Below are 72,089 nucleotides of genomic sequence, written 5' to 3' on the forward strand. Positions count from 1 at the left end.
ATAAATTAAAATAATCCTTTTATTCCATGTTTTCTTTCTATATTCAGATAAGCTCTGGTGGCCAATTACAAACATTTGCACATTCTGCGTCCTTAAATGGGCAATGTTTTTTGCGCAAGTAAATTACATAATAATGTAACGACTAGAATATTAAAAATGTTATAAAACATACTTTTTAATGTGAAACTTTTATCCTATCGCCAAAAATTTTCGTTCATCTATCGCATGTCGCAAGTGTTCCGAGTGTGTGTTTTGATGTGTATTAATGTAAATGTTTATATTCACTAAAGTTTCACTTGTGTCGTGGTTTCATAAAACCACACAATTTTTTTATTTTTATCTTTCCGCGGATGCCAACGAAACTATTTACGAAATCAGACGTTATCAATCAAATTATTAACACGCCAACCCAAAAAAAAAATCGAATTTACGCTATACACCTTTGATAAAAGTAATCATACGTTGATTAGTTTTTAAATAATTCATTAGTAGTCATTAAATAACACAAACATACTATATTTTCGTCCATCGCGAATATATTAACTAACGTTTAGTTATTAATTTTTAAGTCAAATAACTTGCCTCACTATTAAAAGTATGTACCTAAATACTAATGTTTAAGCAATAGAGCAGCCTTTCCCAAAGTGGGCGATAACGCCCCCTCTGTGGGCGCTGCAGGCATAAAGGGGTAAAAGACCCAGAAAAAAAAATGGCGGCGTTGTGTAGAGGCTTGGGGGCGATTTAAATCATCCTTCACATTATTTTTTTATATTAGAATCGATTATGTTTGTTTTATTTTGAATAAAAGATACTCTGTTTAAATACTATAAAGTTGCGTTTCAATAATCATTTTCATTGGCAGATGTAGGCCGTAAGGTAGATGTAACCCCCTTGAGGGTTATAGTTAGTCTCGTTTAGAATTAATGTTTAATCTGAAATAATTAATTTAATTTGAAGTTATAGTGGTTTTTAACTTGGTGAAAAAATGGGGGGCACTATAAAATAATTAATTCTCAAAGTGGGCAGTTGAAAAAATAAGTTTAGGAACCGATGCAATACAGTAACGCGATTGTAGGTATGTCTGTGGTTGAAACTTTACATAACTGCGAATATAAAGCTTCATCATCGCCATCATCATTATTATTATAAACTCAACTTATAAAATTCATATTTTAAATATACTCATTAAAGATAATTTTCTAAATTAACTATCAAATAAATCATTATAATTTGTGCATATTTAGAATTATAAATGGCAAAATTGTAAACGAATAAAAACCGACTTTGAGATCCAAAAGTAGTACAACGTAAGTAGCCGAAAAGTAGAATAGTCAAGTAAATACGCGTTATCAAATATTACTCAAAAAGTAACCATAAGATCTCATCAAGCAAGCAAGCATCAGCTTTCGATCAAAACGAGAATCATCAAAATCGGTCTATCCAGTGGAAGGTTATGTGGTATAACACAACGAATGCAGACGACGCAAAAATGGTTAAGAAAATGCACGTTATCAAAGATTACTCAAAAAGTATCCAGCAGCTGTGTGGCTACGGCATTGAAGAATATAGCCACCCCCATCTTCTCCCGTGGGTGTCTTAAGAGGCGACTAAGGGATAACACAGTTCCACTACCACCTTGGAACTTATAAAGCTGACCGATGGCGGGATAACCATTCAACTGCTGGCTTTGAAATATACAGGCCGAAGACGGGCAGTAGCGTCTTCGGTGCGACAAAGTCAGACCTGCGGTCACCATCCCGTCTGCCCAGCGTGGTGACTATGGGCAACACATGAGTACACGCCATTTTTGGCGCGAATTTGTGGAAGCCTATGTCCAGCAGTGGACTGCAATAGGCTGAAATGATGATGATGATATCCATCAGATCTCGATCAAACTTAGATGGGACTACATGACACGCATCACCTTTCGATTAAAACAAAAATCAAAATCGTTCGATCCACTCAAAAGTTCTGAGGTAACATACATAAAAAAAATTCAATCGAATTGTGAACCTACTCCTTATTTGAAGTAGATTAAGTAAACTAAGCTGATGTAGGTACAGCTGGTTAAATTATTGTTAGTTATGTTCCTTTCCTTTTTGGAAGTCGATTAAAAAAAAAAAACCATAAAGGTTTGTACGGTCGATCAAGAAAGTGGTGTAACAGTTTTGATTTAGTTTACTGGTCATCGAAAATTACAAGGTTCGTTATTAAATGATATTACTGAAAGCGACATATATCTAATAATTACGTAAACCTGATTGATAAGTATCCATACGTCATTATTATAGATGACATTTTAAACTCTATTAGGTATAAATAATATCGTTATCAATAATCAGATAAAGATGGCAATGAAAGTTTTCAGATCGATCTGCAAGCGAAACTAATCTTTATCACCTATGAATCTGCAAGCGACATTCAACCTTAGGGTGGTACACCGCTTTCTTGACCGACGTACATACAATGCTACAAAATACAGTTTACTGTAACAGTTAGACATAATCTATTCGAAACAACTTAATTTTCTAGTTTAATGGCTATTAATGGCATCAAACGAGAAATTTGTATATTGTATTAATTATTTTTAAGCACTAATTATTTTTTAAAATATACCAGTTTACTAACCTCATCCTTTTTCTCGACCATTATCCCTCGTAAAGTTTGAACTACAAGATCAACTGCAATTAAATCATTTACTAAGATTTTACCGCGCACTCGTACACGTGTTCGTTGATGAAAACATTAACTGTAAATGCATCCGCTTCTAGACTTAGTACGGAAAGCGATATATTATTTAATTGTTTTATTGTAGCTAAATAATTAGATTATCATTACAGTAACTAGTTAATATTCAACAACTTGTTCGCCTTGAACGTTATAACCTCTATCAATAACTGATGGTTTATTATGGCTCGTGTACGAAACAGAACGCAAATGTTCCTTACTAATCAGAAGTACAACGACCTCAAGAGTGTCGAAATTTACAACTCATTTTAATACGATTATCAGTTACGATTTCAATATGGCAACACTGTTATACAAAGAATAAATTATTGTGTTGCTCGCAAACAAAACAAAAAACTGACTTCAAACAAGTAATGCAACGTATTGATACTCGAATATTCTCAGTCAATTTATTAGGGCTAACTCATAAAATACTTGTCAGATCTCAAACAAATTTAAATGTGACTACAAGACGAGCATCAGCTTTCGATTAAAGAAAAAAAAAACACCAAAATCTGTACACTAAGTAAAAAGTTATGAGGTAACAAACATTAAAAATACAGTCGAATTGAGAACCTGGAGGTCCTCTTCTGAAGTCGATTAAGAAACTAATCTGATGTACAGTTGGTTAAGTTATTGTTACTTGTGTAAATCTTATAAATAAATTCGTTACTCGAGTGTGATTACGTCACGTAGTCGTATGTAAATACACCACAAAACCCGACAGAAGAATTTAACGATTTTGAAAAATCGGATTTCGATCGTTATAATCGGAAGAGTTTATCGGCTCGTTTCACCGGTTTCTGACAAACGTAGTTTCATTTCAGCGTATCCAAAGTCCACTGCTGGACATAGGGCTGCACAAGTTTGCGCCAAAAATGGCGTGAACTCATGTGTATTGCCCATAGTCACCACGCTGGGCAGGCGAGTTGGTGACCGCAGGGCTAGCTTTTATGGCACCGAATACGCTACTGCCCGTTTTCGACCTGTGTATTTCAAAACTAGCAGTTGGATGGTTATCCCGCCATCGATCGACTTTTTATGTTCCAAGGTGGTAGTGGAACTGTGTTATCCCTTAGTCGCCTCTTACAACACCCACGGGAAGAGATGAGGTGGCTATATTCTTTACTGCCACACAACAAAAAAAGTAGTATAGCCAAAAGTTATCTGACGTATAATGCAGTATTATACTGAACAAGCTATATGCCTTAAAAATAAATATAAATTCCAATATGCAAACGTTATCGAAAGATAAAAACATTGTATTAAGAAAATATACATATAATACATAAAGTAATATTAGACAGGTGTATTAAACTAGTTATATAGTCTTTGATCTTGAATTATATTTCCTATTGTTATTAGCTATAATGTCCTTATCAGTCAATGTACATAAGACTAATCAGTTATTTACGATATTGTAAACTGAAAATCTTCCTAGATTTGCAGACTTGATTTACTTGTATATAATAATTATTAATTATCTACACTAATAAAAATTTGTCCAAATAATTTTGTAGAAGCAATGGAAAGATGATTGAAAGAGGAAAACATGGTGTGCCGACCCTACATAAGTGGGATAAGGGCAGGAGATGATGACGTCTAAAAATAATTTTATGAATTTCAAAATTTTATTAAAAGCTCAATATAAATTTGAAAGGTGTAAAAAAAGAGGTTGTAAATTTAAAGAGTTTCTAGTCTAGAGTTCTTTAGAAAATTTCCAGCAGCTATAAAAATAGATTTTGATTTTAAAATAAATATTTTACGCAAACGAAATCTTGTGACTTAGTGGTTTATATGCCTGGACCCATTCTAGCTAATTTTTTAAAACTTTTTTAATAGTTTGTAGAAGGTTCTTAACGACGAAAAATTTAAGAAAATTGCGCAGAAAATTCGAAAATTTCAGAAAATGTATCGAATATTTCAAATACACCTGTTTGACGATCGCTTCGTTTAAATTACAAGAGACAACAAACTTATTTTTATTATTTTATGAAATCAAAGTCCAAAAATAAGCCAATATCGTAGCCAATAAATAACCTTTCTAAATATCCCTATACTGTTTTGTTGTTTTTTTTTTTTTGTTTTTTAAACATTTTGAAAACGTTAAAGTTAAATTTTTAATAACGTATATATTTTATCATAAAGATTCGATTTCCCAGGGTGGACACTTGGACAGACGATTTTAGCAATGCCATGCAATGCAACGATGCTGCTTGGCCATCCAAGAAGAATAAATGTAATCATATCTTCACACTAAAAAATCGCACAATGTTGATTAACAAAAACATTGTGAGTGTAAAAAAAAACAAAGACAATGGCCATTTAAATTACGACCTATTTATTTTAAAATATTCCAACTTTCGAACTCAGTTTTAGTCTATTTCATAAATTAAGAATTACCTCTTTTGTAGGTAATTTACTACTAACCCATACTTAAAACAGGAGTCAATTGTGTTGTAAATGAGATCGGTTCAACGTATGAATAATGAGATATACGGCAATAATACCTAACTTTGTTTCAATGTGACTATGAATAATTGTTTGCTTGCAAACGGAAAAAAAACCGACTTCACTTTTACACCGACAAGTAATACAATGTTGGTAGTCGAAAAAATAATCAATTTAATATGTATGTATAACTCAAAAAAATAACTCGTCAGATCTCGGACGTCAGAAGGTAAAAGTTATAGAAAAGTATAAAATTAAAAATTCAACTTGCCACTAATTGAAGTAAAACTTTTTTACGCACGCTTGCCTTGGGGAGTAGGGTGGTGAAAGCGTGACGAGAGCGTTGCCAAAAGTGTGATCGTGCGAGGGGAACGGAAATTGAAAGGGAGATATAAGTTAGTGAAGATAGAAAGAGAGAGAGTTACGTTTCGTAAGTATTACTTCAGTCGTGTGGTCTAAAGCACACTCTTCTTTTTTTTATTGAAGATATTATTTTTTTATCTATGAATGGAAAATTTGTCTTTGAATGAAAAAAGTATATATATTTTGTAACATACCCAATTATTACTGTGTTCATTCTTTTACCTGTAAAGAGTATGAAAATAATACCACAAATATCTTCAATTACAATAATAATAAGCATTAGACAACACATACATATTTAGTCTGTGTCAGCCCTGCACACATGTTTCATAACAAACACATGCAATATTTATATAGATCTAAATGCAATAAAAAATGATTAATTGTAATGTAGATTAAGCTAATACTAATCCTCTAATCAACAATTAAGTTTTTTTTTTTTTTTTTTAAATAAAGTTATGTCCACAGGCTTAAAGTGCCCATGCTTTTGTTATTCCGATTTTTAGTTTTATTACTGATCGTTTACTTGTTACACTACTGCAGCTTACACTAAGAGACCTAATTATTCTATCTTAGTATCCCTAATGCAGACGTGAGTCCACCGACCAAAATTATGCTAAACTTAATCAATTTTAGACATACATTAACATTACATTTTAGACATACTTAAGACATAGAATTATATTACGCCTTACTTTAATTATTGTTGTCACTATTATAATAATTATTATTATCTATGTTTATATATACACTTACTTGCTATCTATAATATATGTACACTTATTGTCTAGCTAACGTATATGTACACTTATGGCCTACTTGGCCTACTTACAATATACACTTAACCTATGTTATTATTAGTATTTTTTTTTTTTTTTTTTTTTTTTTTTTTTTTTTTTTTTTTTTTTTTTCTTACTCCTAAGTTTTTTCCTTATACAATTTATTCCTACAAGTAAGTTGTGCTACAATTTTAACATTTCGAGCACACCCTCAATGACGGCGGCATCCCTGTGGTGAATCGCCATCCTGAGGCTGTGCTCGAGGATGTCTTTTTCAGAAGTTTCCGCTGCCTTCGTCACAAAGCGACCAATTGCGTCGTCACGGTCGTCGGTGTAATAGACACAGGTGTTGGTATGCCTAGTCACCGCGACTACAGCGTGCGAGACGCTGTCGTGAATCTTGAGCCTCCTTGTCTTCGTCTGGAGGACAACGACGTCCTCATAGGTCTGGCCCTGCGCCTCATGGATGGTTAAGACGCGCGATCCCTCACCAGACCCGTATCCCTGGTCAGTCAGCAATCTCTTCTCCTCTTGCGTAAAGACCAGGTACAAGGTCCGGTCCCTTCCTACAGGAATGCGCGCGCCCGTGAGGCTCTCCACTCGCAAAGATCGGATCTTTGTGCTTGAGCTGTACACGGTCTTGTAAACCTCACTGATGGCAAAGGCGACGTCTTTGGGGTTACGATGCGTGCATGACAACTCACATGAGATGGTTGTTAACAGGTTTGGTCTGCGGTACCGCATTTCGAACAGGTTGTCCCTGTCGATGTACGGCAGCTGATTTATATCTCCAATGAGGACTACCTTCTCTGCTCCCGATAGTCGGGCGGCCATTACTATGGCTCCGAAATGGTTCATGAGGGCTTCGTCCACCGTTAGGCGTTTGATTTTTGAGCCCTCACGGAAACCATTTACCAGCACGGATGCCATAGTGCGCACCTTTTGCTTGGCCTTGTTGCCATAGCGGTGCGCCAGTTTTTCCTTTAGGTCTTTGGCCGCCTCGACTGTGGTCGTAATCACGACCTCCGTGTCCTCATCGAAGTCCCTGACTATGCGAGTTGTCTTACCGCATCCCGGTACACCGTTTATCCACTCCAGCGATGGTAGCCCCCAGGTCACGGACGGTAAACCGGCTTCCCGGTCGCCCGAGATGGTTTTCGCCATCCGCAGCATCCGGTCGCCCAGCATTACTTTCGTGCATCTGGCCACTACCACCACCGGGTCCCCTTCAGGTGTGTCGAAGGTTTGAGACTCCTCGTCACTCCCCTCAGACTCGACCGCGCTCACAAAACCTGCTGTGGTGTTATATGCAGCCATATACCTACCCGACATCTTGCCCTTGAGTATTTGTCGGGTTTTGCTGTTGTATATGGCTGCTTCGGCTTCCTCGAGTTCCACCTCCAGTAGCCTTTGGTGATCGTACTGGTAGGCCTGCATGATCTTTTTGCAGGTGGCCAGGCTTACCTCGCGGTTTGCCTTTATTATGGCCAGGAACTCGATTAGGGCGTTCTCTGCATGTTGAAACGGTGTGGACGCAGGTCGAAGTCTTGGTGGTTCTACTTGTCCCATATCGGCCCTAGTTCGAGCGGCGAGTGACGCCTCCGGGTGCCTCGGACTGTCGTCTTTGGTGAACCCGCTCAGCGTCCCCGATAGTCGCTCTCCCTGTCCAGCCTTTTTGGGAGAGGGGTGATGCGGGAGCTTACCTTGTTTCGGGGAGATGGTTGCCTGGATAAAGGTCGCCAATGACATCGAGCTCGGCTTAGACTCAGGTGCGGCCCTTGCTTTGCGTTGTTCAACCTTCTGGTTCTCGATCTTTTGTTGTAGGCGCTCCGAGCCACTAGGTGCGGGTTCGCTGACAGTCGGCAATGCAGGGGATGAAGGTGTTTTGGATTTCGGTCTTAAGTAACCAAGATCCTCCCCCCTGTCTTCGTAAACAATGACCTCAATGTTCTTAGAAGCCATTAGGCAACCGTACCTATCCGATACGTTGCCTCTATCATAACCGACTCTCATCGAATCGACACTGATTCTTCCGGGGATTCCCCCGGGGATCTCGCCCAAGCGCTGTAGCCACAAGCTGGACTGCGCGAAGGCGGACGTCTCTCCCCATTCGAAAAGTGCGATCTCTTTGTTTTTCAACCGCAATAAACGATAGGTCGGGTCGCCCTCCTGCTCTTGCGCTAGCGCTGTGATTTTTGTGCGCTTTATGCTTGTCTTTTGGGTGCTACCGTTTATCAGTAAGGCGAGCCCCGGCGAAATCGCCAGCTGATTGCGTTCTTCAGAGCGACAGAAGCTTATCCCCATCCTCTCCGTTTCGCTGTCCATGAATAGAGCCACGCATCTGGTCCTAATACCAACTTCTCCACTTCCGTTCACTTCACTGGGCGAGGATTGTGTCATCCTGCTCTGAGTCGGTTGCGGAGGTGCGTTTTGGTTGGCTCTATTCCTGAACAGGTTCTGCAGTGAGGAAGACATGGTCCTAGTTATTTGGCCCAGAAGGGTGCGGCCAGGAGACATCCGCGGAGCCGTGATGTTGTCCTGCTGAGTTACTTGTTGGACACGGTTTTGTTCTATTTGTGTTTGTGTGTTGTGTGTCTGAGTGTGTGTTGTAAGAACGACGGTGTTGGCATTCTGCGTAGGTGTTAAAGCCAGTGGTGGAGAAAGCGTGCTGTTCCTCTTTGCGGCTGTATTGACGGCCTTTCTCGCGAATGTGAGGAAGGACGTTCTGCTAGTCTCGCTCTCCAGGATGGTATGGAGCGATGGCTGGTCTAATTTAATCTGGAGTTTGAGTTCCAGATCCAGCCTTTCCTTACTGAACCTCGGGCAGCTCAGTATAATATGCAGAACTGTCTCCTCACAATTCGGGTCGCAGACGCACGAAGGACTGTCAGTGATGTGGAATCTGTGAAGATACGCCGCAAATCCTCCGTGGCCGGTCAGAATTTGTGTGTCGACAGATGTTGGTGCCGATTTCCTTACCAGTCTGCGAGCGGTCTTTACATCCGGTAAGAATATTTTCGTGACCGAGCCAGTCTCCGAAGAATTGTATCTGTCTTGCCACACCCTGGCAGACGCTTCCCGTATCTGCCTTTTGACATACGAGAGTGGTACTCTGTCGTAGTCAGGTGCCGTCTTTTTCGTTAAAGCCGCCCTTTTGGCTAGTTCGTCCGCTCTCTCATTGCCCGGTGTTCCAACATGGGCCCTCAACCAAAAGAACCGTACTGTCTTATTCTCCTCCCGGAGCTGTCTGATTTGACTCTTCATTTCCACGGCCAGAGGGTGAGTTACTGAGGGGCTCCTCATCAGATCTAAAGATGACCTCGAGTCGCTCAGGATGTTGATGGAGCGTGACTTTGAGGTTTTTGCCATTTCCACTGCTCTGAAGAGTGCGTACATCTCGGATTGAAAGACAGTGTTGTGCGGCTCTAACCGGAAAGTGGAGTATCTTACTTCCCTGTCTTGATCCCAGCATGTGAGGGCAGCTCCTACTTTACCCTCTATTTTGCTTCCGTCGGTAAAGATGAGAGGTCCGACGATGCTGTGTTCCTCAAGGACTTCGGGGTTCAGACTCTCTAAGCGCTCGTACTCTGTTGGCATGAGTAGAGAAGGGTGGGGGTTTTGCATTGGTCCCACCCTGCGCTCCAGTTCTCTTCCCGGTGGAAGAAGGTCCGTGCTGTAACCTTTTTTTGTCTCAAAAAGTAAGGCCGCCTCTCGAACGCGAAGGTCTAACGGGAGTAAGCCTGTGAGGACTAGTGCCGATGTAAGCGACACCGTTCTGTACGCCCTGCACATTTTCAGTGCAAATCCTCTCTGCAGGGAGTTTAGTTGCTTTCGTATGGTTAACTTCTCTGTTGCAGAGGACCATACGCTCGCTGCGTACAGAACGATGGGCTCTATTACCGCCACATATATGGTCCGTACGATCTCTCCATTCAGACCCCAAGTTACTCTCGCCGCGCGCGCAAGCTGTTTATAAATGTCCGCAGCTTTTTTGCATATGGCGGATACGTGCGCGTTGAAAGTGAGCTTCGAGTCCAAAATGAGCCCCAGCAGTTTTATTTGATCTACAAGCCTCAGTCGGGTGCCGGACATATGGATTATGGGGGTATCGTATTTCAGCTTTTTAGTGAGCACCATCGCGTTGGTCTTATGCGCGGCGAAGCTCAGTTTGTTATGTATACCCCACTCTTGTACGGCAGCTAAGGTGGTTTCGGCTGAGGTCTGTAGGTTGCCGGATTTTTGGCTGGAGAAGACGAGGACCACGTCGTCCGCAAAGGCCTGGCAATACACTCCCATATCGCTGATCTTTCTCAGCAGCGAATCCAGTATGAGGTTCCAAAAGGTTGGCCCGCCAATGGATCCTTGGACGCAACCCTTCGTGGTCTCCTTCTCACTGGTCGCTCTGGCGTAGTTAACAATGACCTTTCGATCCTGGAGGTATGAGGCGACCATAGTAAATAGGTTTCTCGGGCAATGCTTGTCCACCAGCTGTTTTTTGAGAGCCGGCCACCATGCATTATCGAAAGCGCCCTCTATGTCAAGCGATACCAGAAGTACTATCTTCTTAGAGTCCATTTCCTGCCTGATATGCTTGACGAGATCGTAGAGGGCGTCTTCCGTTCCCCTCTGTGGCATGAATCCGTACTGGCTTCGGTGCAGCGTAGGGAAGAGCCTCCACTGAAGTCTACCTACCATCATTTTCTCAACTGTCTTTCCTAGGATCGACAGGAGTCCGATAGGTCTATAGGACTTCGGGTGAGTATAGTCCTCTTTGGCTGGTTTGCGGAGGATGCATACGTGGGCGACCTTCCACTGCTTGGGGAAGTAGGATAGCAATAGGCATTTGTTCGCCAAAGCTAGGAATAACTCCCTGTCGCAGTTTATTGCCGCCGCGCATATATCCGACGTCAACCCGTCTGGGCCTGGAGCTTTTTTGGGATTTTGGCTCAAAAGAACCTGTTCCAGCTCCGCGGCCGTAAACGGCGGGTCGTCGTCGGACAGATCTTCTAACTCCGCGGGAGTTTTGCTTTCTACGGCTTCTCGGATCTGTTTGTGATAGATGGTTTCGGTGTCTACAGAGTCGTCTGGGTAGAACGTTTTGGCCAGAAGTTTTGCCGACTGTTCTGGTGACAGCGTTTCGCCGGATTCGTTTCTTAGCAGTACGTCCTCGTGCCTACGAGAGGTCTTTCTGATAACTCTGTAGATACCGTCCCATACGCTTTCACGGTCCTGTGCCGTACAGAACTCCTTCCAGCTCCGAGTGGCTGCTTCGTCTGCTGCCTTTTTGTATTTCTCCTTGGCCCGTACGTACTCTTCGATGACGCCAGGCCTTCTGCAGGGTGCAGCGTTCCTTATGCGACGTTTGGCTCTTAATTGCTCCCTTTTCAGGGAGTCTAGCTCAGACGACCACCAGGGTGGTCGGGGGTCGCCTTTCCACGGTTTTATCCTCGGAATGGTCCTCTCACATGTGCGGTGAATAATCGTGACATATTTTGCGATCATTCCCTCCAGCTCATCCTTGTTCGAGACTTTATGGACGGCACTCAGAGTGACGCTTTCTTCTGCGAGGCTGGATGTTAGGGTCGCGGTGAAATCGGTCCATCTCGCTTTTTTAGTGTTGTATCTGCGCGTCGAGATTGGGACCAATGGTTTTAAGTGCCCCTCAGTGCGCAGTCTAAACGTTATGGCGTTGTGATCAGATGTGATCAGATTTCGTTCCACTTGCCAGGTTTCCAGTCTCGCGAGAAGTGACTGACTGGTTAGGGTCAAGTCCACGCAGCTCGAGTATAACCTGTCTCCTCTGTATGTCTCGAACGTGGGTACATCCCCATTGTTATGAATGTGGAGGTCCATTTCAGTGATAAATCCGTGGAGTTGTGCTCCTCGCTGGTCTTCGGAGCTGCTGCCCCACCAGTGACTCCAGGCGTTGACGTCACCGGCCACTATGTGATGGTGTGTGGGAAACTTCGCGGTAGCCGTTCTCACCTGTTTGAGATATGGTTCTATATCTTGGTCCCTTGGTTCGAAGTAGACGGACAGTATGCCAAGCTCGAGTCGGCCGGCCTTTACGAAGACGGCGGCCACGTTCTCGGTGACAATTTGGGGATCATGAATGACTTCCACGTTGTTACCGAACACGATAATCGCCGCCTTTACTGGTTTCTGGCGGCCCAGGGTGCACTGAATGATCTTCGTGCCTGGGTATTGTCTCATTTCGCCTGTTCTACCGGTATACGGTTCTTGTACTAGGGCGAAAGAGATCCCCTTTTTCTGGGCCACCTGAAGTAGTTCACTAGTTGCCAACTTTGAGCGCTGCAGGTTTGCTTGTATAAAGCGCATAGCGCATCCTGCACCGTCCGCCTCTTTGTTAGGGACCAAAACTTTGGCTCCCGGGTCGCCCTTAGCAATATTGCACCCGTGATCTCGCTATATTATCCCATTTTATTCGTTCTGGGCACTCCGCGCTGTATGCAGTGTGTCCGAGGTCATGACCAGATCTTTTGGCTCTGAGACAGTTTATACACTGGGGCAGGTCACTCTTCGCTTTCGAGGGGCAGTTCCCCCCCGTGTGTTCACCAGCGCAGTAATTGCAGGCGTCTTTGTCCTGTTTGCAGAGTGCTTTGGTATGTCCGAATCCAAGGCACCTCATGCACTGGATGAGGGGGGACTGATCCTCGACTGCGCATCTACCGAATCCTATATATATCTTGCCCCTGTCTATAAACTTTTTCCAGAGTACCGGAGAAAGCTCGATCACAGGGTGGCACTCGTGGGGGTTTCGGGCGCGCTTCCTAAACCGCACCTTCATTTTAAGTGCCTTCTCGTCTACTCCTTCGAGGATGTGGCCATTTTGGGCCTTGATGAGGTCTACTATCTCCTCATTGGTGTAACTTGAAAGTACTCCCCGCACGCAAACCAGGGGGTCCTGGTTTGTGGGCTCCCGCACCGTCAAGTCTGCGTTCTTTTGGACTTGACCCCTTATTTTGACCATATCCTCTTTTGAGGCGCACCTCACTACAATTTTTTGGTCGCGAGCTTTCCGGACCCTTTCCATCCTTGCCCCGGACTTCGTTAGGTCCAGCGAGTCTTTGATTTTGTTTAGTACTTGCTCGCCAGTTTCCTGCGGGTTCCGGGACGAGATGATGAGAGTGTGGTTGGGTCTTTGCTCCGCACTCTCTTGTTTGGGTCGAGCTGCGACCTGGGCGTAGGTAGTCGGCGCCCGAGGAGCCAGTTTGGTGACGCCTTCTTTAATTGTATTGAGGGTCTCTTTGACTTCCCGAACCGCCATCTCTGTCTCCAGTGACGGTTTCTTTGGGGAGGTCGTGATCTTGTTCGAGTCCCTCAAGGTGCGCACCTCCGAGGACATGATCTCCACTTTTTCGTTAAGCGTTTCGAATAAAGGGGTCAGATCCAGTTCTGGGTGTGTTTGGGGATTGGATAGTTGAATGTTGGTAATTTTTGTTTGGTGTAAAATTTCTTCAATTTGGTTTTTCCACACCGTGTCCATATTTGATTGTGTGCGGCTTTCGTCGTCCAAAGCCAACGGAATGTTGTCTATTTTCGCAGTGAGAAGGGTTCTGGTCTCTGCTAAGTCACCCTTGAGCTTCTCTAGAAAGCTTGAGATCGAACCCATCTTTTTCCCCACCGCCTCTAGCGCCTCCTGAGACACGAAGTTGGTCTGTGGGGGCACTTCACTGCCGGCCTTGGCCAACGAAATTGCCCTCCAGATCTCATTTTGTTTCTCCTGGAGCTCGACTTGTATCTCCCGGAGTTCGCGTATCTGATGAAAGGGCTCAACCGTCTCGTAGCCCAGCCAGGAACGCACGGCTCGAGTCTCCCTTAATGACTCTGCAACGTCTGTCTGCACTGTTTGTATCCCCGAGAGGAGCGTCTTTTTCATTTCTGTGAGCTCCTTTGTATGGGCTCTTTCAACCCTCACTAGCTCTTGGGCGTGACGGGCGCGCTCCTTCTCGAGGGCACATTTATGCCGATTTCGTGAGTCCGAGAGCGACAGGACCGTTTCATACAACCCCTGTAGGCTCTCGTAGACGGTGATCTTTAACTCCCGTTTCATTTTTTCGGCACTCTCCAGTGCTTCCTTTCCGCGTTGCAGAAGTTTGTTGGCCACACCCGTGACCATGTCCATCTCAACGCCTGTGCCTCTCCTTGGAGTGGTATATAGCAGGGAGGTTCTCCTGCTGCTCGCCGATGCGAGCGAGCCCTCCGGGGACGCCTCGTTGTCCTCCAAATCCGACATTGGAGGCTCAGATGCTGTATCGGTATGGACCATTACTATTTCGGCCACGTTTTTATATTGTTGCTGTGTCAGTTGGTCGCTTGATGTCGACGGCAACGGATCAGCAGATGCGCCTGTTACGGTAGCAAGCTTTTTTAAGACTCTTTTCCGGAGCGACACCGATGACTTTGAGGTCACCGATGACGCCTCGGTTGTTTTCTTGGTGTTTTGGGTTGAAGACATTTTTTTTTTTTTTTTTTTTTTTTTTCTACAACTTACTAACTACTATTTGTACTGTACTTAATACTACTTACAATTTAAGCTTAACAGTAATGTATACTAAGACTAATTTGGTCGGTCAGTTGGACTCACGTGGCGCAAGGTGTTACGTCGCCGATGTTGCAGTAGCACGAGGTCGCCGGTGTTGATGCTTCCCCGTGGAGTACCAAGCTCGATCTAGTGGTGACCGGTGGTGATGGTAGTTGGTGTGATGAATGTTAGTGTCCGCTCCTGAGGTTGTTAATCCGGGATTTCTGTTGGAGCCAAGTTTTCTCCGACTTTATTCGCGAGCTAATCCTCTTCAGAGCTGGTCCGAAGGTGGCCGGGCCGAGTCCTCGACAGATCGGTTGTCGTCGGTGGAGCGCCGGGTACGACAGACGCGTATCTATGCGGCGTACGTGATGTACGTGACGTACGTGCCTTCGTCTCTAAATAATGTTGTTACTAGGTCTTGACGGCGCCGGTCTGGCGGGCACGTGGATCCTATTCCTCTATAGAGAGGCTATATGTACCCACTCTGGATGAAACAACAATTAAGTTTAAAACTGCAACAATCTGGCCTTTGATGTTAACTTTAAAGATAATACAAAATCTTATATCAATAAAAATGTATAAATTATAATTTATGTTTAATACAATTATGACATACATTTAATTACAAAAATAAAATTAATTTTTCCTTCCCTTACTTAGATTGTCGGGAAGAAGAAAATGAAAAAAAAAATGAATGTTGCTAAGCGCATAGCTCGAAAATGGCTCGACCAATCGCATATTTTTTTTTTTGTATGTTCCTTAAGAACCACGGAAGGTTTACTAAAAGAAAAATACTAAAAGAAAGAAAGAAAGAAAGAAAGAGAGATATAAAGCTAAAAGAAAAAAAATGAATAATTTTTACCATTAACTTTTGACAGAACGAAGTCTGTCCGGGCAGCTAGTTATAAATAATAATAAGATTCGTACTATTTAGGTCGCTTAGAACCGAATGAGCTATAAGTAATGTTTTGCATTATTGAAGTAAAAATTCTTTATGCATGCTTGACCTGGGGAGTAAGCTGGTGAATGCGTGACAAAAGCGTTACGAAGTGTGATCGGGCGAGGCCAACGAAGCAAGAGAGAGATGCGAGCACACATTTTCTTTCCCTCTTTCTCTCATAGCCAGTTACGTTTCGTATATATAAAATACAAAGCATTCTTATTGTGTGGAAGTTTTACTTCGTTCATGTGGTCTAAAACACATTCGTTTTTTTTTTTCTGACATATTATTTTTTTCGTATTTTCATGGAATGGTATTTTTTTAGTTCTATGTTCCAGTGATGGGTAAGGTGGCCAGAGCACCTCGGGAGAGTTTAGGGTTAGGGTTGCAAACGCATTTGCAATGCTTCTGGTGTTGCAGACGCCTATAACTAAGGTAATCGCTTACCATCAGATGGGGCGTTTGATTGTTTTCCGACCTAGTTGTATAAAAAAAGAACTAGAAGACCTTAGACCTTTAGCCTTAAAAACATTGTCATTTTTAGTGATGGATGTACATTACAAAAAGAAAATTTTGTGATTTCAAAACTTTTCTGCCATTGGCAATTTAAAAAAAAAAAAACATTCTAATACACAATATAATATTTAGAAAAAAGTCACACTCAAATAGAGACTGATTCAGTTTATTTGATGATTGAAAGTAAGTTAAACAATCATGAGTTTTTTCACCCAGTCAGTACTCCTCAGTTACCAAAGAAGCTAGACTAAATCCATCAACAAATGAAGTTGCAATGGTAGACCACAATTCTGAAACTACTAACTTAAGTTGTAAAATAGTAGTTTATGCAACTGTCATATAATGAAGGGTATTAAAACACGAGTGTGAGTTTATGAAACGAGCGCAGCGAGTTTCATAATAGTACCGAGTGTTTAATACCCGTGTTATATGCAGTTGCATACACTACTTTATCTTCACTAATGCAATTAATCAAACAACAAGAGCAAAAGCTGACAATAGTTTATCTATAATATAAAAATGAGTCGCTGAATGTGTTGCTAAGCGCAAAACTCGAGAACGGTTGGACCGATTTCGCTAATTCTTTTTTTAAAATTTTCCTTGAAGTACGAGGATGGTTCTTACGGAGAGAAAAATTCTAAAAAAAAAAATAATAAAATTAAAGAATCGACTGTTAGGCGATACGAAGTTCGCCGGGTCAGCTAGTTTATAATAATTGTTCAAAATTTGGATGGTACAATTTTGAAAGTTAATGTTAATTATTGATCCAGCAGCTGTAGCGGTCGCGGGGCAAGCAGTAGAGCTCGTAGACGGAGTCGGAATAAGTTATTATATTCTTTTTCATATAATTTTCTAGATTTTTCTGGCAAGATTGTGAGTTAATTTTGTTGCCAATTCTAGAATATCCGGAGGCGTACAAATATCATCGTCGCTATCCATTTTTAACTTTTAATTTAATAAATTAAATTCAAGCGTACGTGTATTGTCACAGTGATTTTGCCGCCATTAAAATCTAACCAATGAGAGCGCAGCTGCGCGCATGCGCGCGATGTTTTAATGAGATTTTACGATATCGATGTGGATATTATACCATCATGTGAAATTGCTTAAATTGAGTGTTTTGTTGTCTGCGCTATAACAGTAGTAATTATAAGTCAAGTATTGGAAACATAAGTAGAATGTTACAACATTAGTGTAGATAAACTAACTTTATAGTTGATATAATCCAGCCTAAGAGGGACTGGTGCAAAGTATGTGGTTGATATCAGAGTTCTCAAGTACAAAACCAATAGTACAATTGAATACAAACTTAGATACAGTGACGAATTTAGGCTATCACAAAGGAAAAAAATCATATATCCCAACATAACTCTTTACTGATAGATTGTCAATTTCAATGTCAAAATATGAACATTTACAACAAATAATAAAAGTGTTGTTTCACTGGATTCTTATTCTATCTAATTCCGATTATATTCTAATCTAATAATTCTATGACAATTTACTACTCTACTCTGTAATAATAAGGTCTAGTCACTAAAAAAAATATATATGATACAAACTTCTTATCATTTCATGGATTCACCGTGCAGATACCAGGTCCATCGTGTGGCAGAAGGAGAAACTCAGAGCAGTTCCCAGGACTTGAGACCTAGGTGTAGGTTTATGGAGGCCCCCTTTCAGGGCGCTACACCTCGGGACACCGAGGTTGCTCCAGGAAGTCGTCGGCAACACAAGGGGTCTGCTTCCTCAATGAGCTAGGCTGTATTGTAGTGGGCTCGGTTTTTCGCATTTAGACACAGAGGTGGTCCGTTATGCGTGAAAAAGGAGCTAGGCTGGCATGAATGAGGCCCCCAGCCTACCACGCAAAATAGGCGCACTGAGACGTCGAGTTGCGGAAAAGAGCCCGTGAACAACAACAACAACATGGAGGCCCCCTTTGAGATGCACTTCGCTGCTCACCTTTATTGCTTGAGTTTCCCGCTCTGCCTAGCTAAATTTGGTAGGAGCCTGCTAGTGCAGCCTCAAACACTCGTTCTAAAATAGAACTTACTGCAGTTCTCAACAGGTCAAGGTCTTTCAGAAGATTATAGAGAGATTTTGCTGGTATACCTCTCGTTCCTACTTCTATCGCATATAAATTAACCACATAACCATTTTAGTTAAGTTTGTTTGTTAGATCATAATAATTATTTAATTTTATTGTGTGGTCTTTAAGAATGTTGGTTGCTCACGGTACAGTGAGCTCTACTAGTAGTAGTATTATATGTTTAATGTGTCTAGAAAAGAGAACTATATACATCCTCTAGGATTTTATAGTGCTTTTCATATGCATCCATTAAAATAGTTTAATCAGGTGCGGTACCTATGATTGAGAAAGGCTTCCTTTTAGAGTTGTCAGTTGTGCCTGCCTTTATAAAGTTAATTTGTCATTTATTAGTGGTCAAATCTTTGGCTAAGCTTTAGCTACTGAAAGACTTACTGCTTCACGTATGACTTCAAGTACTCTATCATGTCAATGTGAGTAATAAACATCAAGCATATATTAAGCAGCACCTTACAAACCTACCAATAAGTGCCTAGCAGTACCTACTGCTTCACCACAAGTATAGCAAGATTTTTTTAGAGGCTTTGCCTCATCTTACTAGGCTACTTTGGTCTTGGAGGGATTACACTTACAACATTCCCCTACAAGTAGTGCAGACTGTGCAGATATGCACAATTTACATATAGTATATTCACGTTTTTGCACAATTTCCAACGATATCATACATAACATTTATTTATTTTTTAAGTTATCAGAGTTTACAGCGAATAAAGTTTACAACCAAAGCGACAAATTTAAAAGTATGAGAGAAAAATGCAATGAATGAAACAAGCATTATTATACACATAAATTTACTTACCGACTTCGAATTGTCTGAACGGTCATCTGTGGGTATTGGTTTGGTGTCAGAAAGCAACGATGAAGATTCTCGTTGTTCTCCCATAACAATGTTAGAATGATGGAGAAGTGGCCCAGTAGGGTTAAAAATCGAATTGATATATACGTTTCTGCTCCTCTCATGCCGATTTTGATTCTTGTAAATTTTTTTTCGAGTTTTATTCGATTAATTATTAATTATTTTCGATAGTATTAACATACACCTTTTACCAAATTTGTGATATGACACAAAAAGTAAGGTTATAAAACAGTGTGACAGACGACAGTGTCAATTTCTTCTGTGCGTTCATTTGTGCACCATATTATACTTATCTATGCGTTCATTAATGTTGGATGTAATTACATTTTCACTAAAAACCCAGTCCCAGACTAATATATTTAGAAATGGTTCGTCAAGTAAGAAGTTCTGACTTCTGAGATAACACACAAAAAATACAATCGAATTGAGAACTTCTGCATTTTTTTTTTTTTTAAGACGGTCGAAAATCAAAATATGAAATAAAATTCGTATTTTCTATTGGAAGTTTTATTTTACCTCTTATTAAATATTAAACTACATCTTAACGCTAATTTTTAGGAATACAAAAAAATATACTTCAAAATTGTACAGTAAGACTTTTATAAAGTTCTTGAACTTTTATCGCCGAGACTCGGGATGTAAAATAAATGTCATTGTCAATTATAAAATTCAGGTGAAAATAAACAAATTAGTTGTTATTTTCGGTAAATTTATCTTCAATTATTTATAAATGAAGCTTTATAAACCCAGTTGGGTCAATCATGATGGTAAGTTACGTAAAATAATGATGGTATAATTGAAGTTCTTTTGTTAATTGTATTCTAATTACTTTCAGAGAAGCCAATATTTTCTGTGGATATACATCCAACAGGCAAGCGGTTTGCGACCGGAGGGCAAGGAGAAGACTCAGGAAGAGTCGTGGTCTGGAACTTAAACCCAGTTTTGTTTAAAGAAGCCGAAGATGACCCAAATGTGCCTAAAATGTTATGTCAAATGGATAACCACTTAGGTTAGAATGCTTTGTACATACTTTATTTATGTATATTATGTATAGAGCTTAAGACAAACAGCAACTGTCTTATAAACCAATGGAAATAATAATATGATCGTTTTGATTCAGAAAATTAACTTCTTCTAAAGTAAAAAAAAATTGTGCATAAAAGTAACCTTTTAACTTTCCTACGTATCTTACATGGAAAGTTGATTTTTAAAATTGTATACATTTTTATTTTATTCTTTTTTCAATTTTTGTTTTAAAGTTGCTATGTAATCTTTCAGCGTGTGTAAATTGTGTACGATGGAGTAACAGCGGTCAGTACTTGGCATCTTGCGGTGATGACAGTTTGGTGATGGTATGGGGTTTGAGTATGGCTGCAGGGACTATTGGAAAACACAAGGCTGAAACTTGGAGGTGTTTGAAAACGCTAAGGGGACATGCTGGTCAGTTACATCTTCAATTAACCTTATTGATTTATTTAGAATTTAAATAAATAAAAAATAGCATAATTTCCTGATAGTACATTGTTGGTTACATTTTTGTTGTAGTAGATTTCTTCTCCTTTTGTTTATTATTAAATGGAAATCTCATTTACAAATTTTTTCCTATTGTAATATAAATGTATGTGTTTGTTTCAATTTTTTATTGTTACAAGCTATTAAAATTTACTATTTGTAATGTTGTGTTACCTGTCATACATAGTTGTAATATGACTTAGATTATTTTATTATTAATTTATTCTTATAAATTAAAAATATTGTTCAAGTATAAAATATTGAAGAAATAGAAATTTATACATTTATATAATTATAATCATTATCAGGTGATGTCCTGGATTTGGCGTGGTCACCGCTAGACAAGTGGCTGGCAAGTTGCAGCGTTGACAATACAATCATTATTTGGAATGCCGAGAAGTTCCCTGAAATGGTGTGCGTGTTAAATGGTCATACTGGTTTAGTGAAGGGTGTTGCTTGGGACCCAGTAAGTTAAATAATTTATATAAGTAATGATTAATGATAATAATAAAATAATGATGTTTATTATTCATATTTACGAGGATAATTAGCATTTATGTACATTTTTTTTTATCATTACTTTTTATATTTAAATTTAAATATAGCTTACACTAATTGTAATACTTTCAAGTGTTAATAATTATAGAGTTCTCAATATACATAATTATGTGTATAATGTTACAGGTGGGAAAATACTTAGCATCCCAATCGGATGATAAATCTCTAAGAGTTTGGAAAACAGCTGATTGGGCGTCTCAGACTGTCATTACTGAATCTTTTGAAGAGTGTGGAGGTGAGCTATATCAATTGTTATAATTTCATGTTAGTTCAAACTAAACTATATGTAGACACAATAAGAAATATAAAAAGCTTATAACCAATAATAACTATTAAATAAATTATTATTAATCTGTTTGGTTGAAAGGCACGACGCACGTGCTGCGCCTGTCGTGGTCTCCAGATGGGCAGTACGTGCTGTCCGCGCACGCCATGAATGGTGGCGGGCCAACCGCGCAGGTAGTGGAGCGCGACAGCTGGCGCTGCGACAAGGACTTCGTGGGCCACCGCAAGGCCGTCACCTGCACTGTGAGTCGCCTCTACTGTTGACTGATTAACTGGGGAGGGGTAAGGGGGCTTAACCTACGTCAACGGGGGGGGAGTGACTTTAGTGAGAAATAAACTTAAAGAAAATTTGATTAAAGAAAATTTAAAAAATTAACATAATTTTTAAACACTATACTATAAGACAGTGTAAATATTCAGAAAAAAAAAATGTTAACTAAAATGCCCAGAGAAAATGAAGTCTAATCTCTGTCTAAATATTCGTTGTTGTCATTCTTTTTTTATTGTTTTGGGTTTGAATTTGTATATAGTTGTCTAGAGTTCATTGTCACACATTGAGTATAATGTAGTTGTATTCGCCTATAATGTAATTTATTTAAGTGTAGTGTAGTTTCCTTGGTCTCTGAATAAATAAGCAAGTGTGTGTGGCAGCGCTTCAACAGCAACATCTTCGTGAAGAAGGGCAAGAAGTGCTGCTGCGCGGCGGTGGGCTCGCGCGACCGCTCGCTGTCCATCTGGCTCACATCGCTCAAGCGCCCGCTGGTCGTCGTGCACGAGCTCTTCAGCGACAGCGTGCTCGATATCTCCTGGAGCTCCGACGGTGAATACACGCAGTTTTATCGACAAAGATACCGTGGCTCTTAGACATAAAGCAGTATAGGCAGTTTTATCTATAGAAGATACCGTGGCTGTTAGACATAAAGCAGTATAGGCAGTTTTATCTATAGAAGGTACCGTGACTGTTAGACATAAAACAGTATAGGCGGTTTTATCTATAGAAGATACCGTGATTGTTAGACATAAAGCAGTATAGGCAGTTTTATCTATAGAAGATACCATGGCTGTTAGACATAAAGCAGTATAGGCAGTTTTATCTATAGAAGATACCGTGGCTGTTAGACATAAAGCAGTATAGGCAGTTTTATGTATAGAAGATATCATGGCTGTTAGACATAAAGCAGTATAGGCAGTTTTATCTATAGAAGATTCCGTGGCTGTTAGACATAAAGCAATATAGGCAGTTTTATCTATAGAAGATTCCGTGGCTGTTAGACATAAAGCAGTATAGGCAGTTTTATCTATAGAAGATACCGTGACTGTTAGACATAAAACAGTATAGGCAGTCTTATCTATAGAAGATACCATGGCTGTTAGACATAATTGTCTAAATCAATTAAGTGAGCTTGCAAATATAGATGGAACAATCACGATTTTCGAATCAAAATTTTTCTGGCACGTCCCTTAAATTAAAGTAATTTACAATTAGAAAATGGGTAAGTTTGGCGTAAGTGGCCAGACAGACGTAGCCTATATAGTTATTTGACATTATTTTTATGTGAGTTAATCTTTTGTTTTGCAAAATTCTCTTTAGATTGTATATAAAAGAAAGTATTAGATTATAAAGTATGAATATTCTTTTAATACTTTTTTGAACTTCTAAAACTTACAATTTTCTTAACCTTTTAGGTCTGAAACTTTTAGCGTGCAGTAAAGACGGCACGGTCGTGTGTATGCAGTTCACTAATAAAGAGATTGGTACACCGCTTACGCTTGAAGAGAAGGTAATACACAATGTTTAGTTATTACATAATGTTTAAATAGGTTTAAATTTAATTATAAAAAATAAAAGGAATATCTTGAATTTTATGTTATGACCTTATGTTGAAATTAATGTAACATGTTGTATTTTTGTAACTGATAATATGTAGAAAAAAAAGAAATATTTGGTTTTACAAAATAATAAATACCTACTTAAAATACAAATTTTGTTCCAACATTGTAACCAATATTTTTACTTTTAATTCACTTTAAATATTTAAATATAAAATTTTTACAGAACACCTTCTACGAAAAGATATATGGCAAGTGTTTGATCAATGAGCCCGGAGGTGATTTTACCTCCAACCTACTTGTGGAGTGTCCGGAGATACTTTTGGCTCGGGAGCGGCAAGACGCTAAGAAAGAACCGCCTAAAGAGGAAAGTACGCCTAAAAGCGAAAAGTCACAGGTATACACACAGAGCTCTAGGGAAGGTTCGGAAGTAGGGTCGGCAACGCGTTTGCGATGCTTCTTGTGCTGTAGGCGTCTAAGGCTAAGGTATTCGCTTACCATCAGGTGAACCGTACGCTTATTTGCCGACCTAGTTGTATGAAAAAAAGTTGTCTCTATATAAAATATCGGAACATATAATTTAATTTGTTTAGTCACGAAGTAACAGCTCTATGTTTTTTGAGCTACAGTTTTAAACAGTAAAATTTCCGCAATCAATTTTATATATATATATATACTACACTACGAGTAATCCTTTCAACAAAAAAATATTCAATTAACCATATTTAACTCTGGTTAAGATGGAATAAGTTTAATAGCAGCAGAGTCCCAAAAAACATATATAAATATTCAGCAAAGCGAGTAGCAACAGTTGTTCTTTTTAAGTATTACTCACCTATTCAGGTTTTCTGCGAAAAAATACCAAATAACTATAATATTTGACTCTCCTTGAGGCAGAATGAATGTAGTAGCAGCAAAGTCTCAAAGAACATTTGTCGACATTTTTCAGCAAGGTGAACAGCAACAGCAGAAACAACAACAGCATTTTGGCACTCAGCCGTCCCCGCTGCCGCCTTTGCGACCTGTCGACCGGCAGATAGAGACTCGGACATCGGATGGCAAACGTCGCATCACGCCCGTCTTCATCCCACTCACAAGCGCTGATGCCAAGTAATACATTGCATCTTACACCCATAATGAATACTCCAGTGCCTGTTTTTTTTTTTTTTTTTTTTTAAGTAAAACCTCCTTGAAGTTGGGAAGGCTTGGGGAGTAAGCTGGTGAATGCATGACGAAAGCGTGACGAAGTGTAATCGGACGAGGCGAACGGAAGTTGAGATTGAAATATAAATTAGTGAAGATAGAAAGAGAGAGTTACGTTTCGTATATTACTGTAGGAGCTTAAGAAGTTTCACTTCAATTGAGTGGTCTAAGGCACACTCGTTTTTTTTTTTTTTTTTAAATATACAACGACGTGCAAACAAGCATGCGACCTACCTGATGGTAAATGGTTACCGTAGCGGTCGCTTGTTACACCAGGAATAAAAAAAATTCTGTCCACGTGTTCGTTGTGTTCGTGCTCTACACACGTAGACTATACTCACACATATTTTATGTACACTCACAAAATTCGTAATTTGCACCTTACACTCATAAACTACAGCAGAACGGCCACATCTGTAACCTTGAGAGTGTTATCGAAATAAAACTATTCTATACGACAATATTGTATATCACATGAAGTTTAATTTAGAAATATACATACATAGTAACTATAATGTATAATCATGCTGAAGTGTTGTTTGTCTTCGTATTAGTTCAAAAATGTTACTATTATTATTTGAAACTGTATTCTACACCAGAGATGCATTCAAATAAAGCTTAAAGATAGAAGAAGAAAGAAGTTATATATTATGAAGTACAATGGGTGAACTTATGGCTATTGATGTAATCCTCTAGTTATGTATAATTGATAATTTTGTTCGCAGCGAATCACTAGGATCCCAGCCGGCTACAGAGAACTGTTTCAGTACATCTTCACAAGGCAAGTCGCGTATTCGTGTAGAGCGACGAGATGATATTATAATACACCCCAATGTTAGTAACCACGCTACCATCCCTGCGAAGACTGGCGGGTGAGAACTTTTATGTTTATATTTGTATATTATACCAACTTGAAAGTACCTACCAATATATAGTTTCTTTCCTGCAGTGGTCTCGAACCTGGTCAACGCCTGCGCAAGCGTACGGCTGCGTCTCTGCCGGGGCCGCGTGCAGACGAGTTACATGCTAAGAGGATGTGTCCCTCGCCCCCACCGGGGGCCCCGTCTACTGCCCCAGCGGGCCCCACCGGGGACCACGCGCCCCCCGCACTGCCTGCCCCCGCGCTCGGCACCGCCGGGCCTGTGGTACGCGCTGCGGGGGCCTTGAGATTACAGGCATGTCACTATCGTCTTTAGCTTATACTCATATTATTATACTACTTATACGTTTAATTTTCAAAATATTTTGTTTAATATGTTTCCTTTTATATTTTCAGGTCTTGAATAGGGCCTGCAATACATACTACGGAACACTGTCGAGACTCGAACTCATACCGAACAACTCCGCTTCGAACGACCCCATCTGGGACACTTATCTAGGTAGGGATTGTTAAAACCTACAAATATTTTACCATATTTTATACATATTGTGAGCTACTGTTTACTCAAATTTCAATCGTTACCATGAAACAACTTGTTCGGATTTTATCGCGTCGTCCCGTGACCATGATTGCTATAAAGTATCCGAAACGTCGGGCTTATAAAAAACTTAATAAACTGCGAAATAGTTGTTTCATATTTTATACATTTTTAAAAAATAATTAAATATTATATTAGATTTTTTTTAAAATTGTAAGCAGTTCAAAAAAAAAAAAGTTAGTAATGATAATTTTTGGGACAAATTAATTATCTTATAAAAACTAAAGCTAATTAAATAGATTAAATACGGCTAAGAGATAACACAGTTCTACTACCACCTTGGAACTGAAAAAGCCGAACGATGGCGGGTTAACCATCCAATGCTGGATGGCTGCTTTAAAATGCACAGGCCGAAGACGGGCAGCAGCGTCTTCGGTGCGACAAAGCCAACTCTGCGGTCACCAACCCGCCTGCCCAGCGTGGTGACTATGGGCAACACACATGAGTTCACTCCATATTTGGCGCGAACTTGTGGAGGATTATGTCCAGCAGTGGACTGCAATAGGCTAAAATGATGATGATGATGAAGTAGATTAAAGTCATCAATATGTACTAAATATTGAAATCCGAGACATCGACAACGTTGGTAAATATAAAAAACCTTCACGTCACAGGTTCGCCCGTATCGTGCATCGCGTGCGACGCGCGCTGGGCGTGCGTGTCGTGTGCGGACGGCGGCCTGCACGCCTGGCGCCTCGCGCCCGCGCCCGTGCGCGCCTTCCCGCACGTCGGTGAGCACACACGCACACACACACACACACGACACGCGCGCTGGGCGTGCGTGTCGTGTGCGGACGGCGGCCTGCACGCCTGGCGCCTCGCGCCCGCGCCCGTGCGCGCCTTCCCGCACGTCGGTGAGCACACACGCACACACACACACACAGGCACACGACACGCGCGCTGGGCGTGCGTGTCGTGTGCGGACGGCGGCCTGCACGCCTGGCGCCTCGCGCCCGCGCCCGTGCGCGCCTTCCCGCACGTCGGTGAGCACACACGCACACACACACACACACGACACGCGCGCTGGGCGTGCGTGTCGTGTGCGGACGGCGGCCTGCACGCCTGGCGCCTCGCGCCCGCGCCCGTGCGCGCCTTCCCGCACGTCGGTGAGCACACACGCACACACACACACACAGGCACACGACACGCGCGCTGGGCGTGCGTGTCGTGTGCGGACGGCGGCCTGCACGCCTGGCGCCTCGCGCCCGCGCCCGTGCGCGCCTTCCCGCACGTCGGTGAGCACACACGCACACACACACACACACGACACGCGCGCTGGGCGTGCGTGTCGTGTGCGGACGGCGGCCTGCACGCCTGGCGCCTCGCGCCCGCGCCCGTGCGCGCCTTCCCGCACGTCGGTGAGCACACACGCACACACACACACACACGACACGCGCGCTGGGCGTGCGTGTCGTGTGCGGACGGCGGCCTGCACGCCTGGCGCCTCGCGCCCGCGCCCGTGCGCGCCTTCCCGCACGTCGGTGAGCACACACGCACACACACACACACACGACACGCGCGCTGGGCGTGCGTGTCGTGTGCGGACGGCGGCCTGCACGCCTGGCGCCTCGCGCCCGCGCCCGTGCGCGCCTTCCCGCACGTCGGTGAGCACACACGCACACACACACACACAGGCACCCGACACGCGCGCTGGGCGTGCGTGTCGTGTGCGGACGGCGGCCTGCACGCCTGGCGCCTCGCGCCCGCGCCCGTGCGCGCCTTCCCGCACGTCGGTGAGCACACACGCACACACACACACACAGGCACACGACACGCGCGCTGGGCGTGCGTGTCGTGTGCGGACGGCGGCCTGCACGCCTGGCGCCTCGCGCCCGCGCCCGTGCGCGCCTTCCCGCACGTCGGTGAGCACACACGCACACACACACACACACGACACGCGCGCTGGGCGTGCGTGTCGTGTGCGGACGGCGGCCTGCACGCCTGGCGCCTCGCGCCCGCGCCCGTGCGCGCCTTCCCGCACGTCGGTGAGCACACACGCACACACACACACACACGACACGCGCGCTGGGCGTGCGTGTCGTGTGCGGACGGCGGCCTGCACGCCTGGCGCCTCGCGCCCGCGCCCGTGCGCGCCTTCCCGCACGTCGGTGAGCACACACGCACACACACACACACACGACACGCGCGCTGGGCGTGCGTGTCGTGTGCGGACGGCGGCCTGCACGCCTGGCGCCTCGCGCCCGCGCCCGTGCGCGCCTTCCCGCACGTCGGTGAGCACACACGCACACACACACACACAGGCACACGACACGCGCGCTGGGCGTGCGTGTCGTGTGCGGACGGCGGCCTGCACGCCTGGCGCCTCGCGCCCGCGCCCGTGCGCGCCTTCCCGCACGTCGGTGAGCACACACGCACACACACACACACACGACACGCGCGCTGGGCGTGCGTGTCGTGTGCGGACGGCGGCCTGCACGCCTGGCGCCTCGCGCCCGCGCCCGTGCGCGCCTTCCCGCACGTCGGTGAGCACACACGCACACACACACACACACGACACGCGCGCTGGGCGTGCGTGTCGTGTGCGGACGGCGGCCTGCACGCCTGGCGCCTCGCGCCCGCGCCCGTGCGCGCCTTCCCGCACGTCGGTGAGCACACACGCACACACACACACACACGACACGCGCGCTGGGCGTGCGTGTCGTGTGCGGACGGCGGCCTGCACGCCTGGCGCCTCGCGCCCGCGCCCGTGCGCGCCTTCCCGCACGTCGGTGAGCACACACGCACACACACACACACACACAGACGCATACACACACCCACGCATACACACACACACGCATACACACACACGCATACACACAAACGCATATACACAGACACACGCGCATACACACACACACACACACACACACACACACGCATACACACACACACACACAAACACACACGCGCATACACACACACACACACGCATACACACACACACACACAAACACACACCCACACACACACACACACACACACACACACATACACACCCGCGCACACACACACACACACACACACACACACACACACACACACACACACGCACGCACGCACGCACGAACGTATGCAAATACACACATACAAATATATACTACTCATAAACATAGCCACACACGTACTTACGAGTACTCATATTTAAATACTTAAGGTAGTACTTAAGTTTAATTACACTAAAATTTTATATTTATTTATATAGTTAATATTACTTATACTGTCACATCAGAAATTTTACACTATGCACCCTTTTGTATGCCGCCCGGGCCATGGCCTTACTACCTACGCCACTGTCAAACTTCTTCAAACACAATATTTGAATCCATTCAATAATCATACGTGTAATATTATGTATATACGAACAAGAAACCGTTTTTTCATATAAATTTAAACTAACCTAATCTTAATAATTACAGCCCTACCGGCCCAAGCGGCCAAAATGTATTTATCTGGTGACACCCTGACGGTGGTCACCATATCTGCAGAGATTGCTGTATGGGACCTATCGGCTGCCACTTGTCTCATTCGACCGTTGTCTTTTAGGAATCTACTCTCACATGGGGGTAAGCTTATTTTGATTAATGTCTTAACGTAATTTGTATGATGTCAATATGTATGCCTCTGTAATTATAGTATGCTGTGTCCTAATGCTAAGTAAATTCCCCACCCTCCCTTGTCATATAGCTTGGAATAATAACTTTAAATGTGATGTTTTTAAGCTTATAATTTTATTTAATAAACAGGTTTCCTAATTTAAAAAAAAATGTGTGCGTGTACTAGTGTACACACGTATGAAGTGAAACATTTTTATGACCTTATTTTTCGAAAAATGATATACTATATGCATCTTTACAAGATTGGTTATTAAAGTTAAATTAGATAAAGTTTAACAAAAGGCTTTTACTATCATAAACATGAATACAATTATTTCATTTTACCTTATTACTAAGATTATTACAGAATTTCATTAATTGTAATAAAATTTTTACTATCATTGTTATCGTAATTACATATTTTCGTTATTAGTGGTAACTGAAATATGAAATATATTGTTTACATTCCACAAGATTTACTACACTAATTGTCACTTCTCTGTGTACACTTCCCTACCGCTTTCACTACGCTGTGTCCTATATGCCCAAAGGTTGTCTGGAAGAGATCGCTACTCTAGCGATAAGACCGCCTTTGTACACTGTTTTTTTTTTTTATTTGTAATATGTTATTGTGTTTGTACAATAAAGAGTATCTATCTATCTATCTATCTATCTATCTATCTAAGATTTAGTAACCGAGTAATAGTACCGAGTAGTCTTAGATATACGAAACGTGACTTGCTATGAGAGAAGGAGAGAAAGAAAATGTGTGCCCGCACCTTTCTCTGTTGCTCCGTTCGTCTCGCCTGATTACACACTTCATAATCCTCTTATCACGCATTCACCAGCTTACTCCCCAAGTCAAGCGCGCGTAAAGAAGTTATACTTCAAAAATATTTATATGTTGTTTAAATTTCTTTTTAGCATATTATTTAATACCTACTTTACAAATAGGATTTTACGCTAATAATATTTATTTTATCAATTTCAGTGACAGTAACAAACTGTTCGTTATTAGAAGACGGCAACCCTATGATCACACTCAGCAATGGAAAAAGTTATATTTATTGCAAAAAGTTATGCGCATGGTAAGTATTTGTGCTACTTTCTAGACTGTAGCTGAATTAAAATATTTTTCGAATTAAGCACTTAGTTTGTTAATTTTTTTCACTCTATGGATTAAATCGTTTAACATAGGACCAGACGATCCCGTGTGTTTGTTATAAGAAATAATTGTGTTTGCACACAAACGAAGAAAAACCGACTTCAATTATATCGACAAATAATACAACGTAGGTAGACGAAAAGATAGTCAAGTAAATACGCATTATCAAAGATTACTCCAAAAGTTGTAATCATAAACATGAGACCCCATGATAAACATCGGCTTTCGATTAAATTAAAAATCATTAAAATCGGTACACCCAGTAAAAAGTTTGCGGATTTTCGAGAGTTTGCCTCGATTTCTCTGGGATCTCATCATCAGATCCTGGTTTCCTTATCATGGTACCAAACTAAGGATATCTCCCTTCCAACAAAAAAAGAATTATCAAAATCGGTTCATAAACGACGGAGTTATCCTCGAAATATATATATACATATATAAATATATATATATATATGTTCGCTCCTATATATATATAGATCGAACCTGCATCTCTGACTTACCGTGTCGGTGTTCTAGCCAATTAAGCTATGGAACGATGTCACCGTTCGATCGAAATTTTTGATATGATGATTTTATATTCCGTCTAAGCGACCGACACTCCGACCGACCGACTGGCTAGAGCACCGACACGGTCAGTCGGAAATGCAGGTGCGATCCCCGCTGAAACGGTCGATTTTTGATATGATATTAAAAATTGTTTAAAATAAAGTGGTTTGTTTTCGAGCTATTCGCTGACGACGCGTGTGTGTCGCCAGGGTGGTGTGGTCGGACGCCGGCGACCCGCTGCGGCGCGCGGGCGGCGGCGCGGGCGCGCGCGCACCGTCGCGCACGCGCACGCACGTGCCGGCGCTGCGGCCGCACGCGTACGTACCGGGCTGCTGCGGGCTGCTGCGGGCTGCTGCGGGCTGCTGCGGGCTGCCCCGCGGGCCTCCGTGGGGGGGTCGCCCCCGCTGCGCCACTGGCGACGGATGTATTGCCCACTCTGGGCGACGGTCGCTGGCAGCTGTGTATGATGACAACCGGGACCGACAGCTTAAAGTGCTCTCGGTGGCAAGCCGGGGAGAGCCACAAGGACAACCAAAAAACGTTGAACAAACTGAAAAACAAATATTTGTAGGAATGGAATCGAACCCGCGACCGCGCCGACGTCTACATAGACGCCAATAGAATACTCGCACCACTAGACCATAGCGGTCATCATCAGTCATCGTCATCGGTTCTGTATTATATTACAAAAAATAAAACGAGCGTGCTCTAAACCACATGATTGAAGTAAATCTTACAAAACGTAACTCTCTCTTTTTTTTATCTTTACTGCCTTAAATCTCCCGTTCGACTTCCGTTCGCTCCGTATCATACATTTCGTAACCCTCTCGTCACGAATTCACCAGTTTATTCCCCAAATCGAGCGTACGTAAAGAAGTTTAACTTCAAAATCTATGCTTCTATATAGATATAATAGCGCGTCTTGTGGTGTTACAGCCGGTCCCGGTCCCAGTGGGGCGCGGCCCGAAGCTGGCTGGAGGCCCAGCTGGCCGCCTGTCTCCACCTACGTCTCGCCAATGACTACAGACACTGGCTCCTAGCCCTCTTTGAACACCTGCTGCAGCACGGTAACACCAATATGCATTCAGCCTGTATAGCCAATGCTGGGCATAGTTATTATTATTATAGGCCTCTTTCAGTATGTTTCAGTTTGGAACTTAATCCACCACACCACTCCACTGCGGGTTGGTGGATATGTTCCCTACTAGTAACAAATAACAACAGTACAGCTATCAGGTATTTATGATAACAACCGGGACCGACGGCTTAACGTGCTCTCTGAGACACGGTGGGGAGACCCACAAAGACAGACATCCAAACCGGATAGAAATATTTGTACACATTCAAATATCTAATCTGAGTGGGAATCGAACCCGTATACCGTTTTAGGTGACTATACGCACCACTACACCAGAGCCAATATGCCATATACTATTTACCCGTTTAGTTAGCACTCCACTTTGAACTCTCGTCACAGACTAGAATTTTTATTAATTTTTTTATTACTAACAGTGACACGCGATTTTACCTGCGTAATTTCGTGGGAATGTTGGAACTAAAAGTAGCTCCTGTGTTATTAAACATCTCCAGCTATCTACGTACTGTTTCATTGAAATCGGTCCAGTAGTTTTTGCGTGAAGGAGTAACAAACATACATCCTCACAAACTTTCGTTTTATAAGTTTAAAGTTAATTTGTAGGATTGTACATTATGTTGACATTATTAAATAAACTAAACACTGAGAAAATAGTTTGTCTACTCGTAAGAGGGTTACGCTCGCTCGTGATTCATTTATCGACTTATAAAAAAGACCTTAGGGCCTGTATCACCACTTGTGGATAAGGTTATCCTGCAAAAAGGTCACGATTATACTTTAACAGCAGGAGGAAGATAGGCCGTTAGGATCTGTGTCACCTCAATTAAATAACTATAACTTTTAAACTCTTAAAAAGGAGGAGGTTCTCAATTAACTGTATTAGTTTTTTTATATGTATGTTATTACAGAACTTTTGACTGGGTGGACCGATTTCGACAAAAAAATTTTAAACATTTTTGAATATCATATCAAAAATTGACCGCTCCAACGGGATTCGAACCCGCGTCTCCGACTGACCGTGTCGGCGCTCTAGCCAATTAAGCTATGGAACGATGTACCCGCTAGAGCGAAATTTTTGATATGATGATTTTTACTTTCGGTTTAAGGACGCTATCACATTTTTCACTCGCTCAAGTTTAGGTATTTAAATCGCAACACAATAACATTACGCGTACGCACACATTGATACCGCTATCTGCTCGATTTTGTACCGACGTAACTAATCTTGGTACTTGAAAGTATTAATTTTTAATTTTACTGGTATTGATTAGTAAATTTAGTTGTAAGTTTAAAGTCGAACTTGGTAACTGTTACTAAGTACCTACTATTCACGGAACCTCTTCCCTATTCTGTTTATGACGATGTCTTAAGGCGTCAGGGTATCTACTACTCGTTCGTCGTACTATACAATAAAATATAATAGATAATAATACGCTTATTTTTATAATTCAAAATCACATACAATTTTAAGTTATATTATTATAGTTTTAACATTATAATAATATAAACATAACATATTTTACGTAAACAATCTATACAAATAAATAAAATTGGAGTGTCCTTTAGTTATATTAAAATACTGCTTTTTACTAAATGCATACGGATGTATACACGGTCCATATAACAAAATAACATTTTTCCAATTTTTGTCTGTCTGTCTGTCGGTATGTTCCGGCTAATCTCTGAAACGGGTGGACCGATTTTGACGGTACTTTCACTGGGATATATCTTATGCAATAAGGAGTAACATAGGCTGCTTCTATTTTAGAAATTTATTTATTTTATAACTCTGCAAACGGAACAATGATGATGATGATGAATGTAAATTTAAAATAAAATAATTTTTAACAAAAAAAAAAACCGACTTCAAACAGGAAACTTCTTCAATATTATAAAATATTTATTTAATCATTTCTGATTAACTAAATCAAAATACGAATTACTTTGTACTAAGTAAGTTTATTTTTCACTTTTTAGTTTCCTGTTAGAAGTCGGTTTTTTTTTGTTAAAAATTATTTTATTTTACAATTTTTAGTGATGGGTAGACCTAACAAGGATGCTTTTTCTCTTGTGTCGGGGGTCCGGAAACATACACAATACACAAGCACAAACACCCAGATCATGACAAACATCTTATATGGCCAATACAAATGTCTGTCCTGCGCGGAGATTGAACCCACTAACGCCAGCGCAACAGCCAGTGCTGTGACCGCTGCGCTAACGCGTCGACATACTATGAGTAAAGTTCGCTATCAGGTGCACGTAATAACAACCGGGACTGACAGCCTAGCGTGTTCTCCGAGGCTAGGTTGGGAGAACCACAAGGATTAACAACTAGACTGAAAATAAATATTTGTATAAACATAAATATCCACTCCAAGCGGGAATTGAACCCGCGACCGTCAGTGTTTAGGCGCCGCCGACGCGGCACATGCACCATTATATCAAAGCGGTCGTCAAACAGCAAAAGGTAACTGCTGTAAATTGTTGAGAAATTCCCTCGAGTGTTTATGGGCTCCATCATCAAACCTGGTCCTGTGACACAGATGACCACACAGCAGGTAATTCCTCGAATATCTTTCGTCTCCATCATCAGACTGTAATGGCACTTGTAACTCATATAGGTGCAAAGTTCTCATCGATAGAAACGAATTAAGTTCAAACAGCAGGTAATTGCTATAAATCGTTAAAGAGTTCCCTCGACTATCTTTTGTCTCCATCATCAGACTGTAATGGCACTTATAACTAATACAGGTGCAAAGTTCTCATCAATAGAAACGAATTAAGATCAAAAAGCAGGTAATTGCTATAAATTGTTGAAGAGTTCCCTCGACTATCTTTCTTCTCCATCATCAATCAGATCGACTCCAGACCTTTATTAAATAGTAGTGCTTTATAGTACTTAATGAAAACATGATTAAATTTACTAGTCACCCGTACGATTTTTGAAAGTTTCCCTCGATTTCTCTGGGATCCCATCATCAGATCCTAGTTTCCTTATCATAGTACCAAACTAGGGATATCTCCTTTCCAACAAAAAAAGAATTATCAAAATCGGTTCATAAACGAAAAAGTTATCTCCGAACATACATTAAAATATATATATATATATACGGTCGAATTGAGTAACCTCCTCCTTTTTTTGAAGTCGGTTGAAAGGAAGACAAATTGCAAAGATTACTTATTATTATTGATTATTATATATAAACCAGATGCATAGCAAAGATAATCGATTGTGAAGTATCAATTTCGTCCAAGCACAGTACACACAAAAAACTCATTTTTTACGTAATTATTACTTGCGCTGAAGCGATACAGCTGTGCTTCCATGAGCGCGTTTCGGCGCGGAATGACGAACGACGATGGTTCACTTGTAAAAAATGTATGAAGAAATTTGAGAGCGTTTCTTATTTTTCTCATAAATGGAAATATTATTTATTTTTATATAAAATATCTAGCGCTACGCATAGAGGACTAAATAAGCAACAATTTCTTAGTGTATTTATTTTTCTTAGTGCAGTGTATTTAGGCTATAATGGTTCCAAGTCAGACCCGTCTTTTTTTAATTTTTTGCGATTTCTGTGATGGTTAAACTGTATTTGTGTGAAAAGTTTGTATGGGGCTATAGAATTTTTATGGTCTCACTCGGAGATGAATATATTATCTTTCATTTGAAACCAAGATATCCTCTCAGGGTGACTCCTAATTAATTAAAATGGTACGTGAAAAACACTGATATTTGTAGAAAAATGTGATAGCGTCCTTAAGCGAACCGTGGCGCCGTCTATAGTGAGTTCTTTACAGAGACCCGTAACTATTCAAAGTTTCATATTACAATGAAAATCTTTGACAGGAGACGACACCATGCTATTTTTAATATGTACGATTTTATTTTTGTGTTACCCACAATTAGGAATTCTAAACATTTTTGAATATCATATCAAAAATTGACCGCTCCAGCGGGATTCGAACCCGCGTCTCCGACTGAGCTCTAGCCAATTAAGCTATGGAACGATGTACCCGCTAGAGCGAAATTTTTGATAAAATGATTTTTACTTTCGGTTTAAGCGAACCTAAACATTTTTCTAAACATTTTTGATATTCAAAAATGTTTAGAATTCCTAATTGTGGGTAACACAAAAATAAAATCGTACATATTAAAAAAATTTTAATCGAAAAGTGGTGTTTCATTTGGTCCCACTTAATTTTTTTTGAGATCTAACAACTTTTCGAGTTATAATCTAATAATGCGTTTTTACTTGACTATTTTTCGTCGACCTACGCTGTATTATACCGCATAACTTGTTACTGGGTGTACCGATTTTGATGATTTTTAATTTAATCGAAAGCTGATTTTTATCTTGTGGTCACATTTAAATTTCATCGAGATTTGATAACAACTGTTTGAGTAATCTTTGATAATGCGTATTTACTTGACTATATTTTCGTCTACCTACCTATTGAATTGTTGTCGATGTAATTGAAGTCGGTTTTTTTTCGTTTGCGAGCAAATTCAATTATTTTTGCAAATAGAAAAATGTCAAAAAATACAGTGGAATTCGACGGTTAAAATGAAGAATTATGCAAGTTTTTATTAAAAATAAATTAATAGATAAAGCGTATTATGTGGTGCGGGATTACATGTGTGGAGACTTAGTAACGTTAAATTTCATGAAAGATATTACTAATTTTGTACGAAAACAGTTTATATATTATTTTCAAAGGAGTAACTGCGGAGTTTCTTGCCGATTCTTCTCTGCAGAATCTACTACTATCTAAAAATTTTAATTTGTTAAATGCCGATTCGAAGGTGCTTTTGAAGCCTATCTGAATGAAGTTATTTTAGATTTTGATTTTATCTTTGAAATTTATTAATTTAAATTTTTACTCCAGTAGGTTATTAGTACAACTTATTTAATAGTGTCTAATCTGTATATAAATACTTTTTAATTTTTGTATTTAATAGAATTTTTCTTTATTATTTTTTATATAAAAAATAGAAATAAATAACAAAGCATAATTTTAGTAATGAAAGCATTGTAATTCTGCAGGAACAGAAGAACAGTTAAGAAATATTTTGGACGATATGCTCGGGCCGAGTCACTGCACGTCAACACCTAGAAAATGGCAGAACACGATATTGGTAATTGACAAAAAAAAAAAATTAAAAAATGAGAATGCATCGGCCGGGAATCGAACCCGGGCCGCCCGCGTGGCAGGCGAGCATTCTACCACTGAACCACCGATGCTGCGATAGAAGTAACGAAATATTGGAATTGATTAAAATTGTTTATATAATTTTATTACAAAAAAGTAAAAAATAATTGTTTATGATTCTGTACAAATAATTTTATATTTTTTCGCTAGCTTATTGCAAAATTATAGGTTATAAATATCTGTGATAACAAATAAAATTAAAAACAATATTTATTCAAAGGAAGATATTTTTATTATCTTTATTGCAATAATCTATGGATATATAAAATTAATTGCATTAAAATAACAATGACATCTTAAGAATCAACTTTGATTAATCACATGTTTACTCCTAGGTTGTCTAGTTATATTTTAAAATCTTACAAACTCGACTATTTTATATAAATTAAGTCATAAATCATATTAATTCCAGGGTATAAAGAAACATGAGATTCTAGAAGAAATGCTTGCACTACTTGTAAGGCAGCTACAGTGGCAGCGACTGTATACAGAATACTCGGACCAGCTGAACATCGTCAAGGAATCCAACACAATTGTCAATGGACACTAAAATGTCACAAAATTTTAAAGATACATTTCACAAATCACTTGCTTTAGCTGTTCTCCGTGGTTCCAGTCGTATTCATTAGAGAAAAAACGTACTAAACGTTTTTTTTTTTTTCAATCAAATTATTATATAGCCATATAAGCCTTTCCCGGTTAATGGGATATCTAATACAAAATTAAATTTTCATTTTGAAGTAGTCGTTCCTGTAATCAGCGCATTCAAACAAACGAACTCTGCAGCTTTATAATATTAGTATAGATATAGGGAAATTTAGAATAAAAGTAATTTTTTTTTCAAACTTCATTAAATGAAATAGTATACAAAAAAGTCAAAAAAGGCGAAACAAAAATTAACAAAACAAAATAGCGATGACAAATAATTACACGGATCAAATTAAGAAATTGTTCAATGTCAGTATTATATATTTTGAGAAACATCTATATATAAAATTGTTAGTCAAATACAATTTGTAGATGGAACATTACAAAAAATTATTGATCTCTTTAGTTTTGCGTCAATTTGATACGAATTGTTTGACAAATGTCATGTGAGTTGGTGATGAAAAAGTGTGGTAAAGAATCATAATTATCTCAATTAATTTTGAGGATGTTTTAAATGTGTTCAGAATTCTTTCTAACCCCTTGCAAACAACATAAAATATATTACATACACAAAGATGAAGGGAGATATGTACAATTTATGTTATACTAACTGCGCCTCGCGAGTTTTACTCGTTATTTCCAATCCAGTGAACATGTTAGAATTAAAAGCATAGGTTTTTTTTCTATACTAACAATCTTTCGCATTTATAATATTAGTTGGAGGTTTGTTCACGGGCAACGGTGCACATACAATGTATGTAGTAAATATCCCGTTTTATATATAAATAATAGTATTCCATACACAGGCCGAAGACGTCTTCGGTGCGACAAAGCCAGCCCTGCGGTCACCAACCCGCCTGCCCAGCGTGGTGACTATGGGCAACACACATGAGTTCACGCCATTTTTTGGCGCGAACTTGTGGAGGCCTATATCCAGCAGTGGACTGCGATAGGCTGAAGTGATGATGATGAATAGTATTCCAAGTTTAATTATGTTTTATTTAATGTATTTACAAAAAAGCGAATACGATAGACTGAATACTGTTTAGTAAACATTGAACATATATGGGATGCTACAGAATATTAGTTCTGTAAATTCTGTAATATTCTCTAAGTTCTGTAGTTTCGATTTTAAATGATTTATGTTCATCATATTACAACATATTAATATGTGTGGAATTATGGATTATGTTATGAGTATTCCTAGTAAAACTTAGCGATTGTTTTAAATAATTTTTTTGTAAGATATTAAATAAAAAGTATTAATAAACTTTTCTAAAACATTTTATTGGGTTATGTGTAAGAGAAGGAAATGACGCTAAACAGACTTTACGCTGATGAAAAATAAACTTTGCTCAACGTTACCGAATTGTTTACAAGTATAATTTAAGGCTTTGATGATAGTCACAGTAGAAAAATATCGATATTGTTCGATAAACGATAAAGTTGACGGAAAATAATTTATATGTCCTTATCTTAAATTTAACATACTAAGTTTCTTTTTAGGATTTGGCTTTTAAAAGTCAACCCAATAACAAAATTTCAATTGCTACTGTGACGATATATAAAATAAAGAAAAGTTACAAAGCTAAAAGTTTGTCAGTTCTAATATATATATATATATATATATATATATATATATATATATATATATATATATATATATATATATATATATTTCTTTTTTTTTTAATTTTTACTCCGATCTTTAAAAAAATATGTAATGTTAAATTTTTTATAGTTGTATGGTTACTATTTTTTAAATGTAACGCAAAGGCAACTCGTCTTATATACAGGTCATGCAACGGAGCCCAATTTCAATGCTGAGAGATAAGTACGATAGTGTCATAACTTTTTGTTCGCGTCAACGCCACTGTACGTCACTGCTGTCGATGTGTGTGGTGCGTACTATGCACGTCGTTTGAGTGACGCTCCATTGTAATTGGTTGTATTTTAAAACATCAATGCGTGACGTGTGATAGAAAAAGAGACAGATTGATAGTCTCTCTTCGTTGCACAACACACCCATCTATCGTCATGCCTCTGGCGGCCGTAAATTGAAAAGAAAAGTGCAATCATTAAGCCGACGTACCCCCACTACTGTTGTTGCATGAACTGTGTAGAAGACCGTGGGCAACTATGGTATCGACTATATAACTACTGCCAAGCAATTTTGCTCTGTCAAAACTTATGTGTAAGTAATTTTTGATTTAAATCGTAGTCATAATATTATTAATGCACCTTATCTTCAAACTATTTATTTATTTATTTATAAGGATTTTTATTAGCACCCCTAAGTGTCTGTTTTATTTCCATGAGTATTTGACAATTTTGGTTGGATGGTTTGCAAATAGAAATTGCAACCCATCATATACCGAGCTTTCATCTGTTAGTGCTTCTAACTATCCGAGACTTATCAAGAACCTGTGAAACAGGCTCTTAATGTTGTTCCAGTCGTCTTTCACTTAGAAATGAAAATTGTCAATAAATTTTACCGTTTACATGTTAATAAGATAGATTAACAGCTTCTAAACTTAAATATCTTTAAGTACTACAGATTAAAATAATGATTAGTACCGTCTTTAGCCCTAGCCTTCGAAAGGCGGCCCTAGATTTTGAAGAATTTGGTGCCCTATGGTGCTTTTTAATAGCTCCAGTATAACTATTATATTATTATACGTGTAGTCGCAAAAATGTCAGCCTTAGCAAATTAAAAATCTTTATCGGCAGTTTAGGTTATAGAATATTTTAGTAGGAAATAGGCGGCCCTGTGTATTTAGGGGACTGATTGTTTTCATTAAAAAGCCGTTTCATCTGATCTCTTACCGTGAGATCTGACCAGTAGTTTATGAGTTATCTCTTATATGTTTATCGTATTATACTTGTCTATGTATGTCTTTGTTTCGACTGTATGTAAATGTCGATTATAGGAATTAGACTTTAAAGAAATTAGGAATATGTATCATATATTAAATGCAACGGACGGTTATATCAAAGTTGTGTTCATATCAAGTCTTATGATAAAGGTATCTGATAGCAGTATATATATATATATATATATATATATATATATATATATATATATATATATATATATATATGTGATTATAAGAATTATTTTAAACATCTTTTAGGCTACCTTGTTACTAATGTGAGTTAATAAGAGGTATGACATATAACACTAAAATCTAGTCTTTCTTACTTAAAACAATTCGAATATTGTAATAACAATATTTTGATTCACTATCAATTATTTAACAAATTTATAAAGTGTTTAAAAGTTATACGGTTGACCCAAGACAATTTTGTTCGTTTCTTTTTTACATAAAACGACAGATTAAAAATAATTTGAGATTCGAAAAAACCTAATCGTCGGTGTCTATTTGAAATTAGAAGTAAGTAATAACTGCCGTTATTAATAAAACCAGTCAAGGCGTATAATAATCTTTATTATTTGTCGTATATTTTAGTTATCTTTTACCTTGACTATATAAGTATGATAATATTCACGTGTATTACAAGTTACTGTCAATAATTGTAATTAAAACATTTTTTCATTAATATCTAAATAATTTGAATAAACTATAAAATATTCATAAAATTATTGCTAATATAACTTTAATTTTAGATGAATTATTTAGTAATTCAATGAAATTATATTTCAGTAATATTTATTATATCTCAATAATTTCAAAAAAAAAAAAAATCTTATTACAAACAAATTATATGTTAATAAATTATTCAATAACCTAATGTTCATAACTTGTGAGTACCCTTATTCTATGATGTAGTTAGTACTCTTTTTAAAGTTTTAACCCTCCCTTTTTTCGACTCAACAGTCTAGTCAAACAATTTTTATTTTAAATTCAAAATTAAAAATATACTGCAATATTAAGTAAAACTATTAGAAAAATTAATCATTATTTAACTCATACAAGCAGACATTTTGAGGTGGCAACACTAAATAATTTACTTTAATAAAATTCAAAAAAATGTAATCAAATAAAAAAAGTATATAAAACTTTCTAATGAAATAAGTAATTCAACACAACTGTGATTCGTTAAAAAATCGCTGCTCCTATTTTCATTTACGTTTCAGTATCTTATCTGCCTACTTAGTAACGTGGAATCGTACCTTTCGTTTAAATATGTACGTTTAAATCCATCTTAATATAAAAATTACGTATCTTAATAAACTTTCATGATATATTGTAAAAAAATATATAAAATTATTGTAGATAGTCTATCAAAATATACTATAATTATAGTTTTTTTTTAAGATAATGTTTTTTCATATGTAAGTAATCGACTTGCTTGAAAACTGCCCTTTTTTAATTTTATATGTGATCATTAAGTAAATTTAAGTGCGTGACTCGGTTGTGATGTGATTTTGTTTTGTTTGTAAAGAACGTTGGAACAAAATAAATTTGTATCGAAATGATCAATATGACTTCGATAAAATACACACAGACACACACACACACACACACACACACACACACACACACACATATTTATATTTATACATACATATATATATATATATATATATATATATATATATATATATATATATATATATATATATATATATATATATATATATATATATATATGTTTTATATTAAGGCCTGAATCCTGACGACAGCGATTTAGTGATTGTATGATAGTCATTTTACTTATAATTTTACTATGCTATACAATACCATAAGTAAAATGACAGAATATTTCGTTGTTTATAACATCGCGAACATACATTTATAAGATTTGAAGAATTAAGTCTCATATTCAACAACAACAAGTACTTTCTATATATATATTGGCTAAGTAAGTCAGAATGTTTTAAATTTGACTTACGCCATTTCTTTGTTTAATTTGAATTGTTAAAATAGTACATTCGCAGCGTTGTAATTAATATGAACAACTACTTGTTTAAAATGATGTATGATATAAATTATATATATAGTGTCTATTCTACGCTTATTATAAAGCAATAATGAAGCCTAAGCTTATATGTGTTCCAACGGTCTGGGATTTTCAGCATTGTGCCAACGATTGGCGTTTGTAGGCGAGATTTTAATATTGGTGTGACAAATGATATTCATGTTACGCCACAAGACTGTTTGTGATATAAAATAATAAAAATCAATTTCAATGATATGTTGTTTTAATCTATTTTCAAACCTCTTTAATAACCACGGTTGTATTCTCAGGTTTTATTCTTCAGTACCTGGATGACAGAGCTTAGCTCGGTATTTTTTAGTAAATCGTGTTTTTTGGAAATTATATTTAAATACGAATTACATATTGATAAAATATCAATAATATATCTGGATTTTACCGGCATAATAATAAAAAATATAAAATGGTTATTTAAATAAAAAATTTATCAGTGCAATTAGAAAGAAAAAGGAAAAAATAACCGATCGGGAGACATGGAGATTTGAACCGTGATTTACTCGGTCGATCCAGACCGGCCGATTTCTAACCTGAGCTATTACAACTTTATTGACAAATGCGACATTTACCTTCGTATTCTAACAATATTGTCGCCATTTTTTTATTGCCTAAAAAGGGATAAAACTACATTTTCTAAAAATGAATCCTAACTATATCAATTTATCTCCCCCGAAATCCCGTGCATATACTAACTTCATGAAAATCGTTGGAGGTGTTTCCGAGATTCAGATTACATGTACAAGACACACAATTTTAATACCAGAATTGATCGTTTAATAGTATTAGATTTGTTAAATGGCCTATTTGATGATATAATTTTTTTTAAATTTTTAAATTAATTTCGTAATATTTTAAACTTGTTATTAATGAGCTGAATATCGAATCAACTATGAACAAACTATGTTCAGTTTTTTTCCAATTTATTTAATTTAGATAAAAATATAAGGAATAGTATATTTCATTACAAGTGTGGTAAGGCTGTCATTGCAAATAGTTCCGACAAATGTCTACCCGAGCCGAGGTGCAGCCGAAGGCGAGGGTTGACAGTCGGAACAAGTTGCAATGACGGTTCCGCACGTGTACTGAACGACTATTTTTAATACAGTTGCGAAAAAATGAAGCAATTTAATGAAATAATAAGAAGAAAATTTCTGAAAAATGGCGCCAACCATAGAATATAAGCAGAGTTTTTTTTTCTTCACCCATTCTGGTAGGCAAAGAGAACTATGCCCATACAGCCAAGTCTTCAGTAGAAGTTTTTTATTGATATGAAATGAAAATGAAATTAAATGAGATGAAATGAAATGAAACCTAACCAAACTCATTTAATCAAATCATTAAATCTGATATTGAAACAAATTAGTAGCTTCTTTTTAGAAATATACGTATTTGCATGAATCATAAAAACTTCTATGAATTTTTTTTAGTAAAAACTTTATGGTTGGTTTTTCTTTTTAATAGACATTATTTTCACAGTTGGGAAAGAGAACGCACGAGTTCGGGAAAGGTAAAAAAAAAGCACGAGTATGTAATAGCCCACATCCCGAACGCTATACGTCCCTGCAATACGCCACTTTTTGAGCAACTGTATTAAAAATTTATCTTACGTTTATTTTATTCATTCAAGAAGCGTTACGTATTTAACTTAAGATCCCAGTTTCCATGTTTCCATCTCTATCCACTTTTTTCGTATTTTATTTCTTCATAATTGTAGGTTTTAAAACCGGTACATTGTAAAACAAAAGAAACAACAATTTTATATCACAATAATTTATTTTTACAAATGAGTTATGGATCACAACAGCTCTCACAAGGTAAATAAATCTTCGAGTTTAGTTGAGACAATGTTATAAAAATGAAATATTTCTCATGAACAAAACGTAATGAATAAAATTATACACAACTAAAATAAAAAAAAATATTAAGTCGAAAGTGGGAAAATTAACTACACGCGAAGAGCACGCTTCTTCGCGAGACGTGAAATAAGTCGCAAAATTGAAGCTCATCTTAAACGGTCACTCGGTAATAACAATTTTCCTATCTATTCAACAACCCGAAAGCGGTCACTCTTAGTGATAAAATTTATTATTGTACATCAAACATGACAACAACTATAGCGATATGGAATCGTTTGCGACTACAAAAATTTTGGTCCCGTTATTTTTGGGGCGAAAGCGTCGGCAGTGTCGTTCCGGCCTACGTAACGTTACATTACTCTTTAAAAATCATCTAAACACTTACGTCTACGAATATAGCATCAGACGATCGACACGTTAACAATTTTCTTATACATCTGAGCTGCGAGGCGGCCGGCGCGGTCGCGTCGCTCGAGTATGTACAGGGCGCCAGCGGCCGCCTCGCAGGCCTTACGCTAGCTTCGAACACATTTACAAGCACATCGTTGTCGGCGTCCCATTATGCTTTTTGTACCTTCGGTGTAGGAGCGCGATTACTCGACGAACTCGCGCCACCCCGATCGCTCCTCTACGATCACTATTCCGACTATTTATAATCGATATTATAAAAATCGAAAAATTCCTCGCTAGTACTAACTAGTACGCGGATCGCGGTCGGACGTCGGCGGGCCGACGACACTCGGTAGACAGTAACAACGATTTACAATCTTAAAATATTTAGTATTTTATCGTAATAACTAACTTAATCAAATATGCCAACGGATGCGTCGCCGAGTGTCGCACGGTCGTTCACGAGTTCGCGTAGTCGGGACCCTACGTTATAAAATATACAAACGAACTTAACCTAACGTCTTATGTACAGGCCCGCATACAGCAGTAATACGTGACGCGCTTCGCGCTTGAGTTCGCGCTCGGAGTCACCTTGCTTGGGATCAATCGAGTCGAACGTAATCATTACACTAAATAAATTTAACAATAAACTTTTCATTTATACATCGCACAATAGAATATCGTACGCAACTATTGTTGCGAATTTGATGAATTGTAAAAGCACGTTTTAATTTCAATAATAATCGACCGAGTCGGTTCGACGCAGCGATCGACCAGCACATGACGAAGGACGACAGTGAACGCAATAAACTCGATACTACACTTCACTCATTCGCTTCACAAACGACTCGAGCCGCACCACAGCCGGGACAGTGTCCGGCCAAGTCAATCTAACACAACACTCGCGGTCCTGATCTGAGCACTGGGCGCCGAGCACTGAGCTCCGAGCCCCAGCCCCGAGCTCCAGCCCCGAGCCCCAGCCCCGAGCCCCGAGCCCCAGCGCCAACCCCGAGCCCGAGCCCGGCGCGCCGCTAGCGTGGGGCGCGCCACAGGCCGCAGAGCGCGCGCTAGCACAGCACGGCGCGGTCGCAGGCGCTGCGCAGGTGCAGGCACGGCGCCGGACACACGCAGCCGCTGCACTCCGCGTGTCCGTGCGTGTGCGTGTGCGTGTGCGTGTGAGTGTGCGTGTGAGTGTGCGTGTGCGCGTGACCGTTCGCGTGCGAAAGCTTCGCCGGCTTCTCGTAGTCCGGCTGGAACTTCTTGCACAGCGCTAGCACCGACGGCGGATGGGACTTTCTCGATACCTGATAAGGAAAATTAAATTATTAATCACATTCTAAGAGATACGAAACATAAGTAAAAATTAAATATCGTTCGTTAGTAAGCACATTAGATTTGAGTATTTACGACAAAACGTTAATTATAAAAGATGTGCAGACCAGTCTAGCCGGAAAATTCGTTAAAAATTTTGTTTAGTACAGTTACAAGTAGGTACTTTAACTGAGGTAGAGCACAGCAGGAAAATTCCAGCTCAAAGTATGGAGCAGCCCGACTGGTGTAATACCTCGACCTTACAGAAGATCACAGCTAAATAATACTGCTTTCAAGCAGTCTTATGTTCCTATTGGTGAGTAAAGCGATCAGAGCCCCTGGGGGAATTGGGGATAGGGTCGGCAGAGGCCTACGGGCAACGGGAACCTCTTGCCATCCAGCGAGCCGACCCAGCTGTACAGAGCGCCAGCGTGGGCACGCACGGACAGACCGACCTTGGGCGTGGACGGCGCGTCGGGGAAGGGCGGCGTCACGTCGCGGCCGTGCGCGTGCTTCAGCGGCTTGTCGCGCTCCTCCTCGCTGTCTGCGCACGGGAGACATTACAACTCATTACTTATTTATTTTGCAATTCATACGTTAGATCAAAATCATTTCATTTCATATTCACTGAGGTAGGGCACAGCAGGAATTTCCTGCTCAAAATATGGAGCAGCCCGACTGGGGTAGTACCTCGACCTTACAGAAGATCACAGCAAAATAATACTGTTTTCAAGCAGTATTGTGTTCCTTTTGGTGAGTAAGGTGACCAGAGCTTTGGGGGGATTGGGGATTGGGTCGGCAACTCGCTTGCGATGCTTCTGGTGTTGCAGGTGTCTATAAGCTACGGTAATCGTTTACCATCAGGTGAGCCGTACGCTTGTTTGCCGACCAAGTTAAAAGCTTCATTACTATTCTATTTTATAACTAGTACGTATAATTTAAGAGCTTACCTTTGTTTTCGTGTGCGCCATTAGTTGCATTGCATTCACTGATGCAGCTGTGTTCATTGACCCCATTTACCCCGTTGACGGATGTGACGCCATTGGTACCGTTGACGGATGTGACGCCACTGGAACCGTTGACGGATGTGACGCCGTTCGTCCCATTGCAAGTGACACCTTTACTACCGTTGACGGATGTGACGCTATTGGTACCGTTACAAGTGATGCCGTTAGTACCATTCACGGAACCGATCCCGTTGACGCCGTTAACGTTTCCGTTGACGCCGTTAACACTGTGCGGGTTGGTGTCGGTGTCGTCATCGCTGGCGATATCTGTGGTCCCGAATCCGACGCCGACGATCGCTCGCGGTATGTCCGTCTCGTCTTTCAACCAGGGGTGCTCCAGGCACTCTTCCACTGTGAGACGACCCCTGGAAAATAAATTAATGTATTGTTAGAAATTTCAGCTGACTTATGTTTGATTTATCCAAATATTTATTCATTTACTTACAACACACATACGCACGACTTCAAACAAATATATACATTCATACACACGCAAACATTCGCAACGCCCACACTTCAGTTAGTCAGTCAGTCAGTTCAACCTATTGCTGTTCACTACTGGATATAGGCCTCCCCAAGTTCGCGCCAGACATCCCGGTTTTCCGCAATCCTCAGCTAGCCTACACCGGCAATCTTACATAGATCGTCTCATACGTACGTACACAGACAATTTCAATAAACTATGAGCTAACACTCAGGCTTTTCTTAATACCGTTCTACCAGTTACTCTTTGCACCATGTGCCACAAAGGCTATACAACATTTAATCAAAGCACTTACTTCGGATCAACGACAAGAGTATCTCTGATGAACTGGATGGCACGTTGAGAGACGCCGCGGAAGAGGTCGCGGGGGAAAGATAGCTGGCACTGTGCGATGTTTAAGTAGGTCTCCTGTTTCGTATCCCCGGCAAAAGGTGAATACCCGCTGAGCAGTACATAGGCCAAGACACCCACCGACCAGATGTCAGCGGCGAGGGACAGTGGCTCGTAGGATAGGATCTCTGGCGCTGGAAATTTAAGTGCTTGATTAGTAATGAGCGGGACGAATGTGTTTCATAGTTATTGTGGATTGTTTGGTGTTGAATTTAATGTCGAGAAGGAGGTCTTTATATAGGATATATTCGCGATAACGATAATTTCCAGACGATTGCTACGTTGTTATGGAGATCAGTACTTAAAGTTAGACTTTAAGCTACCTTTAAGATAAAACCTGTACCCCATATAAACACAGACAACATAACCCAAAAGAAATAAACGCAAATAAACAAAAGTCATCCAATCGAATTATTAAAAATTGAATAAATACAAGAATTCGAAACATCTTGATTTTTCTCATCATACATTAACATAATGAATGAAGATTATTTGACATTAACGAAAACAAGTCGAACAACCTACATTAAAACGTGTTCATATAAATCATAATGTTGATCCGCATTCATATAAATGTTTCTTGTTTTACGACCGATAAATAATGCATGCTTTTTAGACTAGAACCGATTTATATCAATTACAAAATAAGCGTATGCGATGTCGTAACTATTATCTTGTTATTTCCATGAAAATCATTAAACGCGTTATGGTTTAGAGTACGCCGTATCGCCTTGGAAGTGCATCTATTATTATATGATGTAATATACGTTTAAAATATAAAAATGAAAGGAATGCAGATGCTTAAGTGATGCTTTCACACCGTAAGATGCATAATATTGTTATAATAATATGAGGAATCAGTACATTTGAACGTGTTTTCTCTTCGCTTACTATTAATGTGCATAGTTGCTCAATGACAGAATATTTCTATGATTGACTTACCGAGTATTATTTTACGATTATTCAGAACTAGGGAATTGGTGTTTTATAAATCTAGTTATCGACTTAAATTATTCATCGATTTCTTACATGAAATTTTCAATCATCTCATTCACTTCTGTGAAATATTTATTTAGATGAAACATCATAAAATATACCAAATATTTTCAAACTTACCAACATAATCTCTTGTGCCCAATATTTCCCGAACGTGAGCTCCGGGTTGTATCGCACGGCTGATTCCGAAATCGCATATCAACAACTCTTCGCCATCAGCGGAGAGCAGTAGGTTCTGCGGCTTGAGGTCGAGGTGGGCGACCCTGCGTGCGTGCAAGTGAGCCAGCCCTTCGAGTACGTGGCGTAGGGCACGTCGCGCTGCTCCCTCCGACAACCTCTCCTCCTCGTCTAGGAGTCTCTGTAGTTCACCGCCCGCGCATAGCTCTAGCACAATTGCGACTTCTGATCGCGTTTCATACACCTAAAAATAATGAAGAAGATTAATTTAAGGTATCAGTAGATTATTACACAATTAAGAAACATAGTTGAATCTTGAAAAATTCTTGAACTGTCTAAAAAATGAGGAAGTAGAAATTGAATGTCCAACACCTTTTGCCTAGCAATAGTTCCAATTTAACTGATACATATTTCTTTGTTGTCTGACTTGATAGTCTAAGTGTATTTTTTTATCAAATTATTTCTAAATTGTCTTCGGTGCGACAAAGCCAGCCCTGCGGTCACCGACCCGCCTGCCCAGCGTGGTGACTATGGGCAAAACACACGAGTTCACGTTATTTTTGGCGTAAGCTTGTGGAGGCCTATGTCCAGCAGTGGACTGTATAGGCTGTAATGATGATTTCTAAATGTCAATGAACTAAGTATCCCCTAATCGTCGTATGTTTAAAGTGTGGGGAGACACACAATCTAGGTTAATGTTACGAGATGAGTTGAGAGTCTTCAATTTTATTATTTATTTTTAAAGTAATTCATAGATATATTAAAATATTATATTAAGGCAAAACAAATTATGGATGGACGAAAGGAGATTGGATTGGATTTGGAGGACGAGGTAGATTAGTAGTAGATTTAGTGCGAAAGATTAACACAACTCAAACTGCTGTTTGTAATGAAACTTGTTGGTTGAAATCTAGAACTGGATCACTACTTTTTGACCTCAAAATTCTATAGAATTGTTATTTACGAGGGTAAGACGGTAGAGCACAGCTGTATTGGTTGACTTGCCTCATGTAAACTGACGACGCGCGTGCAGTCTGCACACAGAGCCAGCACGGCCACCTCGTGCTGGATCTCGCGCGTGGTGTCGGCGGCGCGCCGGCGCTTGCGGATGAACTTCGCGGCGTACTCCTCGCCCGACACCAGGTGACGGATCTTGCGTACCGACGCGAACTTTCCCCTGCGGATATAAACGTTTCAATTAGATATTTTTTTAAGAAAACCACCAAAAAACAGTCATAATATTGAGGTTTCTACCACAGTAGGATATATCCTGGTTAAAATTTAGAGCAGTTCGATTGGGGAAGTTCCTCAACCTGAGAGAAGATTACAGCTAAATAATAATGCTTTCAAGTAGGGATGGCTTTAGTAAAGTTGCCGAGCACCGGTGGAGGGTAAAAGTTTAGGGTTGGCAACGTGCTTATTTACAATGCTCCTGGTACACTTTTTTGCCATACATTAAAAAATCCTAGGATTATTGTAAGCAGTACCTATATGTTGTTATGTTGCAGTTTTGCTAAATGTCTTCTATAAGTTATCCTAATTATATAATACAGCCGACGATAAATTGAAGAACCAAATATTACAACACAGATCATTCACTAAACGAGACGTTAATCCTTATGAATAGCATTTTCTCGGAACAGTACGTTATGTGTAGTCTTGTAATTGGGCAATTTCTCAGCGACAAGCAGAACGCGATAAACATCTCATGAAGAGACCATTACGAGACCATTTGTCGCGTTAATAGCTCGCTCGCATGACGTTCACGAGCAACGTATTAATGTAGCATTCAAATAGTGTCTTCCTGAACGAGAATAATTAGACAGAGCCGAGATTCACTAGTCTTGATCTCTCGCTCTTCCTGTTTGAAACTGTCGCGGGCGATTTCTAACTTTATCAGCGCTATAAGCATTTCACACTCGTTCATTTGCAACGAGCAGTGTCGCGTATACTATATAAATGCAAGTAGATACGTACGTAGAAAATGTCGTTTTACATTATAGTACCCGGGTGACCGAGCTAAGCTAGGTATTTTTAGTAAATCGTGTTTTTTGGAAATCATAAAGTATAAATACGAATTACATATTGATAAAATATGAATAATATTTTTCGATTTTACCGACATAATAATAAAAAATAAGAACAGTCTATTTATATAAAAAATATCGAGTGCAATTAGAAAAAGAAAAAGAAAAAATAATTGATCAGAGACATGGGGATTTGAACCATGATCTTCTCGGTTGATCCCGAGCGGCCGATTTCCCACCGAGCTATTGCAACTACATTGACTTATGCGAAATTTACCTTCGTATTCTAACGATTTTTTTTTCAATTCCTAAAAACAGGGATAAAACGACATATCCTGAAAATGAATCCTAGCTAGATAGATTTATCTCCCCCGAAACCCCCTATATACTAAATTTTATGAAAATCGTTGGAGCCGTTTCCGAGATCCAGATTATATATATATATACAAGAATTGCTCGTTTAATAGTATAAGATATGTACTGAATTCGAGTGGGTTGTTGTTGAAAAAACAATCTAATTAAATTTAATATTTTCACGACTAAATTTATACCGTTATTTTGAAGTGAAACTTTTTAGGCGCATGAGGGTAAAATTTTTAACGGATGAAATGGCAACGTTTTGATGAAACGGCAACGGTTTTGTCGATGGCGATGGAACGGAAATCTAAAGCTTTAGATTTGTATAAATATAAACGAGACTTATAAATTAGTTTGCCAAAGAAGTTTCACTTTTGATATGTGTACTTTGTATGCACGCACTTTTTTGTAAGTTAAAATTACAATTTGAAATAAATCTGTGTCACAAAAAGTATTTATCTATAACGACGATTGTTTTTAAGCACTACTACCAACTATGAACACGCTCAACATATAAAAATGTAGATACAATAAAACTTACAATAGCTGAAAGGCTTTTTAATAATGATCTCCCTAAACTTCTGTTTACACGTTACGTTAGTAAATTTCAAAGCCTTAAGCCTTTAAGCTAGCAAATTCCGAGCTTGTAAATCTGAGCTTTCGTTGAGCTGCAATTAGCCGGCGCCATAGCAACCTATATAAACTGACTGTTAGCGTCACATAAGCGGAATGTGACGTATGGTTGCCACTATGATTTGAGTTTATAAAATAGACTTGTTAAAATTAGAAAGAAAGAAGAAAGAAAGAAGAAATTACCGGTGTTTGTTTACTTATTGTAGATTAGGTACGCTTTCACTTTTTATAATAAATAGTTTTTCTGGAATATACATCACTACATAATATAAAACAAAGTCGCTTCTCGCTGTCTGTATGCTTAGATCTTTAAAACTACGCAACGGATTTTGATGCGGTTTTATTTAGTACATAAAGTGATTCTAGAGGAAGGTTTTATATGTTTAATACATTCATAATATAGTAGACGAACTCTAGTTTTAGAGGTTTCTGATGTGATGTTGTAAATAAATACATTTATTTGAGCTTACATTTCAAATATTTATTTTTAACCAACTTCCAAAAAAGGAGGAGGTTCTCAATTCGACTGTATTTTATATATATATATATATACATATTACTTCAGAACTTTTGACTGGGTGGACCGATTTCGACAAATTGTTTTTTAATCGAAAGATGGTGTGTGTCATTTGGTCCTGTTTAAATTAATTTGTGGTCTAACAACTACTTTTTGAGTTATATCTAATAATGCGCTTTTACTTGACTATTTTTTCGTCGACCTACGTTGTAGTATACAGCATAACTTTTTACTGGGTGTACCGATTTTGATAATTTTTAATTTAATCGAAAGCTGATGTTTATCATGTGGTTACATATAAATTTTATCGAGATCTGATAACAACTTTTTGAGTAATCTTTGATAACGCGTATTTACTTGACTATTTTTTCGTCTACCTACGTTGTTTTACTTGTCGATGTAATTGAAGTCGGTTTTTTTTTTGTTTGCGAGCAAAGACAGTTTTATTATCTTGTTGGATTTGGAATATAAAATAATATCAACGCAGTATATACAACACGTATGATACGTAGTAGCTTCTTATTAGCTTTTTTAGTTTTCTATCAAGTACTAGATATAGTTTTTATAGGCTGTAAGTTATCCAAATAATAAAAAAAGGCCTTTTCCGTAAAGGGCGTGTAAAGATCAATAAGGTTTCGCTAACACCGCCCTTGGTAGACTTAAGTAGGTCAATCGTAAGTATACTTAACGTTAACACAATATGAAATACAATCACCTGTTAAAATATTTTGTCACAAAATTAGCTTGAGAAAAAGATTAATTTTTCCTTAGTTGAAGAAATTTATTCTATCGACAGCACGTTCGTGTATTCAACATCATATGTGAATTTACTTAAATTATCTGAGCTGTCTCTGCACTGTTAAAATCTATTAAACAGATGTATGAACTATGAATGAATAAAGCTACACAGCACATTCATAAAATACAGTCAAAGACCAGATAGGTAACGAATAAGGACAAATTACCTATACATATTTTTGACGAAAATGTGCTCTATTTAATAACTATATTAGTTATTTTTACAAAAATCGTTTTCTATTCCTATCATATGATAAAATAATAAATTACAAAAAAGTGGAAATGTTGTAATGATGTTGTATAGTTGATGCTGTTTTATTTTTATAAACGAAAAACTTCAATATAATTAGTAAATTATACCGCATCGAAAGAAAACATGTATTCAAGGACGTCTACAAGTATTTTTAAACAAAAAAAAACCTAATCGATATAAACAAAATGATCGTAATTAGTTCCCACGGAAGCAGCTCAAGCAAAAGTAAAAGATTAAACTTTTTCCGTCTCAATAAGATATTTAATTGTATTTAATTTCCGAACGATCACTGATTGCGGTTAATCGTTATTTTGTAAAAAAAAACTGGTGCAGATGCGCGCGCGCAGGGGGCAGGCGAGAAGAGAAAGAGAGGGGGTGATTTTCGGCGAAACGGACGCACCTGCCGTGGCAGCTGGCTTCCAGATACCGAAAAAAGGCGAAATAAGGGCCTGTGATTGGCTTAAACAATCTTACAACTAAATAGATTATGTACATGCTATTTATAAAATTGACATAATTGCAGACTGCAGTATTAACGGCTTTCATGAAGACCGATAACAACCGTTTAAAAATATTTAATTAAATAATAAGTTTAATGAATAGTTTTCATTGCTTAGTAATTGATATACATACCGAAAAAGAATAATTTAAAATGTAACGTATGTACTCAGCCCTTAGATTGATAAATATTACACTACTTTAAGTTGTGCGAAATATAATTAAAAAAAAAAAAAAAACGAAATACCAAACATTGATATCTTTGCTACTTCTAACTCCTAACAAAGATTTCACTTCAGCCTATCGCAGTTCACTGCTGAACACAGGTGTCCACAAGTTCGCGCTAAATACGACTTGAGCTCATGCGTGTTTCCCATAATCACCACACTGGGCAGGCGGGTTAGTGACCGCTGGCTTTGTCGCACCGAAGACGCTGCTGCTCGTCTTCGGCCTGTGTATTTCAAAGCCAGCAGTTGGATGGTTATCTCGCCATCAGTCGGCTTTAAACACAGCACTTTTAACAAAGATTTACGGTGCATTAAATCAAATCAATCAGACAAAAATAAGTTTATTCAAATAGGTTTTAAAGGCACTTTCGATTCGTCATCTTACAAATTAAAATTTTAATTATCGTTAAAAGTAAAGCTACCACTGATTCTGAATGTAGATTCTGCTGAGTAAAATTGGCAAGAAACTGCGCAGTTACTCTTTTAGAAAAAAAGTACGTACCAAATTAAAAATAAAAACTTATTATTATTTACATCAAAGATATCCTTAACCAATTTCTAGTGTTGTAATATTAGCTTTTTTTTAATTCACATTCTGTATTAGTTATAGTTATAATAAGCTGTAAGCTATCCTAATAAAATAAAATAAATCATTTTAACAAATTATGTTAAGCTGTTTTATTTGTCTATATTATCTCCACTGACGTGTGTGTCTGTTTTGTTATAGACGTACAATATTTCTGCTCTTCGATCTCGCGTCACAAAGGAATGCAAGCAAAGCAAATGTAGACGCATAATGCGGCAATTGCTCGAGCAACGAGTATTTATTGTCGGCCGTCAATTTTATGAATATGCGAGCGACCGATAAAACGCTCATTTTTCCATATAAAACGCGGTGGCCGTTGATGTATGCGAGTCATATGTTAACCCCGCTTCCCACTGGAAACGATCATATAATATGTGGTAGGGCTTTGTATTGGCAGAACATATTCAGCATTAAAGTTATATTGTTAGTGTGTTTTGAACAAAGTAATCACCATTATTTAACCTCTAAATCAATCTCCTCTAATCAGGACTATAATTGACAATTTATTTCATTGGTTAAAGAGACGTTTTTATAAGTAAGAATTAATTGGATATAATTCTTTAAATGATTTAATGGCATTAAATTGTGCCAAAGGAGATGCACAATTGTACTTGGTAAAGCGATATCATACTATACTTCGTCACACGCTTCATATAAAGTGGACAGTTGACTTTAAGACCATTCTTTTTACTGTCGCTGTCAATCAATTAGTTGTCAAGTCCTATGTCTTATTGAATCCTTAGCTGAAAGGGATATTGCAAATATGGCGATGTGACGTCAAAACAAAGGATAAGTAACTGTTTGTGATCGTGTTAACAATTGCAACTGATATATTTAGCAAGCATCTTATTGATAGCTATGAGTAACACTTATATTATCAACTTATGAACGAAAAATTAATATCGTCGATCATGATCATCATAACATCTAATTGATGAAAACGAAGCAAAAAAAAAATACTTTGTTATAAATCGAAAGAAGTACAATTATAACTGCAGATATTTTTTTCATTCACAATATTAGTCGTTAAACAATTGTCTTATAAAGACACCAATCGGTGTTTCGAAACTTTATTATACATACATAATATAGAGCCGATGACCATAACAGAGCACTATTCAAATCAATAAAACAAAATCCAAATACCTAGGTGTTGAATAAAACAGTACACGGTTTTTGAAAAACAATATTAAGCAGTTGGTATTTTTCTTTACAATACAATAATAGTGTAAATATATCCCTAATCAAATATAAATTTTATGAAAATTAATAAACTCACGAGGAAGTTATATTATTAAAAGTTCATTTGGAAATATTAAAACGTGTAGAACGTACAGCATTTATGTTTTCGGACAAGACAGCAATACATATCGTGGCGTAACCGCGAGAGACCGTTGACCGGCGCTCGACCGCGGCCTTGGCAATGTGAGATTAGATCTACTCCCTGATGATTGATCGTACTAAATAAGACCATTACCGCTGGAGATTATGTTATTGAAGTTTTGAGTTGTTTTTTATTAAAGTTTGCAAACAGATTTAAATTACTATTTCGATATTTCTGACTTGTGTATGATTCAAGATTTCTGTTGTATTTGTGTTCGTATAAATAAAAATGAAACAGCAAAATATATTTAGTAATACTGAAGTAACTTCTCCAGAATTGCACCAAGTTGAATTTTTTTTTTATACCTCCACCACATTCCTCCATGAAAAAAAAATATGGCATTACGAAGTACGCCGGGTCAGCTAGTTTGAGATAAATGTAGGAGATCCGAGCTAGAGACGAACTTCATCCATCTGCTTAATAAATGAAAATTATTTTGTGTTTATTTTAATATCCTAAAAAAATAACCACGAAAGGGTTGACTGAAAATTTTATGACCAAGCTGTATATAATTAAAAATTGAAAATTTTATTTTTATTTGAAAATTTACCGGAGTTTAAAGAACAAATTTAATACTTACCGACAGTACGAAGAATAGGACAGTAAGGATAACAGGAAAGATAAAGTTCCATTTTCCGCTAAATACCTTCAGTTAAAAAAAAATTAGCTTTATAATATTAGTCTAAACTTTACACAAAAATGGAGTGTCGATATAAAAGTCGTCAAAGTCGTTGCACGCGCAACGCGTTTGTCTGCATCGCTATTAAAAGCATGAAAGTGAGGCTGACATGTAGCGCATTCCGACGTCGCCGGCTTATCTCTTACGCAATTCTGAACTTGAGCTGCCGATCGCTGCGATAACGACATCCGATCGATATCGGTCGAACGTTTGAACGACAAGAACGGTGAACGCACGCGCCCTTCTTACACCATCGATCAGGATTATTGTTGAGCGCGTTTACCGACTTCGACGAAAAAGAAGTAACTTTAACGTTAATAATAAAAATAATAAAATAACGTTAATAATAAAATTTGCTCACTTTGGTCTAAAATTAAAACTAAAATAATATGGACATAACGTAATTTCTTATATACAATAAAATAAATAAAAATAATAAATTCGAAAAATTAATTTCTATCACTATGGTGGTTGCTACCATAGTCACCTGATAACGATAGTTACTCATAGTAGCGAATAGATATATCGGTCCGCAGCGGAGCAGCGTGGTGAATTAAGCTCCAATCCTTCTCCTAAATGGAGAAAGAGGCCTATGCCCAGCAGAAGGATGTAACAGGTTGATTCGTTACACCTTACAAACAAGTTAATTCGTAACAAACAAATCATGGATCTTAGTTTTTAGTAAGTGTTAGTTTTAACATTTAAGTAATATAAGGTTAGATTTTCATACTTGTAAGGGAAGTGTAAAATTTAATCTATAATATATATAAACGCGAAAGGTCATTCATCACGAAATCTCCGAAACTATAACACCCACAAACTTGAAATTTGGCAGGTAGGCTCCTTATAGGATGTAGACATCCGCTAAGAACGGATTTTACGAAACTCAACCCCTAAGGGGGTAAAATAGGGGTGGGAAGTTTGTATGAGAGTCCCATGTTTATGAAGTAAGAGATTTGAAATTTAAAATGTATGCTCTATAGATGGTGAGGAGGCGTTCAAATAATGTATCGTTAGAAATCAACCCCCTTTTGGGGTTAAAACGGGGGATGGTAGGTTGACTTACTCATCACGAAATCTCCGAAACTATAACACCTACAAACTTAAAATTTGGCAGGTAGGTTTCTTATAGGACGTAGACATCCGCTAAGAACGGATGTTACGAAATTCGACCCCTAAGGGGATAAAACGGGGGTTGGAAGTTTGTATGAAAGTCCTATGTTTTTGAAGTAAGAGACTTGAAATTTAAAATGTATGCTTTATAGATGGTGAGAAGGTATCTAAATTATGTGCCTTTAGAAATCAACCCCTTCTTGGGGTTAAAACGGGGGATGGTAGGTTGACTCGCTCATCACGAAATCTTCGAAACTGTAACAGACACAAACTTGAAATTTGACAGATAGTTTTTTTATAGGGTGTAGACATCTGTAAAGAACGGATTTTACGAAACTCTATAGATGGTGACGAAGTGTCCAAATAATACATCGTAATCTATATATATAAAAGAGAAAGGTCACTGACTCACTCATCACGAGAACTCAAAAACCGCTGGATGGTCCATCCATCCAAGATGGACTAAAATGAAATTTGGCAGGAAGGTAGATTAAAGTTAGTAGACGTCCGCTAAGAACGGATTTTGCGATATTCCATCGCTAAGGGGGTTTAATTGGGGTTGATAGTTTGTATGAAACATATACAGCAGCTATAAGTTCGCCTGAAAGGCTATTTATACTGCAGCTTGAAAATAAAACTCAAAATGTGGTGTATAGAGAGGTTTTATAAAAATAACTATTAAATTATACTAAATTGTGCGTTTGAAAAAGTTACTCGGAGTGATAAGCATTTCAAGTGACTAAAATAAAAAAATAATTTGCGTTAATCAGCTTAATAGTAATGCATATCTTTATAACCACGCGGACGTAGTCGCGGGCAACAGTTAGTGTATTATAAAACAATGTCCCCAAAAGCGTATGTGATCGATTCCCTCAAAATCTACTGAACGGATTTTAATGCGGTTTCACCAATGGAGAGAGGGCTTCAAGAGGAAGGTTTACGGAATGGCTAAGCCGATTTTGATGAGAGTTTCACTGGAAGTTTGCCGGGAAAACTTTGTGACAAACTAATTACAACGCGGGCGAAGCCGCGGGCACAGCTAGTGATTTATAAATAATTCACATACAAATGTAATTCAAATAAAACTGTATCCTTGTTGAATTAATTTGTTTGCATTGCATCCATTGGCAAATGATCCAAATTGTACGGAATCAATGAGTTTGCAAGTGCACGGTACAGACTAATGTCGTGTTAGAGAGAAATAATTTAATCCATTGAAAAGTTTTACAAATAATTCTATTATATATTAAAGTAAAAATTATAATTATATATTAAATTAAAAATTAAAGTAAAAATTATAATTAAAATTATATATTAAAGTAAAATTAGAATTAGATATTAAATATTACCAAAAATATTATGTTTAATATTCAAAAAATACAGTAGTAAATAAAAGAAAATCAAGAAAAGCTATACTTTTTTCACAACAAAAGTTTTCTATTTACTTTTTATTTAACCGACTTCAAAAAAAAGGAGGAGGTTACTCAATTCGACCGTATATATGTTTTTTTATGTATGTTCGGGGATAACTCCATCGTTTATGAACCGATTTTGATAATTCTTTTTTTGTTGGAAAGGAGATATCCCTAGTCTGGTACCATGATAAAGAAACAAGTATCTGATAATGGGATCCCAGAAAAATCGAGGGAATCTCTCGAAAATCCGCATAACTTTTTACTGGGTATACCGATTTTGATGATTTTTAATTTAATCGAAAGCCGATGTTTATCATGTGGTCACATTTAAATTTCATCGAGATCTGATCACAACTTTTAGAGTAATCTTTGATAATGCGTATTTACTTGACTATTTTTTCGTCTACCTACGTTGTATTACTTGTCGATATAATTGAAGTCGGTTTTTCTTCGTTTGCCTGCAAACACAATTATCGTAGTATAAAAAACAACTATATGTACCTTTTTCTGCCTCCAAATGTCATAGAAGCTAATTCTCTAGATGAATGTATCTCGCAGATATACTTGAGGCTTGCCTTCGATATTTGGAAAATCATTCAAAAATTAACCCGTCATATCCAGACTAGGACAATACGTGGATGGAACAAGTCAAAAATACAAACAAATAATAGGAATTTCATATGCGTCTGTCATAAGTAACCCTGTGGTTCCTGTAGTTAATCGGACAATAGAGTAGGGATTGAGGGATGAACGCGTTGCAATCAAGATTTAAATTAGAAATCCGAGCTTCATTGTGGCACAAGTATAGTTTAGTGGGGCGAGTTAATTACTAGACTCGTTTTTGAAGGGTGAATGATGTGTATGTATTTTTACATTTCGTCTGTTCGAGAGCTCGTGTCGGCATTTTGTTCCCGCTTAATTACTTTCGCCTATTTAGTATTGTAATGAAAAGGTTCGAATGTTATAAAAAGTTTTCATATTATAAATAATTAGTGTATCTGCTTTTGTTTGATCTGTTATAATAAACACAACTTTTTTTTAAATAAAAATTGTTCGCGATTTCAAGAAACTCAAGGACAAATTCGATTTTCAATCAATTTTTTTCTGAAAATTAGGTAAGTAACGTTTACTTTACTAGAAAATAAATATTTTAAATTAAATTCATAAAATTTTCATCCCTTAAGATTGCAATAATATAAATGCGGGTTAAGCCGCGCAGGACAATTATATTTAAATGTATATAATGATATTTCGAAGATTACCAATCACATTTACACGCGATAACGTAAAACCCAACTATTATCAACGCTAATGTTATTATTTTATTCTATTCTATTTCATTGTAAGCGTAATTGTGTATCCGTATTGAGATAATAACACAAATATAAACCAAGTACAAAGGTTTTATGAAATATATTTGACATTATTAAGCTAAATACTTTTTTTTCAGTATGCATAAATGTTACCTGCACCTGTCGGGGTGCATGCGCAGACGATCATAAAATAATTTCGGTACACGGAAGAATCAAATAAAATTGTATATATCCATCCATTTTATATACAGTCGTAAACATATGTTAGCCTAAAATACTACAAAAGGTTTTTGTAATTATAGATTAGAAATTTTATTCATTTGGTATTATTTAAAAGAAACAGTCAAATAGAATACCTTATTTTTTTGAAGTCGGTTATTAACACAAGATAAAGCGAAACATTAATTTAAATAAATCAAATCTCAAATCTTCACTTCTTCGCAATTTTTTCTCATTATTTTGACACCCCTTACTTACTACTACTTACTTACTACTACTTACTTACTTACTAGTGTATTAACACTATGTATAACATATGTCGACTTGTGTTCTGTTTTAATAATTTATTGATATAACACCGTAATCGCTTTGAGGGATATTAACTATTGCAATGGGAGCTTGTTAACTAACGATTCTCGTTGTTAAGGATTTTCAATTCGCTTATGCGAATATTTATTCGTTACCCGGGGGCATCGAAAAGTGTGTGTTGTATTTCCTGTTTCTATTAAAAGTTAAAATGTTTGACATTAATAAATAAATAAATAAATAAATAATTATAAAATAGTATTTGTAAAGGAATTTTATATATATATATTTTTTTTTTGTTTTGCTATTATGGTTATAATAAACACGGAACTGGCAATTGGCAACGATCACTCCTCTGCTTATAAAATAACAATAGAATAATAATTATTATTATACACAATTAAATGATTCATTCTTTATATACATAGTAGTAGTAATTATAGGGCCAGTTTCACAAGTCGTGGATAACGCTATTAACGGACAGAGTAATAAGAATACAGAATGAAATATGGTGCGTATCGGTAGTTACAAAACAGCATCGTAGAAACGTACTATGGCTCAAATGATCTTGTGAAAAAAAAAATAGTTCCATTGATTTTATAGAGTAAGTTTTTCATGATACCAACTACGACATTCCTATCGTGTCCTAGATGTTTCGATCGAACGGGAATGTAGATTCGAATTACAATATAATTAAATCGATAGTTAGGCCAATGAAATTGAGCTAATAACTGAATTTAATTTTTCACGTTAATTCCTTGGTGTTACGTAATCATTTATTTTTAGGATTCTCTGCTAATACCCAAAACCATAAACTCATGTCCCTGTGCCTGTTGGTAAATTTGCCAACTCCAATTTATTAGGAATCTACTGATTAAAATTTTGAAAAAATTGAAAATATTCTCGTTTTAATTAACATTTAATTAACATTGTCTTTTACAAAGATAAAAATCGTTTAAATCTCTCTATAACAAATTTTCTAAATAAATAATTATCTCATCAATATTTGTTTGACGCGTCATAAATGTTTTTTTTTTATATATATATATATATAGTATGTACATACATATCCCAGGACTCAGGACACACGCAACATACATTTCATTCTCATTAAATTCCAATATAATTGTGTTTGCAAGCAAACGAAAAAAAACCGACTTCAAGATATCGACAAGTATACTTGTTACAACGTAGGTAGACGAAATAATAGTCTAGTAAATACGCATTATCAAAGATTACCCTAAAAGTTGTAATCAGATCTCGATGAAATTTAAATGTGGCCACATGATAAACATCAGCTTTCGATTAACTTAAAAATCATCAAAATCGGTACACCCAGTAAAAAGTTATGCGGATTTTGGAGAGTATCCCTCGATTTCTCTGGGATTCCATTATCATGGTACCACCATGGTATCCCCTTTCCAACAAAAAAAGAATGATCAAAATCGGTTCATAAACGACGAAGTTATCCCCGAACATAGATTTAAAAAAAAAAAAAAATATATATATATATTATATATATATATATATATATATATATATATATATATATATATATACGGTCGAATTGAGTAATCTCCTCCCTTTTTTTGAAGTCGGTTAAAAATTCGCAAAATATTTTATCTTATTACAAAAATATATATTCCGTACGTAGTATAGCGAGATATTATTAATATTACCTGCAGCTAATAACTCGCATGGACAAATTGTTGGTGTCAGGAATGTGTCAAACACCTGCCGTGTCAAGGTTGCCTGGTTTCGTACTGGCACTTCGGTATTAATCGACATTTGAAAATTAGTATGCAAATTCTATCACAGTCTCAAGTATTATAAAGGTTTTGTAATGGATTTGTATAATCAACTACAACAAACTAAATATAACAAATGGAAACTTTTGAAAAAAAAAACAAATTAACTACGTTTAAACAATAATAGTCCAAATCTTAAGAATAACATAAAATGGCAAAGCGTGTATAATTTTTGAAGCCCAAAAACAGTAAGATTTATTTGTCATCACGTTTGTAAATTTGACCTTACGCTTTATAAAGTTACCCGCGCGAAACGATCCAATTTTTTACCTCTCGACATAATTTTATGCTAATCGCTAGTGAATATTTAAGATTGAATTATTCACGTCGGCGAGGCATCAAGAGTGCGTGGGTGATCTATTAATTATGGTTTGTACGCTTCCGTGGCCGCGCCCGCGCATCGCTCTTGTTCAGCGAGATCGTTAGCTGCTCACTTTGTTGTCGAGAACGATTTGTTATGACTCAATGTGTTGCTACCTATGCGCTTCGTGCGTGATGCCTTTTACAGACATTTTAGAGGTTAGTGCAGATTTATGCATAAGATAATGTATGACACTTCACTCGTGTATTTTGTCCTTCTTGTGTACTGCTTGTGTACTTAGTTGTGTTTCTCGAAACTATTTGTGCGCTGAAACAGTATTTAAACGCCCTACTGCTAGGCAACGGCTTTCGCTCTGTTAAGAAGACTGGTAGCAACTTAATCTAACACTCAGATCCAACGCTGGTTGGCGAATCATTTCTCTACCGTGACCAACGATTGCTATCAGAAATAATATCAACCGGGAGCGACAGCTTACTGTGATCTTCTAGGCACGACAAGGAAATCCAAAAGGATACGCACGTAGACAAAAAAATAACAAATATTTGTGTAAATACAAATATTCCCTTAGACTTCTCGCAATATACCAGAAGGGTTGTCTTTTTAAATAAAAGTTAGTAAAATCTTTATAGTAATTTATAATGCTTAACTCTCTACAACATATCGAAACAGTGTCTATTTTTACTTTTACTTTTTACTGTACAAAATGAATTACAATAAATAACATTGAAATGATTGAAGACCCTTCGAGTAAATTATAAACTGAAACAATGTTGTAATGAAAAAGTTATTTTGATTGCATTCACACATCGCACATACAATGTAAGGCTACCTAGAAAATCAGAACCGGACTTAATAAAGGTATTATCACAATATTCATTCGTTCATTCATTCAGCAACATTCGTTTCTTTACTCAACATAATTACTTATTTGAATTAGAAATCCAAGCAAAATGAAAATTTCTAGATGAAAATTAAAAATTAAAAAAGAAAATAAAGTAAAATCATATCCTCTTGATTTTCCATTCATTCATTCATACATTCATACACATTTGTAAATACTAAAAAATGTATCTTTTCATTCTATCAAATGTTCAATCAAACAAGTTCGATTACGTATCTATCAAACAAAAAATCAATTTCTATCATTTTGAACGAAAGTGAACGGAAACAAGATGAACATTCACTCGTCTGACGTTACTTTAGAAGTACAGGCCTTCATCATTACTCCGAGATGCTCGTAATTGATAAGTGGTACAGACAGCCTCTCTAGACGCTGTGGAGTGACCCGAGGTAGGAGGACACGGGCCTTCGCGATCAAAACGATAAGGAGACAGGATTTTAATTTCGCTCTCGATAACTTTTAAAAGATGTTACATTTTTAAAACAATTATCTTTTTAGGACGCTTTCCGCAGATATTTTTAACTTGTTTTTTACTTATTTTTGCGACTCGTATATTTTTATTGCCATGTTAAATATAAGAATTGGAAATTATAAGTTACTGAGCATGAATTTTACTAATTAATATCTTTTATAAGCTTACATTTAAGAGAAGAATCATTGCTTAAAATTTATATATCAACAGCCAAAAGGATTATTACCATTCTGCACTCAATTATATAAACGACAAAACGATAATGCTCTTCATACGTATTTCAATAAAAGCCATTTTTGATTATTTATAATCAATATTTTCACTAAGCTCAACAAAACAATTTGACAATCTTTTGTTTACAAGAGTTTAATTATTTACATTCTTAACGTGTCTAAAACGACTCCACTGAGGAATATTTAACGTGAAGTGTAAAAATATGTGCTTACTAACTTAAGGGTAAAAGTGGCTCTCGTCTTACCCTTGGAGGACGTACTCTACGAGTGCTCGTACTGCTCAAGGGACGTTTGGGGGTAGTGAAGGGGATATAAGTTATTATTAAAGTTTTTTTTATATATATTCAAGATGCTAATATTACATTATAAGTAGTATGGAAAGTACCATCAACTTTTTAATTGCCTTTGTGCTTAACTCTGGCAGATTTTGATGCACACTTATTGAATGATCGCCATTCCTTTTATTTTTTATTTTAAGCGTTTCTGTATAGAGCAACAAAAATATTAGTAATAATTATGTTAAACTTGTTTAGTAATAAACTTTAATAACAGTTTTACGAAAAACGTATAACAAATATATTTAGCTTAAAATTGCTTGAAATTAAAATCTGTTTTATGCTCAGTAAATACACGGCGAAGCGTTTAAAACGCCGGGAGATATTCTAAAGACAATATGCCATTAAAATAACTCGGTCAGGTCTGTTTCTAGTAAATTAAGTTTGCATCTACGCTGTAGTTAAATGACCGGTCGTCTATTAGCTGGACGAGTGCTAATTAAGAAAACGTTGCTACGCTTCACAAGGGACGATAGAAAGCTGCGCGTGAGACGGCTAATATATGACCTGGTCATGACGCTTCCGAGCATCGATAATGCATTGCAGTAATTAACAATTGATTGAGATCGCCAATACAAAATATTATTTTCATTGTTACAACTGAACTTAGAGGAATTCGTAGCGTTTCAAAAGAAATGTATTTGACGTTTGTACAATTTCCTTTTTTAAATAAAATATATTAAATCTGTATGATATATAAAAATGTATATATATATATACAGCCTTGACGTGTATGTGATGTATGTATGTAAATTTGCATAAATCATCTAGACCTCTTTGCATCTTGTGATTGGCGAGAAAGGCCCTTCACTCAAAGCTTTCTTTTTCATGTACCAGGCAATCATGCGGTATGAAGAGGTAATGATCACAATTAATACAAAAACTCTATACTCAAGTAGGTATATTGTATCAAATGACACTGAATACATACTCGTAGGTTGTATTAATAGGGCTTTTGATCAGATTTTCGCTCTCGAATATTAATCCGTTTTCTGGAGAAAGTTCTTGTATTATATAAAACGTGAATATTGTGTCTAAGAGAAACTGGAACATGCTAATATGTATGGTATAGCTTGTTTGTATTACACTTCAGACATTATTTGTTTAATTAATAAGGCTTACTCAAACTTAATTAACTATAACAACATTATCAATTTTTTTATACTTTAAACTAATTGCATGTACAAGATTTTCTATTATTTCTAAATTGAAGCTTATAATAATAAATGCTATTTAGTTCAAATAAATTTACTTTCTTTCAACTCGTGAACGAATTAATCGAATGCTTCGCTAAAATCTTTAAATATATAGCAACGATTTCTTTATCTGAAATAATTTGCTAATTAACTAGGGTTGTTATGGGGCTCCATAACTATAACCGAAACAATCCGAACCGAAATCTGAAATAAAATCCATCCGCAACCAAATCCGATTAAAAGTTTCGAATTTCCGAATCCGAAATTTTATACCCACAACATCCCTAGGGTAACAAAATAAAGTGTAATAATAATAGATATGATTGTTCGAAAAAGTCCGATTTTGAGATAATTTACGAACTCAACGCACCATTAACCACATATGTCTATTTGAAAGAACGAAATATTTCTTTACAAGTCTAAAGAAAACGTTTTCTCATAACTTATAACTGCCGGACATGTAGAAAGTGTATATTTCGAGGCAATTGGTCCGAACAGACTCGCGGAAAAGTTAAAAAGCAAATAACAATAGAGTTCGTATTTCGCGATTTCCTCCCACGGTGGTTATCCATTTCGATCGCGGACAAAGACGGTCGCGATTAATAGAATCGATTCTTTTATCGATAAAAGTTATCGATATAGGTACATTTATATCGTGTTTTTAAATGTTATTCGAAAAACAGTTTTTGATAATAATGATGTTATCTTATAGACGTTTATCTGGATAAGAAAGAAATTAATTTTATGCACATATTATTACGATTCTAAATTATAATACTCTACTAAGTACCTACTACACTAAAATATAGTAATATGTTTATTGCGCTAGAAATACAAATAAAAATTAATTAGCCCGTTGGGGCATTTTGTAGTGACCCTGATTTCTGTTCAAAACTACACCTACTAAAAATATTTAGCGAAAACAGTCGCCAGTTACCTGTAACACTAGCATTAAATTGGTTATCATGGGAACAGACGACCGTGTGTGTATGTTATAAAAAAAATAAAATAAAAAAATTATATATAGGTATATCAGTCGGCTGCTACCTATAACACAATCATTTAGTTGCTTACCACAGGAACAGACGAGCACGTGTGTGTGTAATATTTATTTATTTATTAAAAAAAAACTGCTCGATATTAATTTCACGAATAGTCTAAATACCATCATTTTTTCTGTCACATTTTAAAAACGTAACCTTTACTAATCTAGTATGTAGTATCCAAACATCGACATATCGAGTAACATTGACATATGGTCACGTCCCTAGCCGGTCAGCGTAAGATCTGGTCCGCGTCGCACAAAGAGATCCGTCGTGCAGCCACTTTCTCTCCTTAACCTTTCCGGAGATACGAGATCTACTATCTGACCTCAAACAGGGCTATGGGTCGAGTACGTACGAACGTCTTTCTACTAATTTTAAGCAGTGAACTAAAAAATCAACATTAGCACATTTTTAGTCTTAAAATGAATATTGATCAGTGGGGCAAGAAGCTTTAAGAGTAAGTTTTGTTGTCTTATAAAAAATAACTCTAAAATTAAAAACTTAGTAAGTGACGGATACAAAAGGCAATGTAGATTGACACGGAATACACTGAAGAAGTTCCAATACGCACAAAAATATTATATAAATCGTATAAATCTAAAGCCCAAACAGGTCAAAGATAACAACAATTTCAACAACTTACGCCGAGTTGCACGAAACAAAATTAAAATTTAAGTAGAGATTAAACTAATTTAATCACAAGAATTTCATACAATTCTAATAACTTAACTTCCATGACAGCAAAAAAAAAACAAAAGGCGGTATTTTATGTCATAAATAATTTACTTACAACAATTATTTTGTACGAGTATACTTAATTTCTTGCATATATTCTTAACACTGGTGACCCTAAATAAAAATCCGCGGTACGAGATCATTCCATATAACGCAAAAATACGACATCGTCGTATGACAAATTGCGCGCGCCAGCGACGGTTAGACGTATGCCGATACACGTCTAAGATTGTTTGTCAATTAAACGAAGGTAGTACCCAACTTCATTATATCAACTAGCTGTGCCTGAGGTTTCACCCGCGTTAATTTGAGGAAAACACGCAATAGAATATCATATGTCCTATATGCTTCCTCGGTAAATGGGTCTAACATAACTAAATAACTATATATATAACCAAAATATTTTTTTATTCGAACCAGTAGACCAGACTTAAGATTAGCGCGTCCAAACAAACGAACTCGTCAGCTTTATGATATTAGCATAGTCCACTATGTATAATAAGACACATAATGGATACTACTCGATCTGCAGACGTGACATAATGAGAAAAGCTTCAATAATCATTACGTTTTCAATAATTATAAGTTTAACAAATTCTCATACCACAAGAATTTTCGAAAATATCACAAAATAAAATAACAAAATTGAAATCGTTAGTTTACTTCGTTCGTTCGTCGTTACGTTCCTCCGTTTTTACAGGAGATACAAATAACAAGAGATATAAAAGACATTATGATATGTTTGTTAAAAATGCTACAAACTGATCTTTCAATTAAATTAATACTTAAAGTGAGATCAACAGATTTAAAATGAAACTCATATCCCTACTAATATTATAAAAATATGCATGTAAGTTTGTTTGTTACGCTTTACGCGAAATCTACTTCGATTTCGCGTGAACCGATCATCATGAAAAATTGTACACATATACATTCTTGGAGGTATTAAAAGTAACATAGGATATTTTTTAATAATAATAAAAAATCAATGCGAGCGAAGCCGCGAGTAAAAACTAGTAAGTATGTAAAGCAAATTAAAATCAATATTTACGTTATCTAAAAAGTTTACTGTAAAACAGTCACGAGGGGGCCTAAAGCAAAGGAGCGCAAGGTCGCGTTCATATTGAGGTGCGCATGCGCAACCATTGTTACAGTATCACAGCCGGGTGCTATTATGTTATTATTTTTTGCCTCATAGAGTCTCAAGGAAGATTATTGTGTTAGTGAGAACATAACTGGGTTAGTATAAAACTCTTTTGACATACGATCTAATTGGTCTTTATTAATTGGTAATATGAAAACTATGTATGTGTGGCTCATTTTAACTTCTTTTTATTTGATGAAGTTTGAACCAACATAAAGTTACTTTATCAATATCTTATGGATTATAAAAAGTAATGAAACACTGACAAAAAAGTTTCTTGTGTATTATAAACTATTCATATTTAATGTAAGTCCGAAGATTGGTATAAAAAATGCATTCGAATCGATCATTTTTATTTGACAGCTGAAAGCAATTGGCAAATATGGAACTTTCAATTTTAATCATTTAATTTCCGAACTACGAGTATTAATTATTCAACGTCAAATCGTAAAGTTACATTATCTGTCACTATAAAACTACCAGAGTCAAGACAATTTCGTAAGAAATAAATGTTGTTTTTAACGGTACTTTCGCTAGCACTCAATCATAAAGACACAATCCATTAACTCGCTAATTGAAGGACGCTGGAGCGTTTCTGTCACGTGACTAACGGCTGTTCTTGATAACGTCTGTCTCTGAACTCGCTTATAAGAGATCCAATTTTGGTATAAGCTTCATACATTTGTATCCGCAATCTATGCAAATCACAGCAAATCTATAGAGATCTACAATATCAAGAGCGTCACAAGCACTTTGCCAACGACATGGATAGTATTAAAGTTGATAATTCAACTTCAATACTATCCATGAAAGAAAATTTTAATATTTTTGATGCTCTTTAGTACTTACTTATTGCTGACGGTTATGGTAAGGCTACGGTAATCGCTTATTACGAAGAGAATCCACTTAAATGTTCTTGCCACCCTAGTCGTACTAAAAAAAACTATTCCAAAGTTCAATAATTTATCAACTAAATGTCCAAACAATGGGTATTTAAGACGCACGAATCCGATGACCATCTATGATTAATGGTTATTCCTTATCGATCGGTAATTGAGATCTCTTGCAACTAAGTATAATGGTGTCAGATAATTAGACGCAATAAATCATACGAGGTTGACGCACTCGGAGGAAGTTCTGGGCTCATTGCAGGAAATGGATATTACGATAACGACGGTCCGGTCGCGTTAGTGGGTTCGCGATCGCGGGGGTGTCGGCGCTAAATCTCGTTACCGTTGAGGACGTGTAAGCCGATATCGTGTCAGTTGAATTGATTGAGAAGTTAAAGAGGGCTTTGGAATGTTTTTGCAATGATCACGCTAGTTGGTTCGATCTCTACTAATGGTATGGCGTCTAGGCATTATAGATGTTTGTTGCGATCATACTAGTAATATTGGAGGTACTGTCTCGGATAATACTCTGGTACCTACATCGATAGTTATAACTGACCTCATTCTGCATTCTATAATTAATTACCCTAATTTATTTTGACAATATAAAAGGAACTTCTTTTGTGACAACACTGAAAGTTTAACATATTGAAGTTGGAAACGTGTTTCTATTATTTGAAGATTTTTC

At 37.7% G+C, this 72,089-nt stretch overlaps 2 protein-coding genes and 1 non-coding gene across 3 annotated transcripts; 1 reads left to right on the plus strand and 2 right to left on the minus strand.

Moving 5' to 3' along the window:
* The first annotated feature begins 19,945 nt into the window (after positions 1–19,945).
* LOC123653680 (protein HIRA homolog) lies at positions 19,946–38,422 on the plus strand. Its single transcript, XM_045589672.1, has 20 exons — positions 19,946–20,054; positions 20,123–20,296; positions 20,566–20,727; positions 21,108–21,265; positions 21,484–21,592; positions 21,725–21,885; positions 22,294–22,462; positions 23,329–23,423; positions 23,699–23,902; positions 24,470–24,582; positions 25,401–25,547; positions 25,625–25,850; positions 25,952–26,054; positions 26,768–26,884; positions 29,573–29,719; positions 30,741–30,837; positions 31,673–31,729; positions 32,400–32,530; positions 37,611–37,702; positions 38,189–38,422. The coding sequence occupies exons 1-20, from the start codon at positions 20,018–20,020 to the stop codon at positions 38,324–38,326; spliced, it is 2,637 nt and encodes an 878-aa protein (XP_045445628.1). The 5' UTR covers positions 19,946–20,017; the 3' UTR covers positions 38,327–38,422.
* Trnag-gcc lies at positions 37,738–37,808 on the minus strand. The gene has a single exon. It is a non-coding gene; the product is annotated as a tRNA-Gly (tRNA).
* Positions 38,423–46,696: 8,274 nt separating the features above from the next.
* LOC123653681 (serine/threonine-protein kinase 17A) lies at positions 46,697–51,921 on the minus strand. The gene is made up of 7 exons (XM_045589673.1): positions 51,824–51,921; positions 51,000–51,171; positions 49,938–50,238; positions 48,727–48,955; positions 48,068–48,312; positions 47,396–47,484; positions 46,697–46,933 (listed from the first exon to the last, which is right to left on the minus strand). Exons 1-7 carry the CDS (start codon positions 51,919–51,921, stop codon positions 46,697–46,699), a joined length of 1,371 nt encoding a protein of 456 aa, XP_045445629.1.
* Between the last annotated feature and the right edge of the window lie 20,168 nt (positions 51,922–72,089).

Source organism: Melitaea cinxia, chromosome 5 (genome assembly GCF_905220565.1).
Source record: "Melitaea cinxia chromosome 5, ilMelCinx1.1, whole genome shotgun sequence".
Classification (NCBI taxonomy): Eukaryota; Metazoa; Arthropoda; class Insecta; order Lepidoptera; family Nymphalidae; genus Melitaea; species Melitaea cinxia.

What these genes read in the sequence shown, in the direction of transcription:
- LOC123653681 (XM_045589673.1), bottom strand. Translation starts at nt 51,921, where the DNA reads ATGAACGAGTGTGAAATGCTTATAGCGCTGATAAAGTTAGAAATCGCC. An exon ending in GCGTCGTCAGTTTACATGAG is followed by an intron (nt 50,239 to 50,999) that starts GCAAGTCAACCA and finishes CATTATTTTTAG; the next exon opens with GTGTATGAAACGCGATCAGA. An exon ending in GGGCACAAGAGATTATGTTG is followed by an intron (nt 48,956 to 49,937) that starts GTAAGTTTGAAA and finishes TTAAATTTCCAG; the next exon opens with CGCCAGAGATCCTATCCTAC.
- LOC123653680 (XM_045589672.1), top strand. Translation starts at nt 20,018, where the DNA reads ATGAAGCTTTATAAACCCAGTTGGGTCAATCATGATG. An exon ending in CAGTTGGGTCAATCATGATG is followed by an intron (nt 20,055 to 20,122) that starts GTAAGTTACGTA and finishes AATTACTTTCAG; the next exon opens with AGAAGCCAATATTTTCTGTG. An exon ending in GCTCTAGGGAAGGTTCGGAA is followed by an intron (nt 23,903 to 24,469) that starts GTAGGGTCGGCA and finishes TTTGGCACTCAG; the next exon opens with CCGTCCCCGCTGCCGCCTTT.